The sequence below is a fragment of the Herpailurus yagouaroundi genome, unplaced genomic scaffold, assembly GCF_014898765.1.
Source record: "Herpailurus yagouaroundi ecotype Mexico unplaced genomic scaffold, PumYag 166, whole genome shotgun sequence".
NCBI classification, from domain to species: domain Eukaryota; kingdom Metazoa; phylum Chordata; class Mammalia; order Carnivora; family Felidae; genus Herpailurus; species Herpailurus yagouaroundi.
Window position 1 is genome coordinate 1,532,728 of NW_024412407.1, and position 71,861 is coordinate 1,604,588.

General features: G+C 44.3%; 1 protein-coding gene, 1 long non-coding RNA gene and 1 other non-coding gene across 3 annotated transcripts; 2 read left to right on the plus strand and 1 right to left on the minus strand.

The window, feature by feature from the left end:
• Positions 1-3,664: 3,664 nt before the first annotated feature.
• On the minus strand, positions 3,665-11,688 carry HOXC13 (homeobox C13). Its single transcript, XM_040487924.1, has 2 exons — positions 10,841-11,688; positions 3,665-5,271 (listed from the first exon to the last, which is right to left on the minus strand). Exons 1-2 carry the CDS (start codon positions 11,571-11,573, stop codon positions 5,015-5,017), a joined length of 990 nt encoding a protein of 329 aa, XP_040343858.1. The 5' UTR covers positions 11,574-11,688; the 3' UTR covers positions 3,665-5,014.
• LOC121038476 (uncharacterized) lies at positions 10,901-14,656 on the plus strand. The gene is made up of 3 exons (XR_005794374.1): positions 10,901-11,012; positions 13,481-13,557; positions 14,219-14,656. It is a non-coding gene; the product is annotated as an uncharacterized LOC121038476 (long non-coding RNA).
• An 18,581-nt stretch (positions 14,657-33,237) lies between these two features.
• LOC121039109 (U6 spliceosomal RNA) lies at positions 33,238-33,344 on the plus strand. Its single transcript, XR_005794627.1, has one exon. It is a non-coding gene; the product is annotated as a U6 spliceosomal RNA (small nuclear RNA).
• The last annotated feature ends 38,517 nt before the right edge of the window (positions 33,345-71,861 follow it).

The window sequence follows — 71,861 nt, forward strand, 5'->3', positions numbered from 1 at the left end:
ACAGCCGCCTGCACCGTATCCGGGAGCCCAGGGCCTGGTCTCCGCGACCTCGAAGCTCCGTAAGGGGTGAGGACTACCCGAGTGCCCTCTGCCCCACAGCCAGCGGCTCGCAGTGACCATGGCTTCTCGCCAGGCCTAGCCCTGGGGAGAGGCCAAGACATGCATGGGGTCTACTCTGCCCAGCCATCCCAAATCCAAGCCCCAAGTCCAGGGCTGGGAGGGGGTAAAGGAGGGGTGCGCGGGCGGACTGGGGTGGGGGCAACCGGCCCAGGGGACGGGTGGAGGTTGGAGACTGTGCTGCGAATCTCGAGGCTGGGCTGGAAGAGCGGGAGTCTACTTACCTTTGGAGACAGAAGAGGTTCAGAAGGGTGCGGGGCGGGGATTCTCAGCCTCTAGAAACCTTCTGGATGCCCCCTCCCCAAGGCCGCCGCCGGCCCAGCCCGGTATCTGAGAAGGGCGGGGCGGAGGAGGCGGAGGGAGCGGCCAGCGGTAGGCGCGCGGGAGCTGAGTTGCAGAACATCTCTGGAGAGGCCGCCTTTTATGGGCGTTATTAGCGCCCCTGTCTAGACTGGAGACGACACCTCCTCTGTGTGTAAACAGAGGCGGCGGGCCCTGGCGGGAAGGGGGATGGCGCGTCAAGGGGGCGAGCGGCCCTCCCCTTCTCTGGCCACCGGAAGATCAAGGCCTTTTCCACCCTGCCCCCCTTCCCTGTGTTCCCTGTGATGTCAAGGTCAGAAAGACCTAGTCACGGTCAAGGCTAAAAGAGGAAGAGCCTGGTTGGTTGTGAAAAAGCTCTGGCCCCCTCCTCCTCCCAGAAGCCCCTCACTCCCCAGGGCCCCTCAATCCTCCACCAGCACAGGTCTGGATACACATCTGCCCGAACCAGCACTTGGAGTTTTTTGAGGGGTGGGCTCCCGACACCATTCAAGTCGGACACAGGTGGATCCTAGGGTGGGGAGCTCATTTTTGAACAGGGGGACCTGCCTCAGGGTTCCCAGCTCCAATCCCTGAGAGATGGAGACTGGCCCAGGGACCGCCCCTGCCTCACACCCACACTGGCCTGCTGACCCAGCCGCCTGTGGATCAGCCTCAGGAGCAGATGGTCTGGAGACAGTCCTGGAGGGATCTCCCTGAGAACTACTGGCCTTGCTCTCTCAGGTGGGTTCTTGGCTGTGGGACTACCGGCTGAAAGGCCTATTCTGCTGGCCCTGGGTCTGGGGACTAAGATGTGGGTGGGGAAGGGTTTTTCCCCCAAGCCCAGGAAAGGATCTAACTGAGACTTCCCTGGCAGCCTGGTAAAGTGACCTCCAGATGGAGAGTCCTGTGGGGTTCCCACCCAGCCAGGTTCCTTAGTCCTGTCCTGGGGGACAGGGGGAGGCATGGGGAGTGGGGAGTGAGACTGGATCATGAGAAAGATCGCAGGATCCTCAGTCCCAGAGGAGAAAGGCTGTTGTCTGTTTCCAGGGGAAACAGCCCTTCACACCTCCTGTATCCATCCCCTTGCAACCTAATGTGTATCGCAGCCTCTCACACCAACACTAGGAGACTGGCCTTGGGAAGAAAGGCTACTTATAGATTTGAATAAAGAAAAGAAAACACACCCTACACTCTGAGATAACAACATTCCTACTTACATGCTTGCACACACACAAGAGGCAGTGAAGGCTGAGGAAATTCTCCACTCGTCAAAAGCTCTACACACACACACACACACACACACACGCGCGCGCGGCTGCACACGAGTGTGCACATGCACACATACACCTTCACAGGAATGTCTCACTGAGTCCCCAAAGACAATGCCAATTCTTGGAGGAAGAGAAGTTAAGGGACCCACACAATCGGGAAAAGAATAATACATCTTCCCAACTTGGCCTCCCCAGAACACACACTCACAGGATACCTGTCTCGCACAGGAATGGCCATTCTCATGCTTGCTTACTCTTATGGGAGAGGCATCTCCAAAACAGATCCAGGCACGATAATCCTCCAAAACCCATCCAGACACATCTAATCCAGGGCGGGAGAGGGTCCTAAACACCCTGGCACACTGGGGCTCCCAGAGTCTCAAGGAACTGCAGTCTTTGCCTGGGTTTCCAGTGGCCCCAGGAGTCTGCATGAGCTTCCTCCTTTTTTCCATCGCCCCCTTCTGGGGCCTTACGGAGGGTCCCTCTGCGTGGGAAGACTCGCTCATAGGTGTGGGTTTGCATGCAGGAGTGGAGAGATCTCTTGGAGAACTCCAGACTTCTCTTTTCCCCCAGTCTCCAACTTCCATTTCTCTGGCTGTCATGGGACTAGCCAATGTACCCTTAACTCAAGAGGGATGGGGGGGCCCATATCAAGAGAGGCCCAGGCTTCTTGTCTACTCAATCCCTTTTTCTGACACACATTTAGTCTTCGCTTCTTTCCACCTCAGGAGACACTTGGGGTTCTGGGAAGAGGTTAAGGTGGTGGGTGGGGAGATGGAATTCAGAACCAGCCTTATTCCTGGGAGGTTCACCTATTCCCCCCTAAACCCCCCACTTCCCAGCATGTGATTCTTTGATGGCTAACCCGGAGTTGAAATGGAGTAGAACAGGACCAGGACCGGCCGCCGTGTCAGTAGCAGAGGCTCTACCAAGAGTGAATTCTTGAGGCTCTTTGTCTGTGAGACTCCATGGCGTGTGTGTGTGTGTGTGTGTGTGTGCGTGCATGCATGTGTCTCACCGCCAGAAACGTTTATTTAAATAAAATTGTAAGAATTTCAGCCATTGGGCAAAGGGAGATCGGAGAACTCTGATTTCCAACCCAATGCCTCCGGTCTTTCTGTGTCTCAGGAGAGGAAAAAAATATTATATATAAATAAAAATTGCTGCAGTAAAGATTTAATCTGAGATAACATTGTTTTAGGCTATACTGCTTTTTAAAAGTCTCTTAACCTGACAACTTAACGATCTCATTAACTCCGCCAGATAGGGAGATAGGCACGGACGGACACGACGGGGGGAAACAAATTAGTGGCAGAGTCCACGCGGCTCCTGACTGCCTGGAAGACTGTGGTTCCCAGCAAGGCTGGAGAGGGAAGGTGGGGTTGGCTTAGTGAACTGCAGGACCAAAGGGTCCTATCGGCCTGATGTCTCGGCATAGATTGATGGAAGACAAAAGAGAGCAGCCCAAGAATGCTGAGCTTGTGGGCTACACGCCATCAGGACAGGCTGTGCAGGCCCTTCCTAGACCCAGCCCTGAACCGGCTACCCTTCTGGGGCAGGAGGGCCCCTACCACCGTCCGCTACCGCCACAGCATCCAGCTCCAACTGGGTGCTCGCTGCCTTCTCACCTCCTAAATCCAGGCCTGACCCCCAACTATTAACCGGAGGTCAATGGCAACGTACTTTTCTCACTCACCTGCTTCCGGGCCTTCCCAGTTGCTAATCACACCCGTTTCTTCCCAACATACACTCATCTATTCTGAGGATGGCGTTTTTCTCCTGTCTAGATCACGTCAACAACCCAAGTAACTCACTTTAGAAATGTAAGCGGAACAAAATAGGAGTTTGGAATTTACCCGGCTGGGGGTGATGTCTACACTCCTCCCCTTGCTCGCCCGGGCTGAGTCAGGGTATCAGGGATGGCCCTGACGAGCAAGCGGACAGAAGCCTCTTCAGAAGGAATCTGAGCGATAAAATCAAGGCGAAAAAAAAAAAAAGATTTTATTTTAAAAACAGGTTTGTGGGGTTCTTTTTCTTTTTGCATTCAGTACGTTGTCATTCAGACATCACAATATTATATACAGATACACACATTTTAAAAAAGCCTATTTCTGATGAACATTTCAAAAGAACACTGTTTTGTAATGCACCAGTGGGAAGGGAGAAGGTGAGGGGCCTCCCCCCCCCCTCAGCAGTGAGTTGGCCTTTGAGGAGGGAAATGTTAGGCGGTGTCTATATTAGCTGGTTAATTGGGGGCTGGTTATTTTGGCCTTCTGGAAGAAAACTGCTTTCCTCTGGACAACCAGTAAAAGTGAAAGTGTGAGGCTGTCTCCTCAGCTATTGCCTCCATGGAAGGGCAGCTGGAGAGGGGCTGTGCTGGGGGACCCACTCTCCATCCCATTGGAAGAGAAGTTTGTCCTTTCCTTAGAAAAACGTTCTGCTTCTGTGCCTGGCCTGATCCCCAGTAAAGAGAGGGAGAGGGAGAGAGGAAGGGGAGAGAAAGTGAGAGAGAGAGAGAGAGAGAGAGAGAGAGAGAGATTTAGCAGCGTGGTTGGAGTTTCCATCTCCTTGGATCTCTGCACGTTGATGGAGAGCAGAACACAGGAGGCAGTGGGGACTCCGGAGAAATTCAGCTTCCTGGTTGAAGTGGGGGCGAGCAGTTCCCCCACCGATTCCAGCTTTTGTTGAAACAGGGAAGAAAGAAAACCTACACGCTGTCTGTACTCCAATCACGATGCCAGATCCCTAACAAGTATCATTAATATTAACGCGACTTTTAAAATATGCACAGAAAATCTTAACTGGGAAATCTTGCCTAACTAAGGAGCGCGGGAGGGACTGGGAATAGGAGGAGGAACTGGGGGGGATGGTATGAGCTCACCAGGTCCTGCACCGAGGCCCCACCCTCAGGAGGGTCATCAACTTGCCTGGGCAAAGGATGAGGCAAGAATGGGGTCATTCGGGGTCCCCCAACCGTGCTTTGGTTGGAATGATCGGGCTCTGCTGCCATTAGGTTTTCTGGCAAGCCAAGGTCGAGGGCAAAGGGATGTGGAGGCAGTTAGCCTTCCTCCCACAGCCCACCCACACCCACCTCCAAAGCTGTAGAGGCTAGTAGGTCCCATCTGCATGGGGGTGGGGGTTGAGGATGGGGTGGGGAGCAGGGGGCTGCGGAGCTCGCCCTCGGATCCTCTCTGCCTCCCGCGACGCGGTTACTCTTTCTCGTTAACATTAAATATTCGTCCGCACCGGCGAAGCGTCCATCGGTGGGTTCGGTTATGGTACAAAGCGGCGACATAAATAGATGGGGCGGGTGGCCAGATGGGCGGTCAGGTGGAGTGGAGATGAGGCGCTTTCGATTTGCTGACCACCTTCTTCTCTTTGACCCGCCGGTTCTGAAACCAGATGGTGACCTGGCGCTCCGAGAGGTTCGTGGTGGCAGAGATGCGCCGGCGCTTCTCTTTGGTGATGAACTTGCTGGCCGCGTACTCCTTCTCTAGCTCCTTCAGCTGCACCTTGGTGTAGGGCACGCGTTTCTTGCGCCCTCGCCGATAGCTGCTCACCTCGGGCTGTAGGGGAACCACGTCTGGGGGGAGAGAAAGAAGGCGGGCGGCGGGAAGTGAGTCGTGTGTCTGGACCCTGGACCGACCAGGCTGTGCGCCCCAGGTTGCACCACCGTGTAGGCGCAAGGTCGCGGCAGGGATTCCAAGGGGACGGAGGGATTGCCCCCCAGTCCTTTGTGCCTCTGTTATGAGCAAGGCCACCGCTAAGGCGAGGTCACGGGTGCGTTGCCCCTAATGCCAACTTGAAAAGAGGGGAGGGGGCGCCAAAAACTTGGGAATCGAAATAAATAACATTTTCAGGCAATGTTTAAAAAATAAGTGCAAAAAAATCCATGACAAACAAAATCACAAATTTTAAAATAAACGTGGGACCAGTAGTACTGATTTTTTTCTTTTGCCTCAGGCTCCGATATGGCTCTGCACAGCACTCATTATTAGACTCCTGTACCTGTAAAAGGGTCCCTACAGATTCCACCCTGGTCTGAGGGTCTAGAGGATTGCAGGTATTCAGGAAAATTCCTCCTTCCTGCAGTTAGATTATTTGGGCAACCATTAGTATAGACTGTGTGCATTACCAGGGGGAAAATGTTCTGTTGTGTGTTTGAGGGAGAGCATGGCTGAGAGACAGCTTCGGTGGGCACAGGCCACCAAGTGGGCCTCATGCCTTTGGTCACTGCCTCTACCCTAGGAATCGGAGACCTGTACGAACAGGTAGAGAAGAAAAGTATCCAGGTGAAGCCAGCCTGCCTGGGAGCCCATCACTCTAGAAGTCCAATGTTGTGAGCCATTTAACGACATCCAAGGTAGGAGGTCCTGGACCTGAGTTGTAGGGCATCAGGCCCCTGGAGCTAAGGGGTCCACACCCCAGGGTCTGCCCACCAAAGGAAGTACCAGGAGAGACCTCTGGGCTAAAACCCACTGTTCACATAAGTCTTCTACAAAAAGAACTCAGTGCCCCTCCTCTTGCCCCTACAAGCGTCCACTCACCAAGACAGCAAATTCTGCTCCAAAGACCTCTCCTCTCCATTCCTCCAAAGTTGAGGGAAACTGTGGCCATCGCATGCAGGAACACTAACCTTAAACCCTAAGTACCTTGTTATCCCAACCACTGCTAGTTCAATTTCTTTATGCTCTGTGAATTTCCCAGGAACTAAGAACAATATATTTCACTTATATCCCCCTTCCACTCCACTGTCATCCCTGTTAATAAAAAGGTCATGGCAACACCTTCAAGGGGAAGTGGGGAGTGTGTGTGGGGGGGTACTATCTGAATAATTCACCCCTCAATTTAAGAAAAATGTCATTGTTAGACTTCTTCAGGTAAAAGCCAATGACGAGGACTGAATATTTGAGGACCGCCCCCCTTCATTCTTAGTGCCCTTTGGAAGTAGAGAGGCAGTCCAGAACATAGACACAAAGCTCTTCCTGAAATGCTTGTTCTCACCCCACCCTCATAAAACACCTTCTCTACACCATTGCCATTGGGTCTGCTCTCATCCAGGAATACTTGTCTACACAGGCTGGAAAGAGAAGAGGGTCGCAATCAAATGCAGCGGGAAATAAAGCACTCAGGAAGAATATGTGAAAAGGGGGGTTCCAATGGCCTGGTTTAGCTGTCGTCATGATGCCAATTTCTCAGGAAAATTGTTGGACTTGTCACCTGTGTCTGCCTATGTAGGAACGGGCCAAGGCTTTTTTAAAAAATCTGAAACACAAAACAACTTCACTTTCACAGAGCTCCTTTGGGTTAAAAAGGATTTTTTTTTTTGTACAAGATAATTTTTAACCATCTCTCAGCGCTCAAATCTGTTTTACTCTTACAGATGTAGCCACGATTCAGAAGATGGGTGATTCTGGGACAAGAGTAACACGAAGACAGTAAGTAGTGATACCATGAGGTATCTGTCTTAAAAAAAAAAAAATCCTTAGAACATTTTTTTCAGGTTTATTTTATTAAGCCCAACTTACAAGAGGAGGAATGTGACCCTTAGAGTGGGTAAAATGACTTAAGAAGCAGAGCCAGATTTTAAGCCGAGATTTTCTGACTCGACATCATGACGTAGTAAGTTCTGAAATGGAAATAGCCTATCTTGTACAATCCAGCTCCAAAATACCTCCTTTTCACTGGAGAGCAAAATGAGATAAAGTGGGTTTGGGTTCCTGAATTAACCAGCTAATTGTCCTTGATTTTTTATCTCATTTTCTCAAAATGCTCATAGTTACCTTCCCAATTTTGGATCCCCTAAACCCAACTCTAAATTTCTGATGAGGGTCAATCAACACGATCCTTAAAAATCCGTTTTGAAACACAGATAACTGGTCTAAATTGGTTATTTTTCTCTATAGGATGCCGAGGCTTGATTTGCCCAAGTTTTTAATGGATCTGACCAAAATGTTGGTTGTTTTGGCCTCCTGGAAAAATACGTTCAGTCTTGCCTTCTCAAAGAAGCCTCCTTTAATTGTCCGCTGTCTTGTCTGGAAAGGAATTGGGATCCACAGATGTAGAAACATCTGGAAGTTTAGACCTCGAGTTGTGTCTATGCTGCCTAAAGTAAGTAGGGGACTTGGTTATTAATTTTACGATCAGGCCTTCCCTAACCTCCCTCCAGAGCATCTACACACACACACACACACACACACACACACACACACACACCACTTCATACCTGAGGATCTAACAGACACCTTTGAAAAGCGAATAAAAATCAGATCAATGCTCAGCTCTAGCTTACTCTAGAGGTGGGTGAGATGGAGGAGCCTGTGTATGGTTCCTACTGCCCACTGGCTCTTGACCACCCACTCTTATGACAGAGGTTTGCGCCCTGTAGAGGACTTTGTCCAGCTAGGAATCCTAGCTCCTCTTCTCAACCATAATCCAAAGCTTATCAGTAGGGACTTCCAATATGACCCAAAGAACCCACTATTTCATTTTATTGGTCTCCCCTAATCCTATCTGACTCTGTCTCTCCCTGTCCTCTCTGCCCCCCACCCCCCATTCTGATTCTATCTTGGAATTTTTGCCTCTCTCTGTTTAAAAAAAAAAAAAAGTGTCTATCTCACCATAGGAAGGGGAAAAAAAAAAAGAGCAATGAAACAAGGGTCTCTATAATTGGGGGAAGGAAGAAGCCACAACACATCTTGGCCCTAATTATCTGGATCTTTCTGAACAATTGCCTCCATATCCCACACCAGCCCAGACTGCCATAGATGAGGTTTCTCAGAGCCAGAGGCGCTAAAGAGAGACAGTAGTGTTTATGCCTAGATGCTGCCGGAAAAAACCACAATTGCATAGACAGAGTTATCTGGAAATCTCACTACTTCTAAAAGATCTCTGTGTGGGTAGAAAGGTGGAGGGTGTCTGAAGATAATTTCTTTTTCATCTGCTTTTTTGCCTGGACGTCTGCACTCACTGAGATACACCAGCCTGGTTCTATTTCTCCACAGGGAGTGTGTGAGCCCATAGCTCCTGAGAAACAGTGGGTTTTATATCCATTTCCATGCCGTAATTTGCAAGTGTATTAAATCTCAATTGGGCTGTGTTTTTTTTATTTCAAAGATATTTTTCTCTAGGAGGCTATGATCAAAAAGTGTTTATTCTGAGCGGTTCCCCCCCCCCCCCGCCCCGGGAATCTTTAAGATGTATATTTTGCTCAAAGATATTTCTGAGCTTCTCTCCAATCCTTCACCCCCACCTCCCTCCACATACACAAGGATGCCAGAGTATCCTTCTCTTCACCTCTCTAAGCTAAACCCATTGCCCATTGCTCTACACCTGTGCCTCTGCCCACAGTGGGCCAGGTGGCCATCTGCTCCCCTGCCCCTTGGCCCCTTAGCATGGCCTCCCAGCTCCCCCTGCTCCAGGAATTCCTGCTGGACCCCTGTCTCCAAAGGAGTTTTCCATTTGGGTGAGATGGAGAATTAAAGGGCCGTCTCTCTGTAATACATGATTGTATACTTACATGTGAATTGCCTGTCGTCTAGAAATGTGTCATCATGTGTTTCATATTAGGTAGTTAATAACAGAAATTATTCTATAAAAATATTATGGCCAATACAGAGTCAGTAACACATGATACCAACGTACTAAAATTCTATCATCCTGCAATCTTCTGACAGCCAGAAATGGGGTGTCTAGTGTGGGTCCCACCCTGATATTCAGTTGTGTTATACTAAGTAATCTCATAATATTTGCAAGAATGTTAGTTTCTACAGTTTTTAACACCATTCAGTGATTTTTTTTTTTTTCACCATCTGCCCTTTCCCCAATCCCGGATGCAGAGGAATTTCAGGCCACCCTTAGGAGGTCTTCAGATCTATAATTCCCGGTGAAAATGTCCCTGGGCTCACATGTAGAGCTCGGGGCCCCCTTTACATAGTATGGGGAGACATTTGTGGCTTCTCTGGGCCCCCCAGGACTCCTGTAGGCAATAGAATGGAGCCAGTCAACCCTCTCCCACCAGGCTCTGCATACAACTAGAGCAGACTTAGGCTCTGGATATGTAATTTGTCAGCGCAGTGCTGAATCCTAAGCTCCTGATGTGAATTTGACAAACCTGGAACTGACATTTCTCATCTGGGGAGTGGTGAGGATTGCAGGATCCCCTCTGGTTCAGTAATAGCCTCAGTTGAAAAAAACAAAAACAAAAACAAAAACAAAACAAAACAAAACAAAACAAACAAACAAACAAACAAAAAAACCCAGGACACTGGTAAATCCCCAGCACACACAGGCAAAGACTTAGGGGTCCCTAACCCGGGCCTGGATCCCAGCTCTATCCAGCACAGGTCTTCCGTCCCCTACTTCTCATCCTCATTCACCTTTTTCTGTGTTTGAAACATAGAAAACTCTCTTTCTCCCCGACATTTGGGGGAGTCGGTGGGGGAACACCCACAGGATTTGAGCTCAGTATGCCAGAGAGGCAAAGAAAATTTTCTATCCCTGGAGAGAGATGCAAACTCCCTTTGCTCTACACCCTCTCTAGAGATTTTAGTTGGGATCCCTTCATGATCGGGACGTTCGTGGCCGAATTCTTAAATCAATGAAAGAAAATATTCTGCATTTCTTTAGAACCGGCAAATTAGACCCCTATCCAAAAAAACAAAAACAAAAAAAACCTGTCTAGTGCCTGAACGATCTTGAAAATTCAGGCGAGGTAGTTCTTATCCCCCCTCCCCCAATTTTTCGGTGAGTTGAGGGTTTTGTCCTGGTGGTTTCAGATTCCAAAGCACCCAAGGCCCACCCCACCCCCATTCCTGGCTGGAAGCGGGCTACGGGGGGCCAAGAGCCGCGCGTGAGACTGGAGCAGGCTGGGGGAGGAGGAGGCGAGCTCCCTACCAGAGCGGAGCCGGCGGCCCGGCGATCGGGCGCCTCTGATTGCTTCACTCTCGGCCGGGCAGCTCCGGGGAACGTGTCGGAGCAGATTTCTTCCCCGGCGCATTCCTCAGCGCAGCTCGCCGGGCCGGCTCCATCGGCAGCCCAGCAGAGCCGGCGCGCCGGAGCCAGACGGCGGGGGTGGCTGAGGCGCGGAGCCCCGGGGCAGGCGGGGCGGGGAGGGGTCCCTGGCGACGGCGGCGCTCGGGCCCCTTCCTTACCTGGAAAGGGAGACTTCCAGAGGTGGGCGGACTGCGACTGCTCCTTGGAGCAATACACCTGACTGTCCCAGCCGTTGGAGAGAGCCCAATGCTGGTAGCCTTCGACGGGGATGAGCGCGTCGTGACGCGGCTCTGGGTGCCCGCTGATCCCAGGCACCACCGACACGTCCAGGTAGCCGGGCATCGCCTGGTAGGAGCTGGCGAAGCTGGGGTAGAAGGCGAACTCCTTGGCCCTGGAGGACAGGTCGTCACCCGGCAGGGCGCCCGATGGCTCCGGGTATTTATCACCCGGGTGGTAGGCGCAAGGCTTTTGCTGCAGGTTCACGTTGTGCGACAGGCGGCAGCCGTAGTAGCTGCCACCGAACGGGTAGCCGTAGCCCAGGGTGGCGCTGGACGAGGTGGGGGGCGCCGGCGGCGGGGCGCACTGGCGCGCAGCCTCTGGGGCCGGGATGTCCGTGTAGACGGCGCCCTGTGGGGCGCCCAGGGGAGCCGGCGGGCGGCCCAGCACGGGGTGCGGAAGCAGGTCGCGGCAGTGGCTGGCCGGGCAGCTGCTGCCCAGCCCGTCCATGCTGGGGGCTTTGCCGGGGCTCGCTCCGCTGCAGCCGCCCCCCGCGCCGCCCGCGCCGCCGCCTCCCCCGCCGCCTCCTCCGCTGCCGCTCTCCGCCGCGCTGTCCTCATAGACGTACATAAGGCTCTCCGGCCAGCGCGGATGCAGGAGCAGCGAAGTCGTCATGACATGATCTGCTCGAGCTTTTTAAAAACTCCACTTGCCAGAGGCTGCGAGCTAGGGAGACACCTCGCTCTCTTTTCCCCTCCCCCATCCCTCCTCCCTTCCCTCCCTTCCCCTCCCCTCCTCCTCCGGGTGCTTCCACCTCCCTCCCCACAGTCCCTCTACGCATGCGGGGACACTTCATTAAGAAATCCGCCGTCTCCCGCCCGACTCCCCTCTGCACCCCTCCCGCGCCCGTGTGACGCGACCGGTGCACGTGACGCCGGAGCCAGGTCTCCTGGGGTTCCCACCCCTGGCGGTGGGGCGGGGCAAAGGGAAACTGGTCTCTGCTGATTGGCTCTCAGGAGGGGCAAAGAGGAGGGAGCTGGGAGATTTAAAGGGACAGGGCAACGCCCCCCTGGCAGGCCCGAGGGAGGGAGAGGGAGGAGGGGGAGGCTGAATTTGGCCGACGCAAAGGGGTCTGGAGACGCTAGGACTGTTCCTGGGCGCCTCCCTCTAGGTTTAGGTTTAGATCGTCTGTGGGGAAGACCGACCCCCACCCCCCCAAAAAAAAACGATCCCTGGGACTGGATTGGGGTTGGGGCTAAGGATAGGGGAGAAACTGATTTTTTTCCTCTCTCAATAAATACACTAGACAGGCGGAAGCGCGCGGGCAAGGCGTGGGGAGCCCTGGTTCTGGTCCTGGCATAATCCCCTGGAGCTCAGGGACGGAAAGAACCTGACACCGCGCACCGAGACTTTGGTGTCGGGATTGTATTTCCACTTCCGACTTTCAGCCACTTTCCCCAAAGCCCGGGTTGTCCGAGAGGGACCCTTTCGGCGCCTTGACCGCAGGGCAGAGAGGGCTGGGAGGATGTGATAGCCCCAACCCACGACACAGACACACACACACACACCACTACATGGAGGGGGTGGAGGGATGCTCTCAGGGAAAATGGAGAAAGAATGAAGGGAGGAAACTGAGGGCAATAGAATAGACTGATATTTCAATGTACAATAGAAATAAACAGCCTCAGAGAGATTTTCAAAGAAAAGGGCAGGGGCGTGGGGGGTAGGGAGTGGGGGAAAGATACGGTCGAGAAAAGCTAAAAAGCCCGTGATGAGAAGAGCAAGCACTCTCAGATCGGTGTACAAAAGGAAACGTGGAAAGCGAGACAGGCGGCGGAGCTGCCCCTTTAGAGGCACAACTCAGTAAGACCCCAGAAGGACCGACCTAAGCCCCGGGGCCCCGTCTCCGCCCTCCGTGGCCTGGGCTGATCGGCCTAAGAAGGCCGAGGGGCAGAGCCAGGATCAACACAGTTCTCAGCTGGACAACGCCAAGTTTAGCTCCCACCGCTTTCTTGGGGTCGCTCCTTTTTAGTGTGGAGTGTCTTCATGTTTAAAAATTGCCCCCTATTTCAAAGAAAAAATTAGTACCAACTTCCTGGGTCCCCCCCCCCGCAAAAGCTCCCCTCCTCCTTCCCAGTCTCCAGACTTGGGTTTCCTATGCCTAATTTAGCTCATCAGTAGAGTCACCCCTTTCCAGAGCGCATCTCCGTGGAATTGAGCCAAGTTTCCTTTCAGCACAGGGCCTCCCTGAGGAGAAGAGGTAATAAAGAGAGAGAGGAAAAGAGGGGAGAGGGGCTGCAGCATCTCCCTCTTCCCTGCCACTGCCACAGATTTTAAATGCTGGGTGCTCCTGTCCAGACAGCACACAAGCGGGGGCCGCGCGGTAGCCCCAGGCTAGTCCGGACCCACTGGATCCCTCAAACCTGAGAGCAGATGCCAGGTTTGTACTGAGATCTGGCCCACTGGCCGCCTCCTTTCTCCCTGTAAGGGGAAGGTGGTATTTGACGATGGAGAGCGCCCTGGGGTCGGTGAGTTAGGATGAGAACCGACTAATCTTCATCAGTGTGATCTTCCTCCGGCAGGGTCACGTCAGGGACTGAAAAACAGGCTTTGGGCCGGGCTGGCAGGAGGAGGAAAAGACAGGAGGGAGGCTTGAAACGTAAGCTGCCTTCGCTTGAAAGTGTGTTGAGGGCAAGGATGGTGGAGGGAGAGGAGGGGAGCCAGGGGAAGGTGGGGTCTCGCTGAGAGCCGGCTTTAGGCTAGGAATCTGGCTCCCCTGCCTCAGGGTCCAAGGTCAAGGTAAAAGTAGGAGAGCAAACAGGGTCTGGCCAGTCTAGACTGGGTCGTGTGACCTTGGCCCCCCGTCGGCCTGCTGCCTTGCTGCTGTAGGTGGGTGGTGAGGAGGCCTGCCGGCTGGCAGCCGCAGGTGTGGAGGTAGCGCGGAGACCCAGGCTTCTCCTCCTGTGAAGTGCTGGGTCCCGTGGAGAACCCGGAGCTACGTGGACCGGGCTCTGCGGGGCCGCCAGGAGAAACAAAGCGCCTGAACCGCCCACCCCATTCCTGGGGCTCCCTCCCCAGTCCAGGAATGCTCTAGCTCAACGCCAGCCGCTCTTCCGCGGACCCGGACCCAAAGACACGCTTCCCCCAGCCTTTGGGAGTAGGGGGCAGAAGGGTGGGAAGGATGTGGGTGCAGGGCGGCCCAGCAATAAATAAAATTAATAGTATGTTCTTTTCCAGGTTTATGTAAGGACATTAACTGTTCCTATTGCAGTGAGATATAGATTTAATTAACCCGGCAATTTTACAATTCCATTTATTAGGGGCACGATGCGGCCAAATTTTGGCGACGAGAGGAGAGGCAACCAAAGTCTCCTTCATCAAGAAGACCAGCCAAAGAAGATGTAGCCCCCCCCCCAAGAGATCTGGGGGTGTGGGAAGGCTGGAGGAAGAGAAAGTCTAGGGCTACGGGGGTTCAAAGCGTCCGGAGAAGTGTCCGCATACTCTGAACCATTCCCGGCTCTTTCGCTGGGTTCCCGAAGACATTTCGCGCCTGAAACTGGTTCCACGACAGGGGCGCGTCGGGAGCGGGGAGGGAGGCGGCTGTGCAGGCGCCTTCGGGCGGGCGGTGAAAAGTAAAGCCTGGTTGGTTAATTAACTTTAAGCCTGGGGTCGCTTCTCCCTCCTCCCCCGAAAAAAAAAAATGTGGATCTCGCTGAGACACAAATAAAACCAAATTAAACACTCCAGGAGAATGTGCACCACTGGAAACGTAGTAATTACATCTCCGAGGCGATCCCGCCCTAGAAAGCCGGGCGCTGAAACCCTCGGCCCGGCGCTCGCCAACCCGCGCCCCCCCCCCCCCCAGTCGCACCGCCACACCTCGCCCGCCGGGCCGCGTGGATGGGGCGATGGAGCTGGACTGTGGAGGAAGTTTAGAGGAAATCAAGAGAAAGGAAAAGAAATGTGACTCCTCCGTCTCTCGCCGAGCTGCCGGTGTGGGAGTAAAGATGGAGCGTTTCATTAAATCAAAGGCAAATGGAAAATAGCCCCTCGGCCCCCGTCGGGAAGACCGGGTTCCGCTCTGGGGCTCCGCTCTGGGGCCCCTTTCTCAAAGGGACTTTTTTTTTTTTTTTTTTTTTTTTTTTTTTTGTCAGGGCTGGGCGGCGGAGCCACTCTGTCCTCTGCTTCCTCTGGAGACTGAGTTCCAGGCTCAGCTCAACTCTGAAATTCTTCTTTTCTAAGTCTCTAACATACGAAAGAGATATTCAGTGTGCCTTCTCAGTCAAAGTGCGTGCGTGTGTGTGTGCGCGCGTGCGTGTGTGTGTGTGCGTGTGTGCGTGTGTGTGTGTGTGTGTGTGTTTGCTCCAGGCCCGTGGATTTGGGTCCGTGTGCAGGCTGTATGCACTGTTCCAGCTCATGCCCTTGTGGACACAACCCAATGTGTTCGTGAAGACACCTAGCTCTGGCCAAAATTCTCTGTATGCAAATAATGCTCTCTACTGGTCTGTTTCTCTCTCCCTATACATATTTCATTTGCATGCCCATCCTAGCTACCTACGCCTCCCCCAGGAAAACACTAGGAAAATGAAGAGGCAGATGTTTGTGCCTTTCTGAAGTTGAGGCTGGAATTCCTGGCCCACTGTATTAAAGACAAAGTCCGAGGTGTAAGCTGGCAGTGCCTGCGGCAGGAGGATGCAAGCTTCAAGGGCACATTTGAGCGCTGGGTGTAGCTTAAATGCCAGGCTGGGGAGCAGGGGGAAAGGAATGAAGTTGACGTGTCCCCTGTTCCCAGATTCTTCTTTCTGGAAAGTACACCTCAGTTGATTCCCCTTTCTTTTCCCCTTAATTTCCTCTGTTTCTTTCATATATTCCCCAGGATTAAAAAAAAAAACAAAAAACTTGAAGCTCTTAAGCTCCTGCCCCCCCCCCCGTTTTTTTTTTTTTTTATGGGAGAAATTCCAGTTTAAAAAAAGGAGGGGGTGGGTTGAGGCTGCTGGAGAACAAAGAGCCTCACCACCATGGGGTCTGGATTCTGGCCCAGACTTGGGGCCTTGGTGGGCGGGCATAGTTTGGGGGGCCGTTTCCTGTCCAGAACACGGGCTGGGCTGCAGAATGGAAAAGGAGATTTGTGGATGACAGAGGACATAGGGCTTGAACTATCCAGGAAAGAAAGGGATGTTCTGGATGGAGAGGCCACATACAGGAAGGGTTTGGGGAGTCAGAGAAGGCCTATGGGAAGGCACCCCTAAGTGTGTGTCTGAGTGAGACACATGCAGAGAAAATTCCTGGTGGGTTGCAAAGGTGAAGCAGGTGAAGAAGGAAAGAAAAGTGACTGACCCTGAAGCTCCCTGGCCCAGCCCAGTCTTCTCCTCTCCTTTTTCCCTCCACCTCTCTGGGCTCTGGAAGGTTTGGGATGACCCAAGGAGTATGGAGACACAGATGCCACCTCCCGGGCACCTGGATCCTTCTGGAACCTCCTCTACTTTATTTTTTCCACCCCCACTGCCTGGCCTCAGAAAAGGGCCACCCAGACCTCTCCTCCCAGTATGGGAACTCACCTCCTGGACAGTGGCTTCCATCCTGGTATCTTCCATTTCTATTCTCCCTCCCTGGGCCCCCAGCTTGAGGGAAGATGAGACCAAGATGGCCGAGCATCACTTTGCTCCTAGTTTCTGGGTTTTCCATTCTCAGACCCAACCTTGCCTTGCTCAAGACCCCATTCACTTCCCTCTTTTAGACATGAGGGAAATCCACTCCCTTCTGCTGCCAACTTAAGACCTGTGGTGATGGCCCCGAGTTTGGGGAGCCGTATCAAACATTCCTGTCTGGTCCTGCAAGGATCCACACAGGAGTTCGGGTTCAAGCTGTTATCACCGATCTTTTCCTGGATTCTCCTCCAGCCTGCCCACAATTGTAGACCCTTCCTGGTGGTGCACTGGAGTGGGTAGGGAGATCAGCCCTGTCCGTGGAGAACTGGCAGGAAACCTCCTCCAATGGCCTCCGGGGTCCCTACCCCAGCCCTCTTTCTTCCACTGCTTCCCAGGCCCTGCCCTCCCAGCCTGGGCAAGCTCATCTCAGAACCCCTTCCCAGCCCTCCTCATCTTCTCCTTCCCTAGCGTCATCTCCTTTCTAATCTTCATCCCTCCTACTCCCTTTTCTCTTTCAGCAACATCTCAGCCTGTCACTTGCCCTCTCCTCACCTTCCGCCAACAAAAGACATTCAGAGAATTAACATGGAGTTAAGAAATTCACAAAGTATCTCCTTCCCCTTCTTGCCTCCCCAGAGCCTCTACCCCTACCCCATCCTCTGTTGTGGGAGAGAGCCCTCTGTGCCCATCCCCTCCCCCCCAAACACTTCCCCCTTTTAGGAAGCCCTTCAGAAACAGACAAATAAAATCTCTCCTGGTTTTAGGGCCTGTCTGCGAGGGAAGTCCAAGTTCATTTTCAAGTTAGACAAGGGAGTGAGGGGGGTGGGGAAGAGGTGGAGGAGTGTTTGCTGGGAGCTGGGTTTGGCTTTCTTGCCGAGATCTAACAAAGGCCCCTTTTGGTCAGAAAGCCAACACACCGAATGCTTGGAAAAGGCATTTATCACTTTCAATAATTTCCGCCATCTTTTAGGGTTTAGATTTGGGGCTTCTAGAAAGGAGGTTGACCAGTCTCTCTCCCTCTCTCTCTTTCTGTCTGTCTGTCTAATTTCCAGTTACTTTAAAAGAAGCTATGCAGAAGCTATAATTTTTTTCCCCTCAGGACAAGGAGGGGTTGTGGACCCCAACACATCATTCTTCTGTGTCAAAGTGGACTGTTAAACCTGTCCCAAAGAATGACAAAATATAAAAGAGCTGAAAGGTTAGACATTTAACCTCTAACTAGGTGACAGACCCCCTTAATGCCACCGCTGGGAAGCGGAATATGGTGGAACCCTAAGAGGCAGATGGCAGAGGGTACATGTACATTTTATCAGGAGGAAGGGGGGAAATTCCACCCTAAATGGATTACAGCCTCATTCTCCACATGACCAGACACTTTCAGAAGCCACAGAAGAACATAGAGTCTCATCATTCTAATTTGAAAAGAATCAAGCAGGAGACAAGTAACTAAAGGACCTTCAGAAGATGCTTTATCAAAAGAAAGAAAATGTAATTTCGCCCATCTCCAACAAAGATGGAAGTGAAGACCCAAGGACTCAACAAAAGGGGCAGGGTGGGGGGAATAAACCACTCTTGGACAAAATAGCCAACCTTGCCTGAGATCTGTGGCGCAGAAAGGCAGGAGGGAGTTTGAGTGTCTGGGTCCTTGGAGCAAGATTCCAACTGGTGGTAATTAATTCAATCTTCCTGAAAAGATGTAATGTGGTGCAGTTTTAGTGACTGGTGGGCAACTATCGCTAGGATGATATCCTTGGGGAGAGTCTGCTAGACTTCCCTTCCCTCACTGCCTCCTCCCTCTCACCCAAATTTCCCTTCCCTCGGGAAGTATTTTAGGATCACTTTTTTTTTCTCTCTCTTAGTTGTGGTGTTGCCTTGTACATTCAGCAAAGTTGATGAAATCTAAAGAACCAGAAAGAACAGGAACATCCATTTTCTCTCTTCCCCAAAATTACCACACTTACTTGCATAGTCAGGGAAAAGTTAACTCCAATAAGAAGAAATAGCTTTCAAGGCAAAGAGACCACCCCATGCTCCTCATACTTGGTGAACTTCAGTATTTCCAGGGAGTCTGATTGTTGAGTCCTGGCTTTTGGACACTACTGGACAGTTAGTGCCCGTGCTGGGGAACATGTGTTGTGATGGGTGTGTATAGTGCTTGTATAGCATGGAGACATTTACGGGTTAGTCATGACAGGGGTGCCAGTTGGGGCGGACTGATGGAGTGGGTAGGGGTTAAAGGAAAGGACATGAGCTTGGGGAGACTCTGTGGACCCACCAACTCCAACTGTCCCCAGAGGTGGCCTTCCCTCCTTCCCCTAAGCCACCATAAACAAATGGATGTGACAAAAGACCATCCTCAAGGTTTGCAGAGATGCTTTCTTAAGGCATGGGGAGGGAAGGACTTGTGCAATTCCTTGCCTACTCTGAAGCCTTAGGAAGATCCTTTTCTGCCAGCATCTGTGTTGTGACTTAAAATACTTGCAACTCTCTTTTCAATGCTTGGCTTATTAATGAATTTCCCTCCAAAGAAGTAATACAGATTTATTTATCTCTCCTCTATTATGGACCTATCATCTTCAGACAAGTAAGCACATAATAGATGCTTTGTTAGGTGTCGAGGGAACTTTAGATAAATATTAACACAAGATATGTGCCCTCAGATACCCCTATCCAGATAATTAAGTAATCTTTGTAAAAACTTTGAAAATATTTCCCTCGATTATGAAACATAGTCACGTTTAATTTTTAAAATATGAAGCCTTTAATTGTCTTTATACCCATGCTGATATGTGTGTCTGGGAATGACCTACGGTTTTGTGGATAAAGATATACGTGGGCACAGACCTGTTTATTAATTCACGTCCACCGGTGTTTTCTCTGATGCAGCTAGCTATTAAGGGGAAATGGTATTCAAGCACATGTAAGGCATAAACGCTTTTTTGCAATTTTATTTTTAAGAGGGAATAAAGACACCAGGTGTGAGGCTATCCAGGAGCAACTTCGCAGTGTGTGATTCTCAGATCCGTCCCCCACCCCTCCCCAGCTATCGCTTAGCGGAATTCCACGCCTGCGGGAAACCAAGTTGCCCTCTCGCCAAACTTGGCAGAATCCTGGCGTTGACAGGGTTCCTTCAGCGCATTTTTTTTTCCCCCTCTGCACAGATTTTAGGAGATTCGGGTCACTTCCGGAGCCTGGATGGTGAGTCCCCTCGGCCGGCCGGAGCAGTCACGGCCGCCTGCCTCCGCCAGGAGCCCGGCGCCAAGCCTCTGACTCCTTTCCCTTTTCTCTCTGGATTGCTCCCAAGACCTGGAGAGTTCCTTGGTTTCTTTTAACAGGCTGGTTTGGGGGGGGGGGGTGTTGTTGTTTTGCATGTAGTAATTATTGAGTATTTGATTTCACTAACTCTGGCCAAGCTGAAGCTTGGCGAACGCCGCTTGCACACAGGACAATAAATGGCCGACATGGGAGGACCGCGGGATGAGCGCCCGCATCGGGAAGCGCCCCCTCCACTCGCCGCCGCCGGTCGGCCCCGCAATCCCGAGGGATGCACTTGCGTGCACTCGGTGGGCACCGATGGCTGAGCGCACAGGTGGGTACGTTCATTCGTGGCTACGGCAGACTAACCAGGTTGCTGAGAGCTCTGGGCGTGGGGGGAGGCGTGGGCTTACCCAGTGCCTGGCCGTTCCCGGGAGTGCTTGAGTGAGCCTTGTGTTGGGGAGGAGGGGTCGTTGGGAGTCAGGTCCCTGTACTTCCAGGGGCTCCCGTGCCCATTTACAGGGTCACATCCTAATTGCAGATTTCTGTTGACAACCGCCACGCCGCGGGACCAGGAATCGGCCAGCCTTCCCTTCCTTCTCAGCCTCCGTCTGCTTGTTCCTGTAAAAAGGGCATCTCCCAAATGGGAAAGAAAGGGGGGGAAACCCTCTTTTCTGTTTCTTATGCCCAGTCTTAGGATAAGGAAGCGGTTTAAAAAAAAAATCATGCACCTACTAAGATTTTTCAAAAAATTTAGAGAGAATTCTTGGCTCAAAAAGAAAAATGGGGAGCAGTGGGGGGAAAGGGCTAGAAGACAGAGGCAGGGAAGCCACGAGAAAAGATTTCTTCAAAGCTGTGTAAGTTTTAGCTGGCACAAGGGTAAAGGAGAAAAGCAAATTATTCACATGATGGAAATCTCAGTATGAATTCGGTATGGCTATGTATTTGTGGCATTTGCTGCAACGTATTACATACATGCATATGAGGCGGCATGGTCACGTTTTGTGTAGAAACCCAGGATGACAAATCCCCATCCAGTAGGACATAATTGCAAATGTACTTCTACACTTGTACTCAGAGTCTACAAATTTCCTATATTAAATCTTTTCTTTGGGATGCTCTTCCAAAGAGCATTGAGTGAGAGGTGAGTTTCTCTCTTCGAATATTGCCAGTAAGAAAAGTGGGCTCACTACCATCAAAGCTTAGTCCCTTCCTTGAAAAAAGTTTCCCCAAAGTGATTTATCCTGGGAAGAAGAAAACCCAATCCTAAGCACCCACCCCCACCCCCAAGGTAACTGCTCCCTTGGTCTCAGGCCCTCTGGGTGCAGCCTAGCTCCTGGCTGGGTCCGGAGACACCCCCTTGGTCTCCACGCTGGCCTGTGAGGGCTCACTCCCCAGACTCTGAACTCAGTAGGGATTTCTCAGATGTCTGCCCATCTTGGAATAAGGATCTGAATCTACAGTTTCAAGTCAGGGGGAGTAATGCTCCAGATTCACCTGCAAGTGCATATTCAGAATAAGGATTATGTGGAGGGGGCTGGTCCTACCCACCTTTGATCACCCTGGAAAAAAACTAGAGCCCCAGAATGATTTCCACCAAGAAATATGTTTTCCATCAATATAAGTAGAAAACCTTTGTTCTCCCCCTGACACACACACACACACACACACACACACACACACACAAGCACACATTTTGGTAACTTTATCTAGCCCTATGTCTTTTACCACAGTGGGAGCAGTCTCGTTCGAAAAATGGATGCCCCAGAAAGGTGGACTCGGTCCTTTTACACCAGAAAAAAAAAATGCACAGAGGGACCCATTGCACACACAATGGGTCAGAACACAATCCACCATTCTCTATTAGATTTTCCTTTTTTTCTCTTCTCCAGCGATGAGGACCCTCCCCAAGCAACCAAAATTCTCCTTTTCCCGAATTACTCAAATAACCAAAAGACAAGTGACAGGAAAGGTTGCCAGAACTTTTCCACGATGTCGCTCTGATGATGTTTTTTAGGATGCTGGAATATTGTCTGCCCGTGTCCATGGAGAATCTTGCCGCTGTGACCCGCCCCCCCGCCCCCCACAGTGGACCTGAAGAGTGAGGTCCACGCTCCGTGAACAGGGAAAGTATTTGTAGTCGCTTCAAAATCCGCTTTGTTACACACCCCTAGGACAATGAAAAAAACCCCTTAACACCTCCCTCTCCACCATTTCTCCAGCTGTCATTTCGCACTTGAATTTTAAGTATCCAAAGCTGGGGGGGGGGGGTCCTCCTGCTCAATGCCAAAAAAGCATCTTTTCGTGCCCTCCCGGACAGAGCCAGCTCGGACATGCGTGGGGAGCGTCAGCAGAAAAGCCAGTGCGATCATAATCTCGCTCCAGATCTTTATTTTTGATATCAGTCGGTAATTTCCTTTTCTTCTCTCCCAGGGCCGGTCAAGGAACTCAGGAGTATTGCCTTCCTATCTAATTCCCCAGCAGCTTCGTCTTCTGCCCTCCAACACCCACGACCTCCTCCAGCCGAAATCAGGCGGAGGGAATAGCAGAAGCTGAGGGAGGAGAACAGGCTGACGACTCGGCTTCTCCTCGCCCCGCAGCGGCGCGCGTTCCACCGGGCTTTCCCGCGGGCGACTGTGAGGGGTGCGGGCCCCGGCTCTCAGTGCTTTCTCTTTGTCCCCCACAGTGGTCCGGGGTCCAGTGGTGCCCATGGTCTCCACGGAACCTAACGAGGCTTGGGGCGGTTGGGAAAGCGCACTCCTCTTCGAGGGAGCCCCAGAGGTTTGCACAGTTCAGAGGCAGAGGTCCCCACGTTCCCACCCTAGGACAGGTCGACCCTTATTTCCTCAACCTGAACCAAACGAAATCTGTCCCAATCAGAACCTCAGTTCCCAGACCGGGTGGCGACCGCCCGTCAAAGTGTTTGGTTTTTGGAAGGGAATAGACTTAAAGGAGGGTGGGGAACCGAATGGGGAGAAACTTGATTTTCAGACATTCCTAGCGGAACTTGGACGTGTTGGCGCCGCACTGGGGCCGGGCGTGAGCCCAGCGCCTCCTCGCCCTTTCCTGGAGCGGGGTCCCGCTGCAACGTCTCCACGGTGGGGGACCCAGTCACTTTCCCGCATTGGCCCTCCCGGGACAGATAGCTCCCCAAAGCCGCTTTTGGAGAGGGGCGGCCCCCTCTGCAGGCAGAGTCCGAGCTGCGGCCGCTGCGGGCGGCGGGCGGCGGGCGGCTGGCCGGCGGTGGCGCGGGGACGCAGCCCCGCAGCCGAGCCCGGGGAGCAGGTCTCCGGACCTTGCAAGCCTTCGGACCCGGCTTTCGCGTGGACGGCTGGGAGGAGGGGGGGGGCGTGGTAAACTGAGGGATTGCTGACACCCCAAGCCTCTAAAGACCGCTCTTTGCTGCTTTGCAACCCCCAGAGCCGCTCAGATCGGGTCCTTCTTAATTATGTATGGCATTGCAGGGATGGGGAGTCATTTCAACCCCGCGGTATCTACACTAACGGATTATTTCTTTCCCCCAAGTCCTTTTCATTTACTTAGGAAGCCTTGGTTGCTCTTTGCTTTAGGATATGACAGACCGTCTCCCCTTTCCCCTTTTGTTTTACCAGAGTATGTTCCAGCTCTTCTCGAGAAACAGGGCAGGGGAGGGCGCTTAATGTAAAAGTCCACTGAAACTTCACACAGACACGAATAAGGTCGTGAGTGTCGCTCAGAATGGTGGGTCCGCGCCCTTTGATTTTTGATAGCGAGCTGGAGGCCCAGGATATAGTTAACAGAGGAGATTGACTTGCAGGAAACTTTGCCCTCCGTGATGGTTCCTGCCAAGCTGTTTGCTCTACCTCAAGCGAGACTCAAGAAGAGGCGGTGCTTTGTTTTGTTTTATTATTTTTTTTTATTGCACATATTCAAACTCTTCTTGTGATGACCTCATCCCTGCCAGATGTGTCTTCTTATCCTACCAAAACGAGGCACTTAAAAAAAAATTAAATTCAGTTTGGGAATTAATCTAACGTGATACATGAGTTTGCTTAGGGTCAAAGAGCCAGGCAATTCTTCTGACTTCACTGGTTTTTACTGGCTTCTGGGTCCACTGGCAAGTTTCACTGGCAATTCTTTTTGGTAGCAAAAAGGCATATTTTTTTTGTTTGTTTTTTGTTTTAAGAGTACTGTCCACTTCCAGGCTCCTGAAGACCTGGGGGCTACAGGCACATTTCACTATACAAGAAGTCAGAGGTTCCATGGGGGGAAGGAACCAGTCTCTTGCAAGTGGAAGGTCTCAGTAGTCAAGCTACACCAGCCTTGCCCATCTTCATGGTACCTGATTGTGGTTACTGCTGATCTTCCCCTGGTGTTTGCTCTGTTTCTACCCCATTCCACCTTTATTCTCCCCCATTCGTCGACACACACGACCTGGCGAAAAGTCTCTTTGGGGAGTGATGATCTTCCTTTTGAAGAAAAGAGCACTCTCACAGTTATGCTCTCTGTTGTGCCTGAACCACTGGTTCTCCATGAGGATCTTCCAGGATGGTCTCTATAGCAACTGCTCCAAATCTGGGAGCTCTTCTCCTGGGCTCATAGCTGGACTACATTCCCCAGCTTCCTTTGTAGTATGATGTGGCCATGTGACTGAATTCTAGTCAATGGAATGTATATGCCACTTCCTGGCCAAACCTTTTAACAAGTGGATGTGTCCCCATCCACCTCTCCCATGCTTTCTGTCTCCTTCTTCAGTATGGATGCTGGGCTCGAGGCCCTAGGGAATAGTGGACATTCATACTGGAAGAGCCCGGACCCCTGAATCACATGTAGAGGAGAGCTTTCCACTGGCAAGAAGCATTTGCCTAGGACTTTACCTAAGGGATAAGTAATTTTCTATTATGTTTGAGCCACTGTACGTTTTGGAGTGTATTATGGCCACCCATAGTCCATCTTAACTAACACACCCTTTAACAGACAAAATGCAACTTGATTTTTATCTTCCATCACCCCTTGTAAATGTCAATGGATGCTAGGCAATCCTTTTTGACCCTTGGATTAAAACCCTAGGAAGCCCCAAGACTCTTCTGTTCATTCTTAGGTTAACAGATAGTCCTATAACAACTTCAAGTTATATACACAATTTCAAATCTATAGTTAGAATGTCCAGTCCGATGTATCTTCAAGACTCTGAGTTTGATTTAATGTGAAATCTTCTCCCTTCCCTAACTTGGGTTGCTGTAGCCCAGATGCTTGTGGAGGGAGAAAGGGGATGATTTTGGCTTCTCTATTGATTTATTTTTTCAAAGATTTTTATTTTTAAGTAATCTGTATACCCCAACATGGGGTTCAAACTCACAACCCTGAGGCCAAGAGTCACAGGCTCCGCTGACTGAGCCAGCCAGGTGCCCTTTGCTTTCTTTATTTCTTAACCTTATGTTTCTCTTCCTCTATCCTCAGCTGCCGTTTCAGACTCACTAGCAGTTTGAGAGGTGGAGAGAGTGGGGGATGGGCTCAAGCAATGTTTTGTGACTTGGAGTTGGAGAGATAAACCAATTATATCAGGGCTACTGTAGTGGAAACTACATATCACCAAATGAAGCAGAACCTTAGCAATTAGTTAATTTGGTACATAGACAAGGGAGTGTAGATCTAGATGGTTTAGAATTTTAAGTAGATTTTATGAATTATTTGGTTTGGTATATTTCCATATCTAAATACAGAACCACTGCTTGCTTCGCTAGACTGTGTAGAAACGGCCCCAATTGGTCCCTTGCAAAGATGGCTGGTATGAAAGCATTTTCTCCAAAGGTGATGAAGATATATTACTTTGAATTGGTTCACCCATAACCCCACCCCAACCCCCATTGTCTTCCTAAGATATATAGACTAGACTCACTCTCAGGAAATAAATTCCCATTTTTTGGCTCCTTCCAACACTAGCAACTGGGCAGTCTCCTTCTTGCAGTTCTGTTTTGCATTCTGCTTCTTCTTTTATGGGAATCACAGCAGCTGTCTGATAGTCAGGATGCCTGCCAGACTCCCTGGCACTTTGGAGATATTGGCATCTCTCTTTATGACCAGTGCCAAGCCACTCAGGCCAGCCTTGGGGTCACCAGGTGAAGAGTAACCCCGTCCAGTCACAGCATGCCAAGTGGAGAAAAGAAGTATTAATGATGCAGCTATCCATTGCCCATGGATACTGCTTGGCTACAACACTTTAGGGCTATCTACGTGCTGACAAAGAAGAACTTCAGTGGATTATTTCTTTGGTCATTTGGTCAGTTCCAAATATCTAGATATATGGAGGCGAATAGATGGATTAACCAGATGACATTTTCCTCTGCTTCCAACCAGTTGCCTGGCATTACATAGGCCATTGGTAAGTGTGTGTACTTTTGACTGGCACCAGCATTCTCTGAGCCTGAGCTGGGGAAAGAGCTGTAGACTGGAATGTGCATAGACAAAAAGCATTGAAATCTGGGGGTGAGACTCATCTGAACTTGGAAATCTGCTTACCATTGTGATCCAAGAAGAATTTTGAATGTCTACATTTCGTTAACAGGTAAGTCCATCTGGAAATTACTCTCGTCTCTGCAAAGAATGTAGATTGTGTTAAAGATTGAGTTACTCATCATGGTTGACCACTTGGCCCACTTTCTCTGGATTATATCCAGTCTTCTTAGTTTTTCAAGTGTACAGCAGGTTATGCTCTCACCATCATCTTCTTTCTGGGAACCGTCATGGAAAAGGCCTGACATTAGAAAGGAAAGGTTGTGGGTCCATATAACGAAATATTATTCTGACAGTGAGGGCTGTTAGATAATGGAATGAGAATTGAAGAGTATGACATATATTACCTTTGTGTAGCACTTTGAAAACCAGATCTTTCTAATTTACCTGAGCAGAAATCTATGGGTACCAGGCCAGAGACAGGGGCATGTCCAAGATGACCTCTCAAGGCTTTTTTTTTTTTTTTTTTTTTTTTGCCTTTGGCTTCTATAATTTTCTGACAACAGCTGTACCTGTAAAATGTGTCAGATTCAGTAGCAGGGTCAGGGGCTGCTGTCATTTGGCAGACTTCAACAACATGACCCTGGCAAAGACTTTGGAATAAAAACATCAGGAAAATAAACACTCAATGCTCCATAGCCAGAGGACCGGCTGGGAGCTGTCAGGTTGAAATACTAGTCTATTTGGGAAGGGAAAGAACAGGAGCAAGGCCTCCGACACTCCTCTGCCTCCTAGCAAATACCCCTCTAGCAGCAGAGCTGATGCCAAACACATCAAATTAATTAAGAAAAGAGATAGGAGCGGTATCAAGGCCGAGCTTCTACCCCAGCCAGTCTGTCAATAAATGCCCTATCAGGAAGGAGGCACTGCCTGCAGGGGGGAGGGAACCACTACAGAACAAGAGATCAGGCCAATCCCTCCCCTGGGGAGCCTACCCCCATCTGTGTGTGGAGATGGGACAGAGACTCGGGACACAGAAAGAAAGGTGAGAAGACTGAGAGACAAGAGGGCAGAGGGACATCCCTGCAGGAGGAGGAAGTGGGGGAGGAGTGGGAGCTGCAGAAAAGTGGGAGGAATCAAATAAGGGAGTGATCCCCAAGGAGGGGAGATGGTTCAGAGCTGGGGAGGAACTTGTAATGGAGTTGAGGGCAGAAGTGGGAGGAGACTTGCGTCCCACAGTTGGGCAATGGCTTATGCAGTTTAGAGCCTGGAGAAGACAAGGGGTGTGTTGGTGGAGAGAGTACAGGAGTCTGGTTGAACGGAAATTGTGCATCAGGGAATCATGGGTGAAAAGGCTGGGAAGCAGATAAATTGAAAAGCTGGCAGGAGAAGATGAAGCAAACATGAATTTCTGGGTAAAGGTATTTATAACAAACATGCTGACAGGGGAAGAGGACTTTGCTCTACCTATCTTTCAGAAAAGAGGTAAAATCTAAGCAAATGAGAGTGGTGCAGTCACTTCTGGTCAGCTTTATGGGACAAACACAGAAAAAACAGACTGCCTCATTGGTATCAGTCTGAAGTGGCAATGGTATCTGCCAGTTATAACACGAGGATCCAGGGAAGAGCCAGGGATTGGGTTGTGGCATGTGCCTACCCATATGTCTCTGTGGTCTATGCATATATGTGTGTGTTTAAGGCTTTTATGTTCTGGATGTGTTTCTTCTTGAAACTTTAGAAGACATGCAAAATAGCCACCAACAATACACATTAGACATCAAGTTAGTAGGTAGACTGATGGGTAGGCTCTGAGTAACATACATCCATGGAGGAAAGCATAATGCTAACCCCTCTGCCCCATACCCACATACATATTCACACACAGAGATGCTGAATAACATTCATGTACCTATTAGAAATGCACATATATAAAAAGATACACCATTTCAGATATGGATAAAGACACAAGATATGGAGTTACTGGTATTCATTTCATAAGTATACTACAAAAAAGACTAAGAGAATAGTAGACTTAAAATAGCATTAAAATCGTCTTATTTTTGTCTATAAGAAGCAAGAGCAGGGGTGCCTGGGTGGCTTAGTCGGTTAAGCATCCAACTTTGGCTCAGGTCATGATCCCTCATGGTTTGTGGGCTCAAGCTCACATCAGGCTTTATGCTGTCAGTGCAAGAGCCTGCTTTGGATTCTCTGTCCCCCTCTCTCTCTGCCCCACCCCTGCTTGTGCTATCTCTCTCTCTCAAATAAAATAAAATAAAATAAAATAAATAAACTTAAAAAAAGAAACAAGAACAGCTAACCAATTACTCCAAACAATATAATGCCCTTTTTCTGAAATAACTGTAGGAAATTAGTCCAATCTCTAACCGTCACCAGCACAGTACTGTAGAGGAAAGTGCACTGAATCTTGCAGGAGTCAAAAATACGATTACTAGTTCACATCTGTCCCTTACTAGCAGAATATCCTTTGGTAAGTCATTTTCTCTCTGACTCTGTTTCTTTATCTATTAAATGTGAAAATTGTTTATAAAATCTAAGATTCCCTCTACCTGTAATCCTAAAATATTTTATATTATCACACACACACACACACACACACACACACACACAATGTTATCCAAGTGCCTGGAAGTTTTGGGTGGGGAATAAAATTAGAAGATAACCATAGTTGACTACAAAATGCCCAAATAGCTTTTCAGTTCTCTTCTCTAATGACAAAATTCCAAGTATGTTTTCTGATATTGGGAAGTCCAAGGGATTAATGACTTAAATTTTCACGTTTCCAGAACTGGTTGGTGTCATACAGACAATGCACCTGAGCACGAACAGGCCTATAGTCACTTGTTCTACACAAATGTTGGAAATGGGTTCTTTGGTTTGATTACAAAGTTATACAATGTCAAAACAATGGGATGACTTAGTCAAATCAATGAAAAAAATCAGCCACATTGAATGGGGCCCCAGGGTGAGCAACGGACTCTTGATTTGGGCTCAGGTCATGGCTCCAGTATTGTGGGATCAAGCCCCACGTTGGGCTTGGCACTGAGCGTGGAGCCTGCTTAGGATTAGGATTCTCTCTCTCTCCTCTCTCTCTCTCTCTCTCTCTCTTCCCCCCTGTGCCCTCTCCCTCACTCACATGCTTTCTGTTTAAAATCATAATCATAATCATAATTCTTTTTAACATTTGAAGCAGATCCAGTCTTTGTGTTATGACTACATACCCATCTCCACCATAATCCCTCTTCTTTCTGGATTTCTCCCCACTTTCATCCCCAACACCCAGCAGAGGATCTGCTCCCATCTTCCAAAGCAGCCACGTTCTGAAATTCTATTAGTATGCTGCTATACCTTAATGCTCCATATATGTGTGCATGTGGAAGCACACACAGACTGGCAAATAATAGCATGCTCTCTTTTTTTTCTTTTTTCTTTTTAATTTTTTTTTAACGTTTATTTATTTTTTGGGGACAGAGAGAGACAGAGCATGAACGGGGGAGGGGCAGAGAGAGAGGGAGACACAGAATCAGAAACAGGGTCCAGGCTCTGAGCCATCAGCCCAGAGCCCCACGCGGGGCTCGAACTCACGGAGCGCGAGATCGTGACCTGGCTGAAGTCGGACGCTTAACCGACTAGCATGCTCTCTTTTGACGGCTCTAGTAGAGCTCCAGTACTTATAAAACTGTTCCGTTGCACAAAAAAAGAAAAAGAAAGAAAGAAAGAAAGAAAGAAAGAAAGAAAGAAAGAAGAGAAAGAAAGAAAGAAAGGAAGGAAGGAAGGAAGGAAGGAAGGAAGAAAAAAAAATGGTCTACAGCTGGTAAACTTCATCCTGAATGTCAACAGGGAGCTGATCCCATAATACAACAGCCTGAGATAACCTGTATCACAAAGCCAAGCCTGGCTGTGATTACTTAGCATTTATATAGCACTTTATCTGGGTCCTGTATGTCAGCATCATTAAGGGGAGATAACTCACCAGGAGTTACAGCTGAGAAAAAAATTCATGACCAAAAAGGAAGAAAGAAGGGAAAGCTTAAAGTATCAGTGATTCCGTAGGGGCTTGTGGTTGCTCAGGAATGGGGAGGGACAAAGATGCTATTTATAGAGGACCGGGAAAGCTCTTTTGTCTCTCCCCTGTGAACAGGATGACTGAGGTGCAGAAGGAGAGAATGAATTCAGACTTAAGGAAGAAAAACCCTTCCAGGGGACTTGCTAAGCCTAGGAGTTTGACTTAAAGACTTTGTAGTTTGTCTTCTATAGCATCTTAAATCCCAGGGAAATTATCATCTAGCAAAGATTGTGAGTAATTGTTGGAGGGTGGTTCTGTCTGGAGGCAAAGGGAGGGACAAGATTGCCCTTTTAAAGTGGATTCCAAGCCCAGAAGTCTATTTTTTAAAAAATAGAATATTCAAAAATTCATTCAAAAGTTTCATTGTGGCATTTTTATGAAGTGCAAATAACTAAAACCTTCTGCTGTAATAGACAAGAATGTAATCATTCAATTAACTGTAAATATGGGAATGTCACTGTAGTATTAGGAGACTGAAAACAGTAGGGCTGACTAACTGGTTCAATGAGAACAGCATCAGTTTGGAAACAAAAAACAAAAAAACAAACAAAAAAAACCCACCCTCAGTTTGAAATTTGGTTCCACCACTTGTTATCTGTGTGAACTCAGGGAAATGATTAACCTCTCTGAACCTTAATTTTCTCATTTGTTAAATGGAAATTTTGCAGTACATATTAACGAGGTGGACTTTTGAATGGCTCACTCAGTTGAGTGTCGGACTCTCAGTTTCAGCTCAGGTCATGATTCCAGGGTCGAGAGATCAAGCTCCACATCGGGCCCCACACTGAGTGTGGAGCCTGTTTAAGATTATCTGTCATGCTCTGCCCCTCTCCCCACTGTGCAGGCACAAGTTCTCTCTCTCTCTCTCTCTCTCTCTCTCTCTCTCAAAAGAATGATTTACTATAAAGCACCTGGAAATACTAGATAAAATATAAAATATTTATTTATTTTAAACATTTTGTTTTTAAGTAGTCTCCACACCCAATGTGGGACTCAAACTTACAACCCCAAGATTGAGAGTCGCATGCTCTACTGACTGAGCCAGCCAGGTGCCCCTAAAATATTCTGTTAAATGTATAACTGAGGGGTGCCTGAATGGCTCAGTTGGTTAAGCACCCAACTTTGGCTCAGGCCATGATCTCACGGTTTGTGGGTTCTAGCCCCACGTTGGGCTCTGTGCTGACAGCTCAGAGCCTGGATCCTACTTCTGATTCTGTGTCTCCCTCTCTCTCTGCCCCTCCCCTGTTCATGCTCTTCCTCTCTCTCAAAAATAAAAAATAAACATAAAAAATATATAAATGTATAACTGAGCTTGATAGAAACAGAAAAATCTCCTAAGGGATCAAAAATAAGAGAGCCAAAACACCTGAATGGTAAATGGGAAAGCTGATCCTGAATATTCCTTACAGTGTGTTTGGGAGTAGCTGTTGATCTCATTAATCAAAGGGATTGAGGTTTTTTTTTATTTTGTTTTATGGTTAAACACTAATCAGAATCTTTGTCTTTATATAATTACATGAATACAAACTTTATTTTATTTATTTTTCCCAAGATTTTATTTTTAAATAATCACTACACCCAATGTGGGGCTGTAATCCACAACCCCAGAATTAAGAGTCACATGCTCCACCAAGTGAGCCGGCCAGATGCCCCATGAATACAAACTTTAGATTGGTTTATTAATTCTTTCCAATTTGATATATTTAACTGGAGTATCATTTATATTACATTCCATTTCTCCAGTCAATACATCTCCTTACTTTTTTTTAGGGATTAGGTGGTTTTGTTTGTTTGTTTGTTTTCAAGTTTATTTTTGAGAACGACAGAGAGGGGGGAGAGAGAGAGAGAGAGAGAGTACCTGTGAACTGGGGGGAGGGACAGAGAGAAACAGAGACAGAGAGATACAGAGAGAAAGAGAGCGCCTGTGAGCTGGGGGGAGGGACAGAGAGAGAGAGAGAGAGAGAGAGAGAGAGAGAATCCCAAGCAGGGCTTGAAGCCACAGACTTTGAGATCATAACCCGAGCAGAGACCAAGAGTCTAATGCTCAACCTACTGAGCCACCCAGGCACCCCTAGGGATTAGGCTTTAATGGTCATACAGAAATAAGAAATCAAAATTTGGCCCAAATAAAAAGAAAGAGTAGGAAAAATATCTGCCCATTGGTAAAGGGGAGAAGACAAAGAAGTTTGTCTTGGTCAGGATTCAGGCAAAGAATTCCAACATATGAAAACACATTATCTAATAAGATGTTTTTGCCTCCCTTTATGCCATCTTGGGGTTCAAAATTATATCATATGTATAGTGTAGGGATTCTTTAGCTGAGAAATTAATATTAAAAGTGATCTCAGGTGGGCGTCTAAGTGGCTCAGTTGGTTAAGCATCTGACTCTTGATTTTGGCTCATGTCATGATTCTCATGTTTGTGAGATCAAGCCTCAAGTTGGGCTCTGTGCTGACAGCACAGATCCTGCTTGGGATTCTCTCTCTCTACCTCTCTCTCTGCCCCTCCTCAGATTGCTCTCACATACACATGTTCTCCTGTCTCTCAAAATAAATAAACTTTAAAAAAAAAAGTGATCCCAGGTTTGGGGTGCCTGGGTGGCTCAGTCAGTCAAGCGATGGACTCTTGATTTCAGCTCAGGTCATGATTTCATCATTTGTGAGATCGAGCCCAAGTTGGGCTCTGTGCTGATGGCATGGACCCTGCTTGGGATTCTCTCTCTCCCTCTCTCTGCTCTTCCCCCTCTGTGCTCTCTGTCTCTGTCTCTCTCCCTCTCAAAATATATAAACATTAAAAAAAGTGATCCCAGGCTTTATTGTGTGACAGAAGCAAACATATAAAACATCTCTGAAAGGAGACAAACTCAACTAGGCCACACAGAATTCCCACAGATAAAATCTTGCTTAAGATAAGCTCATAAGTGCTCACTTCGGCAGCACATATACTAAAATTGGAACGATACAGAGAAGATTAGCATGGCCCCTGCGCAAGGATGACACGCAAATTCGTGAAGCGTTCCATATTTTTACAGTAATAAAAAATATTGTGAACATAAAAAAAAAAAAGATAAGCTCATAAATCAAAATTACAGAGGTGCAAAGAAACTATCCAAAAGAATAAATGTTAGCACACACATCAAATAGCAGATTTGGACTCCCCAGAACTTGAGATAATACATTATCAGATCCAGATAATAAAGTACACTTATGTGACTAAGGCTACAAAAAAAGAATTTTAAAATAAGAAAAAACAAAATACTGTTTAAAAAAAAAGAACAATTTTGAAAAAGAAGCTAGGAGAATTTTTAAATATGAAAAATATACCACGATGCCTGGGTGGCTCAGTCAGTTAAGTCTGACTTCGGCTCAGGTCATGATCTCAGTGGTCATGGGTTCGAGCCCCGCATCAAGCTCTGTGCTGACAGCCCAGAGCCTAGAGCCTGTTTCAGATTCTGTGTGTGTCTCTCTCTCTCTGCCCCTCCCCGACTTGTGCGCTCTCTCTCTCTCTCTCTCTCTCTCAAAAAGAAACATTAAAAAAAAGAGAAAAAGTTACCATATTTCACCAACTCTAAGATGTGCTTTGTTCACATTTTAGCATCTCTGAAATTAGGATATTGCCTATGATAACTGCTGGCTAGGCAGCCTTTTTGATGTAGTTGTCATTGCCTGTTCATATACATCAAAATTTGCAGAATGGATGACAGTGACTTTGAACAAATCCTGGAGACAATATGGAGCACTCTTGTGAAATGCTACATTACTAATGCTCTTGATGTCACAGAAGATGCCATTGTGTGGAAAAGCATGGAATTTAAAAGACATTAAGAAGAGATGGATTCTGAATGTGCAGAAGTGTTAGAAGTGTCTTAACTCATTTATTTCCTTTATATTTTCTTTTCTTATAAATACACAAGAGTAATAAATTATAAAACCCATGTCTAAAGTCTAAAATGGCTCTTTAAATAGGTCGGGAAAATTGCTAAGTGTCAGGAAAACATTTATCTTAGTTTAATTGCGGCAGTGGCTTTCTTAGTGTCAATAAAATAATGGTGTTTCTTACCTTTGATATCATCTTAGATTACATGAAGTGCAATGGTCATTGTATCAGACAGGGTTAAGGATTAAAAAGAAATCTCTCTAGGTTTTTTAAACAAGAGGGAATCAGGGAAGCAGGCGTTTACAAATCACTGAATGGGCTCGAGGAGTGGAAGTCAGAGTCACCTCACTATCTTTATCATACCTGCCTTTCACACTGACAAAGATAAATGCAGCACTGAAAGTATCAGAAAGGTGGCTCCTACCTTGTTTCTGCCTTCTAAAATTTTCATGAGTATATCTTTTTGGTAGAACCTAATTTGTATCCAGAACCTGGGAAATGTAGGTAGGTGTTTATTTGTTTTGCTTTCTAGAGTCTCTTGTATGAAAAGGTAAGTAGAAGGGAATGGGAATGGATGTTCAGTGCCAATAGGTCATATCTAGGAGGATCACTAAATATAAAAAACAAACAGATAGAAGTGTATACAAATTAAAGCCATAATGAAACACTATTATATATGCATTGTATTGGCTCAAATAAAAAATGCTCTTATAGTACCAAGTATTGGCAAGGTTAAGCAATGAGGATACCGATCCACTACTGATACTAAGTATAACAGTACATTTTGAAGAATAGTTTGGCATTATCTGATAAGATTGAAGGTATGCATACCTTTGGACTTGCCAATTCTTTTTCATACTATATAACCTACAAAAATGCACTTCTGTATTAACCACTATAAACGTACCATAATGTTCATAGCAGCAGTGTTCATAATAGCACCAAATTGGAAATTACAAAATGTACATAGCAGTAGAATGGCTAAATATTTGGTATGTGAAACAGTGGAATATTATACAAACACAGACAAAAAATAAATGAGCTATAGGTAAACACATTAAAAGGTAATATTAAATATATAATATTGGTCCAAAGATCAAGACATGAACATTTATATACAGTATTTATTTTATAAAGTTCCCAAACAGATGCAACTAACCTATTAGGAATGCATACTTAAGGGGTGCCTGGGTGGTTCAGTTGGCTGAGCATCTGACTCTTAATTTTGGCGCAGGTCATGATTCCCAAGGTTGTGGGATCTAGCCCCACATGGGGCTCCCCACTGAGTGTGGAGCCTGCTTAAGATTCTCTTTCTCTTCCTGTCTGCCCCTGTTCCCTGCTTGCAATTTCTCTCTCTCTCTCTCTCTCTCTCTCTCAAATTAAAAAGAAAAAGGAATGCATACTTAAGTGGTAAAACTATTTTTTTAAAAAAGCAAGGAAGTGATTACCATAATGGTCAGGAATGTGGTTACCTCTAGTGGAGAAGAAGACAGCTGTGATCAGGAAGGGGCATATGGAGGGCATCTGGGGTCTGGCAACATTCTATTTCTGTAACTACAGTAATGAATACAAAATACATTAAAAGTATATGCATTTTTATGTATGTTGTGTGTGTTATACTTCAATTTTTAAAATTTATTTTATTTATTTATAATTTATTTATTTATATATTTTTATTTGAAAGAGAGAGAGAGAGTGAGTGGGGGAGAAGAGCAGAGGGAGAGAAAAAGTCTTAAGCAGGTTCCACACTCAGTGCAGAGCCTGACACGGGGCTTGATCCCCCGGCCCTGGGATCAAGACCCCAGCCAAAATCAAGAGTTGGCCACTCAACCAACTGAGCCACCCAAGCACTCCATATACTTCAATTAAAAAAAAAAAAAAAGTTTAAAAAGAAACTAAATGAGGGTGCCTGGGTGGCTTAGTCAGTTGAGATTCTGACCTTGGCTCAAGTCATGATCTCACAGTTCATGGGTTCAAGCCCTGCAGTGGGCTCTGCACTGATAGCCTGGAGCCTGTTTGGGGTTCTCTGTCTCCCTCTCTCTGCCCCTTCCCTGCTCTCTCTCTCTCTCTCTCTCAAAAAAAATAAGCATTAAAAAAAGAAACTAAATGGGGGCACCTGGGTGGCTCAGTTGGTTGAATGTCCGACTTTGGCTCAGGTCAAGATCTCACCATTCGTGGGTTTGAGCCTCGCATCGGGCTCTGTGCTGACAGCTCAGAGCCTGGAGCCTGCTTTGGATTCTGGGTCTCCCTCTCTCTCAGCCCCTCCCCCACTCTGGCTGTTTCTCTCAAAAATAAATAACCGGGGCGCCTGGGTGGCTCAGTCGTTAAGCGTCCAACTTCAACTCAGGTCACGATCTCGCGGTCCGTGAGTTCTAGCCCCGCGTCGGGGTCTGGGCTGATTGTTCAGAGCCTGGAGCCTGCTTCGGATTCTGTGTCTCCCTCTCTCTCTGCCCCTCCCCCATTCGTGCACGCGCGCTCTCCCTCTCTCTCTCTCTCTCTCTGTCTCAAAAATAAATAAACGTTAAAAAAATAAAAATAAATAACCATTAAAAAATAAAAATAAAAATAAAAGAATGTACAGAACATTTCAAAAATTGACCATATGCTGGGCCACAAAACAAATCTCAAAACAAATCAGTGTTATACAGACATTTCTCTGAACATAAGCAATTAGTTTAGATAACAAAAACATAAAATCCCATATTTAGCAATTTAAGAACAAATTTCAAAGCGTAACTAATAATGGAAATTAGATAATATTTAGACTGAACAATAGAGAAAATTCACAAGATATGTGAGACAGCTAAAGTAGCATCAGGGAGGGGTTTATAGCCCCTCTATAATACATTAGAAAAGAAGAAAGAAAAACAAGGAGCTAAGTTCCCAACTGAAGAAGTTACAAAAAGAATGTCACAGCAAACTCTCCCCACCAAAGCATATGGAAAGAAATAAAAGTAAAAATTAGAGGAGCAACTGGGTGGCTCAGTTGGTTAAGCATCCAACTTTGGCTCAGGTCATGATCTCACGGTTCATGAGTTCAAGCCCCACATCAACTTCACACTGAGTGTGGAGCCTGCTTGGGATTCTCTCTCTCTCTCCCTCTCTCTCTGCCCCTCACCTGCTTGTGCTCTTTCTCTCTAAATAGATAAATAAATAAACTTTAAAAAAGTAAAAATTAGATAACAAAGATACAATAGGAATAATCAACAAAGCAACAAACTAGTAAATGCTCACTCACCAAAGGGCAGGTCTCAATAATCAGGTGGACAAGATGACCTGGATCTGTAAATGTCAGTAAGCCTCTATATCAAGATACCCAGGGCTTGCTAAAAGGGCTCATTAATACTGTAGCTATGAGAGCAAGATTGGAAATTATAGGACAAAACAGATTTTCTCTCACCAAGGCAGATCTGGCTACTATATACCTCCTAAAGCTAATCTGCCAACAACACAAACCAGTAATGAGCCATACAGTACTGTACCTGAGGGAATCAGCTAAGACAAGTTGATAATAGTGGATCTCTTGCATCATGGAAGAGGTGGTGTTTTGTCCTCACTGGGATAGATACTTTTCTGGATACAGATTTGCCTTCTCTGCCTACAATGCTTTTGTCAGCATCATTATCCACCAACTTACTAAATGCCTTATTCACCACCATGATATCCCACACTATACTTTTTCCATTCAAAGTTCATGCAAAAGAAGTGAGGCAGTGGGTTCATGCTCACAGGATTCTATAGCCTTATCATACACTCTGTCATCCATAGGTGGCTGATTTTATGGAATGATAAAATGGCCTAATGAAGACTCAATTACGGAGCCAGCTGGGAGACAACACCTTTGGAGGTTAGGGTGCTATCTTTCAAGACTGATTGGGTGAGCCATATTTGGATATATTTTCCCCCTGGATGAAATATATGGACCTAAACACTAAGGAGTGTATATAAGGCTGACTTCTCTCACTGTTAAGACACAATGACCTCCTTGAACATTTTTCTTACCTCCAATTTCTTTAACTTTGGATTCTGCTGGTTTAGAGGTATAAATTTCCAGGAGATGTTTGCAGCTTCCTGGTCATTTTGTTTTTGTTTTAATTTTTTTTTAACATTTATTTATTTTTGAGACAGAGAGAGACAGAGCATGAACGGGGGAGGGTCAGAGAGAGGGAGACACAGAATCCGAAACAGGCTCCAGGCTCTGAGCTGTCAGCACAGAGCCTGACGCGGGGCTCGAACTCACGGACTGCGAGATCATGACCTGAGCCGAAGTCAGCCGCTTAACCGACTGAGCCACCCAGGTGCCCCAGTCATTTTGTATTCTTCATGCCACTGAACTAACAGGCAAAAGGGTTTCTGGACCAGCTTGGGTGAAAGGGAGTTGTTGCCTCATAATAACAGCAAAGAGGAGTGTGCTTAAAACCCACGGGATCCTCTAAGGTGCCTCACAGTACCTCCATGACTAAGGAAAACTAGAGCACCCCAGTGCAGGCAGGACCCAGTGAAAGCAGCTCCTTCAGGAATAAAGATTTGGGTCTCTCCACAATGAACTAGAATCAGCCAGGAGGTGACTAAGGACAAAAAAAAAAAAAAAAAAAAAAAAAAAGAATGGATAGTTGACTAAGAAAGTTATAAATAGCAACTACAGCCTTTTCTCAAAAGCTTTGGTAGTGTTGGCAGCTATGATGGTGGGAGCAGCCTCTTACTGGCCTGTTGATCAACCACAGAGGTATGTTCTTCAATTAATGAGTTTAGTAGCACCTTCTGACTGTTCTTTCAGCCTTTCCAACAATTTTGTAAGCACTGAATTCTTTTTTTATTTTTTATTAAAAAAATATTTTTTAAACGTTTATTTATTTTTGAGACAGAGACAGAGCATGAACAGGGGAGGAGCAGAGAGAGAGGGAGACACAGAATCCGAAACAGGCCCCAGGCTCTGAGCCACCCAGGTGCCCCAGCACTGAATTCTTTAATTTGATGTAGTAAATTCTTTTCTGCCTGGAATATCTAGAGTTGTTTCTGTTCTTGCACCCTTGACTAAATCACAGAATGATTAAGATGGTGTGGTATTTGTATAAGGAGAGTCAAATTGACCAACTTAAAAGATTTGAGAACCCAGAAACAGACATGTGCTATTTAAATTTGATGTTTGACGGGGCGCCTGGGTGGCGCAGTCGGTTAAGCGTCCGACTTCAGCCAGGTCACGATCTCGCACTCCGTGAGTTCGAGCCCCGCGTCGGGCTCTGGGCTGATGGCTCAGAGCCTGGAGCCTGTTTCGGATTCTGTGTCTCCCTCTCTCTCTGCCCCTCCCCCATTCATGCTCTGTCTCTCTCTGTCCCAAAAATAAATAAACGTTGAAAAAAAAATTTAAAAAAAAAAAAAATAAATAAATAAATTTGATGTTTGATATTTCAGACCAGTGGAGAAAAGGCAGGACTACATATGTATTAAATGCTGCTAGGGAAAATGGGCCTCCCTTAGTGGGGTAATGAAATCCTTTTCTCTCACTATAGAAAAAAAATTAATTCCAATAGGACTAAAAGCCTAAATGTGTGTAAAAAGCAGAAGTTTAACAGCTTTAGACGAAAATACATGAGATTTCAAGGCAAGAAACATTATTATGCTAATGACTTTTAAATTAACATATTTAGTTTATCCCTTTCCCCTAAACACCACACTCATATATTCAACTTCCAATTCAAAGTTTCCACTTGGATGTCTAATAGGCATCTCAAGGGGCACCTGGGCGGCTCAGTCAGCTGGGTGCCCAACTCTCTCTCCCTCTCTCTCTGACCTTCCCCACTCATGCTTGCACTCTCTCTCTTTCAAAAATAAATAAACTAAAAAAAAAAAAATAGGCATCTCAAAATTAACATGTTCAATACAAAGGACAGTTTTTTTTCCCCCCCCCCCCCCCCCCCAAATCTCCTCCTCATGAAAAGTTCTCCATTTAAGAAAATAGCACCATCATTCATCAATTTTCTTAGGCAAACAACTTGAGTTATCTTTGACTTCTCTTTGACATAATATTTATCAAATCCATTGGATAATCTTATTAGGTCTAACTTCTAAATATGCTGAATCTGTCCATTTCCGTGATTTTCTCTGCTACTACCCTGATCTAAGTCACCATTACCTCTCATTTAAAATGTAGCAATAAACTCCTAGCCAGTCTTTCTGTCTCCATTTTTACCTGTTGGGTTTTATGAGAGTAGCCATAATAATCTTTAAAAAAATAAATCACTCCCCTAACTCAATATTCTCCTGAAGAAAATCCTTGGCTACTTACCTGAAGAAACTGCTTATCACTCTTCCCCTTGATCATGCTGCTTAGCCACACTTGCCATTTTCTCAATATAAATTGGCTGATGAAATTAAACAAGGAGTTTATAATAGCAAAGATTTGGAAGCAACTTCAATGTTACCCCAAAGGAAAATGGCTAAATAAACTGTGGCACATTCTTTGTAGTGGAATACTACACAGTAGTTAAAATGAATAAATTAGAGCTTCATGAATCCACATAAATATCAAAATCATAATACTGACCAACAAAAGCAAGTTGAAGGATAAGTATGGTATGACACCACTTACAAAAATTAAGAAGCATATTAAACAATACTGCATATAGCTTATGTTACATGAATATGTAGTAAAAGTATAAAAACGTTGATAATAATGATAAGCATCAAATTCAGGACAGAGTTACTTCTGAGAACAGAGAGACAGTACTGTGATAGGGGCAAGGTTTCTATGGGGTTTCCATTATATCTGCGATGTTTTATTTCTAAGCAGGAAAGTGAGCACAGAAGTGTTAATTTTCTTATTATCTACACTTTTTGTGTGCCTGAAATATTTAATAATAAAATTAAATGAGGTAGCAGTGACTAGCATGTAATAATAGTCAATATTTATACTGAGCTTGCGTTGTGTTAGGCACTATTTTAAGAGCTTTATATATGACAGCTAATTTAAATTCTCACAATGAACTTGGGAGGTGAGTAGTATTTTTATCTCCATCCTAAGGATGAGGAGAGGGAGACACAGAAAAGTTATGTAAGACTAGTGGTGAAGCTGATCTAAAAAAAAAAAAAAAAAAAAAAGGCAGTTTGGCTCTGGTTTTTACCTATTCTACCACATTGTCCTATATTCTTATTAACCACACAGTAGGTTCATTTAAAAATTTTTTTATTTTAGGGGCACCTGGGTGGCTCAGTCAGTTGAGTGTCTGGCTTCGGCTCAGGTCATGATCTCACGGTTTGTAAGTTTGAGCCCCGCGTTGGGCTGTGTGCTGACAGCTCAGAGCCTGGAGCCTGTTTCGGATTCTGTGTCTCCCTCTCTCTCTGCTCCTCCCCTGCTCATGCTCTGTCTCTGTCTCTGTCTCTCAAAAATAAATAAATAAACATTAAAAAATTAAAAAAAAATTTTTTTTATTTTAGAGAGAGAGGGGCAAAGGGAGAGAGAGACAATACCAAGCAGGCTTTATACTCAGCATAGAGCCCAATGAGGGGCTCGCTCCCATGACCCTGAGATCATGACCTGAACTGAAATCAAGAATCGAATGCTCACCCGACTGAGCTACCCAGGCGCCCCACACACAGTAGGTTCTTAATAGTCAGGTGAAATTTACAAGGTTACTATTTTGTAGATCAAAATTTTCAAACATGTCAGCAATCACATATGGTCCAACCTAATAAATTGCAAATAAAAACAAATACAACTGAAATTATTACATCACAAGGCTCTATGATGATTCTGCAATTGCTCTTAAACATATTAAAGTCTTATGCATGCATGTCCTATATGTTGTTAACCTTAAAGCATGAGAGAATTAAGTTAAATGCCCAAAGTTAATTCTCAATCATTAATATTTGAATCAAGGGAAGAAAGGAAGAGTGGTCACAATCAGTACAGAGTGTGTGAAAACCAACCATAGCAGGAGCATAGCTGAGCTGCCCTCTCAACAGCCCAAGCCTCCCTTCCCTTTGCCTCTCTGTTTGTTTAAGAGGTTGCTTCACACCAGCCAGGACTTAGCCGTGGGTTTAGCTCAGAAGTCGTTGTCTGCAAGCCTCTGAGTGAACTCCTGAGAAACCCAGACAGGGAAGTAGGCTTCCTTATTACAGCACCCAAGGGCATGAGAGCAAAGATCCCTTTCCCCCAGCTCCTGGCTGTACCCCAACTCCCAGGAAATTGAAAATAGAAAAAGGCAGGAGACAGATACACATTACCCTAGAATCAATCTGTCTCATCTTGGCAGTTAGTCCTTTTTTTTTTTTTTTAAGTTTTATTTATTTATTTATTTATTTATTTTGAGAGAGAGAGAAAACAAGAAAGCATGCATGCAGGGGAGGAGTAGAGAGAGAGAGGAAGAGAGAGAATCCCAAGTAGGCTTTACGCTAGTAGAGCCCGATGCCGACTCAAACTCATGAACTGTGAGGTCATAACCTAAGTTGAAATCAAGAGTTGGACACTTAACCGACTGAGCCACCCAAGTACCCCAGTCCTTATTTTTATCTAAAGTTTCCAGGAGCCACTATTTGTATCTGTTCAATGGCAGAGTCTCCTTCTCAGTCTTCCTGTCTCTAGTGATGAAACTTAACTCCCTTTTACATACAGTTAAAGGAGTAACCTGCATGAAACACTGTTTTCTTCATGTCCTTCCTCAAGAAAAATAATTCCCCATATTCAATTTAAAATCCTTAGTGCAACTTCTGCAACTCCTCATCTCTTTTATAGGTGCCCCTCTCATCCCATGTCAACCTGAACAAAACTCACATCAGTGGTTGGATCTACCCTGGAACCTGGTGGAAACAAGAATGGTCAGGGTTATTTCTGCAGTGTAGTGAAATCATGTTGCACACTATTACATACACACTGTTTCTATGGGGGGTGAATGTATGTGTATGCATGTGGGGAGGGGCGCATGCATGAGTGCATGAGATGTAGTTGGTAAGTGTGCCTGAAGGTGGTGTGAGCATTTTCTAGCACCCTATGCTTGGAGTTTTCACTCCATAAATCTCTTTTACTGGCGGTACTCTGAAAGCCAAGGGCTGTGTAATAATTTACACTGCATTGTCCTTCCTCTCTTGCTCCCCTTCACTAGCTTAGGATGAAAAACTAAAGATTGATGGTGATGTCCCTTTGGAGGAGCCAGGAGTGTCATTCATCCCCACTCTGTCAGTCTATTCCTCTAGAGCTTCTCTTCTCACTCCACTCCTGCTTTCTGTCTCCTTGTCTTTCCCAAACATTCTCTATTGGCTCCTTCTGAAATGTCCTCCTTGTCGGGGCGGCCACCCTGGGTTAAGTAGAACAAGAAGGATTTTTCAGATGACCCAATCATGAGACTGAGAAAAAAACCCTCTGCCAAGATCCAAATAGCTCCAAAGGTCTCCTTCATCTACTCAAAGCCATTTTAGTTGGACTTTCAAAGGCTCCAGAGAAGATGAGTTCATACTTCTGTTGGTCCTCAAGTAGAGTATTTCTAACTCTCAGTGCTGTGCTTTTTATCCTTTCCACTGTGGTTTTCACCATATTCTCTTGAGATTGTTTTATTTTTGCTATATAGGAAGTTCTAAGTGAAAGATAAGGGGTAAGTATGAAAACAGAGACAGAGCTGTAACACTTATTTTTACTTTGTGCCTTGCAGCCTGTTAGCGATATATATGGGTTCACAGAGAACTAGTAATCATTTTGTCTGTTCCTTGCCTCTTCGTCTCTTCCTTTCCAAGTGAATTATAATCTCTCTAGTGTTCAACAACCCCCAAGCAACCGCCCCCTGCTACCAAACAAAATGAAATAGACTCCATTGCTTCAATAAGCCAATGAAACTTTGCAAACCCTCATCCACAGGAAACCCTTCCTGAGGTTAGACCAATTCTCTCTTACACCAGCTTTGGCTCTAACTCCATGTAAGACAGATCACTTTGGACATCTGCCTCCCATGAAAGAAAGAAAGCCTCCTTGATTTACCATTCCAGGTTCCCACACCTCTTCAAAATTCAATTCCACCACAACTTTAATTTTTTAGGAGAGAACATAGAATGTCTCTGTGATCTCAGGGTAAAAAAAAAAAATCTTAAGTCAAGATATAAATAGAGTAACTCATAATGGAAGAGATGGAGAAATTTGACTACATAAAAAAGATTATTTTCTTCAACTGTCTCCATTTTAAAAGTGACAAGACAAGCCACAAACTGGGGGATATTTGCTACTCGGTTCACTTATAAAGGAGTTACACACAGAATATACAAAGAACTGATAAAAATCAATTGAAAAGACAAACAGAACAATAGAAAAATAGGCAAAAGACATGAATACGTCATTCACTTAAGTGGAAATCCAAATAGCCAATAGACAACTGAAAAGATGCTCAAACCTTCTAGTAATCAATAAAATGTGAATTAAAACTGTCAGAGGTGAAATTTTGTTTATTTTTTATTTTTTTAAGTTTATTTATTTATTTTGAGAGAGAGAGAGCATGTGTGCAAGAGGGGGAGGAGCAGAGAGAGAATGAAAGAGGAGAAAGAGGGGGAGGGGCAGAGACAGAGAGAGAGAGAAGGGGGAAGAGAAGGGGAGAGAACCTGATGTGGGTTTGATCTCACGAACCCAAGAGATTGTGACCTGAGCCGAAGAGTCAGATGCTTAACTGACGGAGCCACCCAGGTGCCCCAGAGGCCAAATTTTAAAAGAATGACAATACCGAGGCACCTGGGTGGCTCAGTCCGTTAAGCATCCAACTTCGGCTCAGGTCATGATCTCGCGGTTCATGAGGTTGAACCTCACATCAGGCTCTGTGCTGACAACTCGGAGTCTGGAGCTGCTTCGAATTCTGTGTCTCCTTCTCATTCTGCCTCTCCCCTGCTCACGCTGTGTCTCTCTCTCTCCTTCAAAAATAAATAAAAACTTTAAAAACTTTTTTTAATTAAAAAAAAAAAAAAAAAAAAGGATGACAACACCAAATGCCGGTGAGGGTGCGGAGCAAAATTCTTATACACTGCTAGCGAGAGTGCCAATGGCACAACCAATTTGGAAACAATTTAGTTTTATATTCTAAAGTTGAAGCTACCCATACCCTATTATCCAGCAATTCTGTTGATCCTTTGTGTGGGGAGGAGGGTTTAAAATATAACAGAAAATTTATCATCTTAACCTTAGGTACATAGTACAGCAGTATTAACTATAGGCACCCTTTGTGCAGTAGATCTCTAGAACTTTTTCATCTTGCAAAATTGAAATTCTGCAGCTATTGAATAACTCCTCTTCTCCCCCTTCTCCCAGCCCCGCCCTGGCAACCATCCTTCTACTTTCTGTTTGTAAGACTTTGACTATTTTAGTTATCTCCTAAAAGTGAAATCATGTAGTATTCGTTTTTTTGTGACTAACTTGCTTCACTTAACATAGTGTCTTCAAGATTTATCCATGCTATAGCATATGATAAGATTACAACATTATTCCTTTGTATGTATATTGTATGTACACTTTCTTTATCCGTTTATCTGTTGATAGATAGTTTCCAATTCTAGGTAGTTATGAATAATGCCGCAATGAACAAGGGTGTACAAAATATCTTTCTGAGATCTTGTTTTCAACTCTTTGCGATAAATACTTAGAAATGGGACTGCTTGGTCATATGGTAGTTTTACTTTTAATTTTTTTGAGGAAACTTCATACTGTTTTCCGTCATGGCTGTACCATTTTGCATTCCCACAAGAAACAGCACAAAGCTCCCAATTTATTTATATCTTCACCAACATTTGTTATTTTCTGTTTGTTTGTTTGTTTGTTTTTTATATTGGCCATCCTAACAGGTGTGAGGTGATAGCTCATTGTGGTTTTGATTTGCATATCCCTAATGATTATAATGTTTAGCATCTTTCAATATGCTTGCTGGCCATATGTATATATATATATATATCTTCTTTGAATAAATGTCTTTTAAGGTTCTTTGCCCAATTTCTAATTGGATCTATTATTGAGTTGCAGTTTCTTTGTATGTTCTAGATATTAACCTCTTATCAGATATATAGTTTGCAAATATTTTCTCCCATTCTGTAGGTTTTTTTCAACTGTTTATTGTTTCTTTTGCTGTGCAGAAATTTTTAAGTTTGGTGTGATCACATTTGTCTATTTTTGTTTCTGTTGCCTGTGCTCTTGGTGTCATATCCAAGAAATCATTGCCAAAACTTTTCCTATATGTTTTCTTTTAAGAGTTTTATAGTTTGAGGTCTTACATTTAGGTCTTTAATTCATTTTGACTTAATTTTTTTATATAGTATAAAGTAAGGGTCCAACTTTATTCTTTTGCATGTGAATAGTTAATCTACCCAACATCATTTGTTGAACAGACTACCCTTTCCCCATTGTGTAGCCTTAGCACCTTTGTTGAAGATCATTAGACCATATTTGTGAGAACTTATTACTGAGTTCTCTATTCTGTTCCATTGGTTTATGGAACCAACTGGTTTGTGTCTGGCTTTATGCTAGTACCACACTGTTGTAATTACTACAACTTTATAATATGTTTTGAAATCAGGAATTGTGAGGCTTCCAGTTTTGCTTTTCTTTGTGAAGCTTGTTTTGGCTTTGGGGGGATCTTTTGAGGTTGCATATGTATTTTAGAATGTTTTTTTTTCTATTTCTGCAAAAAATGCTATTGGAATTTTGATGAGGAATATATTGAATCTATAGATCATTTGCAGTAGCATGGACATTTGAACAATATTAATGCTTCAAATCCATGAACATGGGATGTCTTCCCATTTATTTGTGTCTTTTTAAATTTCTTTCAGCACAGTTTTGTAGTTTTCAGTGTATAAGTCTTTTGCCTCCTTGGTTAGGTTTATTGTTTTGTATTTTGCCTATGAGATTGTCAGTCAGGTGTGGCCACTGAAGGAGACAGAGGAGAGGCTCAGGAAAACAAAGTTTCTCGTGCCCACAAGTCATAGAAACAGGATGCGTGACAAGACCTGCAAAGCCACATGGAAAAACATCAAGGTGGTCAGAATACAGAAGATAAGAGTAAGGGTAAGGTTTAAGTCATAGCCTTTATTGAGGTTTCCATGCAAAAGGCAAGGCAAGGCATGGTGGACAATTTAGGATTGGCTAATTTGAATAATTTGGTGGTTTTGAGCTGTATGTCTCTAGTTTCCTGGTAGCTGGCCTTGGGATGATTAAGGCAGGGGAATATTGCTTCCTGTGTGCATTGGCTAGATAGAGGAGGTATGACTCTGAATTGGTTAATTTGCATATCAAAGTCATGGTCCCAGCTGAGCTCTTTACTGTTTCTAAGAATTGGCTAACTACAGGAAGGGTGGTCCCTCCCCAGCCAAAAAAAAAAAAAAAAAAAAAAAAAAATTTAAGATATCAAGACATCATAATATAAAGAAGAAAATGTAAATACAGGTGTTTTATTCTTTTTGATGTTATTGTTTTTTTAATGTTTTATATTTGAGAGAAAGAGAGGGAAAGAGAGAGAGTGTGTGTGAGCAGGGGAAGGGCAGAAAGAGAGGGGGACAGAGGATTCAAAGTGGGCTCTGCACTGAGAGCAGACAGCCTGATGTGGGGCTCAAACTCAAGCCGTGAGATCATGACCTGAGCCTAAGTTGGACGTTTAACCAACTGAGCCACCCAGATGCCCCTGTTTTTGTTTTTGTTTTTTTTTTGTTTTTTGTTTTTGATTAAGCTCTGTGCAGAACATGTGGCTTGAACTCATGACCCTGAGCTCAAGAGTTGCATACTCTACTAACTGAACCAGGAAAGCACCCCTGTCTTTTGGTGCTATTGTAAATGGGATTGTTTTCTTTTTTTTTTTAATTTTTTAAATGTTTTTATTTGTTTTTGATACAGAGAGACAGAGCATGAGCAGGGGAGGGTCAGAGAGAGAGGGAGACACAGAATCCGAAGCAGGCTCCAGGCTCTGGGCTGTCAGCACAGAGCCTGACTCGGGGCTCAAACCCATGGACTGTGAGATCATGACCTGAGCTGGTTGGACGCTCCACCGACTGAGCCACCCAGGTGCCCTGAGATTATTTTCTTAATTTCCCTTTTAATTGTTGATTGGTTTTTTTTAATGTTTATTTCTTTTTGAGAGACAGAGGCTGGAGGAGGAGTAGAGTGAGAGATACAGAGGATCTGAAACAGGCTCTGCATTGACAGCACAAACTGCGAGATCATGACCTGAGCCAAAGTCGAGCGCTTAACCAACTGAACCATCTATGTGCCCCTGTTGATTGTTAATGTATAGAAACACAACTGATCTTTGTGTGTTGACTTTGTATCCTGCCACTTAGCTGAATTTGATTATTAGTTCTAACAGTTTTTTGGTGGAATCTTCAGGTTTTTTACATACAAGATCATATAATCTATGAACAGAGATAATTTTACTTCTTTCTTTCCTATTCAGATGCCTTTTATTTCTTTTTCTTGTCTAATTGCTCTGGTTAGAACTCCAAGCACTTTTGTGAACAGAAGTGGTGAAGGTGAGCATCCTTGTCTTCTTCCCGATCTTACAGAGAAATTTTTCAGTTTTTCACCATGGAGTATATTATCTGTGACCAGCAGTTCTATTTGTAAATATATATCCTAGAGAAAATTCTGCATGTGCATTCCTGAAGACTTATATAGCAATGTTTATAACAGTATTGTTTGTAAAAACAAAGATCTGAAAACAACTTGATTATTGACAGGAGAATGGCTAAATAAGTTGAGGCATATTCACTTATTTAACTATTTAATACAGCAGTTAAGATGAACTAAAGTTATATGTTGCAATGGGGATGAATCTCACAAACATGATGATGAGAGAAAAAAGGAAATCACCAAAGAATTTATACATCATGACAGAGTATTTAGAAAAGTTCAAACACATTAAAATTTAAGTAATTTATTGTCAAAAGATCTGTATGTAAAACATAATGAAATGCAAGGAATGGTAAGCACAAAATTTGGAATAGAGGTTTTCTCCAGGAGAAAAGGGATATAATCAGACAGATACACAAAAGAGGCTTCACTAATATTAATAACAGTCTATTTCTTAGCTGGGTGGGAGGCACATAGTTATCTGTTTTACTTATTTAATATTTATATTTATATGTATTCTTTTATATATGGAATATATGTTCATGTATTCAAATATATTAAATATCTGAGAATAATAAAAATATATTCACTTATTCAAAAAATAATTATAAAATACCTATTATGTCCCAGTCACTGTTCCAAGTGCTTGAGATATAGGAGTAAATAAAACAGAAAGAAAGAAAAAAAGATTTTGGAGTTAGAAGGTGAAAACAACACACATTTAAAATAAGTCAACAAATCAATACCACAATGAGATACCACCTCATGCCTGTCAGAATGGCTAAAATTAACAACACAAGAAACAAAAGGTGTTGGTGAGGATTTGGAGAAAGCGGTATCTTCTAGCACTGTTGGTGGGAATGCAAACTGGTGCAACCACTCTGAAGAACAGTATGAGGTTTCCTCAAAAAACTAAAAATAGAACTACCCTAGGATCCAGCAATTGCATTATTAGGTGTTACCCAAAGGATACAAAAATACAGTTTCAAAGGGGTACATACACCCCAGTGTTTATAGCAGCACTATCAACAATAGCCAAACTATGGAGAGAACCCAAATGTCCATTGACTCATGAATGGATAAAGAAGATGTGGTATATACATAATGGAATATTAGTTATCAAAAAGAATGAAATCTTGCCATTTGCAACAACATGGACAGAGCTCAAATGTATTATGCTAAGTGAAATAAGTCAATCAGAGAAAGACAAATACCATATGATTTCACTTATATGTGGAATTTAAGAAACAAAACAGATGAACATATGGGAAGGGGGGGAGAAAGAAGAGAGAGAGAAACAATCCACAAAAGATTCTTTATGATTGAGAACAAACTGAGGGTTGATGGAGGGAGGCAGGTGGGTGATGGACTAGATGGGTGATGGATGTTAAAGAGGGCACTTGTTATGATGAGCACTGGGTGTTGTATGTAAGTGATGAATCACTGAAGTCTGCTCCTGAAACCAATGTTGCACTGTATGTTAACTAAAATTTGAATTAAAAAAATTAAAATAGGGGCCCCTGGTTGGCTTAGGTGGTTAAGCATTCAACTTCAGCTCAGGTCATGATCTCACAGCTTGTGAGTTCAAGCCCCCATGAGGCTATCTGCTGTCAGCACAGAGCCCAATTCAGATCCTCTATCCCCCTCTCTCTCTGCCCCTCCCTCATTTGCTCTCTCTCTCTCTCTCCCTCTTTTAAAAATAAACATTTAAAAAAATGTTAAAATAAATAAATAAATAAATAAATAAAGGCACCTGGGTGGCTCAGTCAGTTAAGAAAGAATCTGACTTCTGCTCAGGTCATGATCTCACGGTCTTTGGTTTCAGCCCCGCGTTGGGCTCTGTGCTGAGAGCTCAGAGCCAGGAGGCTGTTTCGGATTCTGGGTCTCCCTCTCTCTCTACCCCTCGCCTGCTCACACTCTGTCTCTCTCTTCCTCTCTCAAAAATAAACATACATACATACATACACAAAAAATAAATCTTCCAGCCAGGAAAAGCTTTAGTATATCCATACCAAAATTTGTTAAGTATGACTGACAATAGGCCAGGAGAGAGCACCCAAATCTGCTATTTCAGAATGAGGCAGTATTTATAACTAACTTCCAATTTATTATCCTGGGCAAGAAGTACAATTGTGTGGATAAGCTCAGAGAAGGATTTATATACTCAACTAGATCAATATTACAGGAGGGAGGTGGAAGCGGAATTCACACAAAATAGTAGTTAATCGAAAACATCAGTTAATACAGGGGCACCTGGGTGGTTCAGTCGGTTGAGTGTCTGACTTCAGCTCAGGTCATGATCTCATGGTTTGTGGGTTTGAGCTCCACATTGGGCTCTGTGCTGACAGCTCAGAGCCTCAAACCTGCTTCAGATTCTGTGTCTCCCTCTGTCTTTCTTCCCTTCCCCCACTTGTGCTCACTCTCTCAAAAGTAAATAAATAAACTTAAGGAAAAAAAAAAAAAAGAAAACATCAGTTAATCCAAATAATAGAAAAAGAGCAAATAGCTTTTTGCATTTGTCTTTGGTGTATATTGCCCTGCAACTGTAGCATAGTATCTTTTTTTTTTTTTAATTTTTTTTTTCCAACGTTTATTTATTTTTGGGACAGAGAGAGACAGAGCATGAATGGGGGAGGGGCAGAGAGAGAGGGAGACACAGAATCGGAAACAGGCTCCAGGCTCTGAGCCATCAGCCCAGAGCCTGACGCGGGGCTCGAACTCCCGGACCGCGAGATCGTGACCTGGCTGAAGTCGGACGCTCAACCGACTGCGCCACCCAGGCGCCCCTAGCATAGTATCTTAATGCACTTTTTTTTTTGCACATTGGAAAAGGTGGTGATGTTAATTTCACATCAACTGCCTGGGACTGCCCAGTAGAAAACTGCTGCTGGTTCAGTTACTCAACAAAATGCTTATTGGCCTCTAGTGACATGTCAACTATTGCTCTGGGCAGATACAAAGACAAAGAAAATTTGATTCTTGTCCTGAATGAGATTAGTTTATGGAGGGTAGTAGAGAAAGAGAGATTTTTTTCAAAAACTTGAAAACAACACGATAAATGTTAAAATGAAAATATAAGCAAATTGCTATGGGCACACCGAGGAGAGAGCATCTAACTCCTTGGAAGGGAATGTATCTGTGTTGTGTTGTTGGAAGTGGTGATAGCTGGGCAGTATTGGAAGACAGGTACGAATTTTCCATACGAAATAAGCATGTGGCTTCACAGAGCATGGGACAACGTGGAAGCTCAATGTGGCAGTAGCCTAGAGTGACCCATGGGGAGCTGGACTGGTGGGCAGTTACAGGCACACCAAGGTGCTTGCCTGTATCTCACAGAGAGACAAAGCCAAAGTTTGAGCAGAGGAGTGAACCCATCAGATTCATATTCTAGAAAGATAATTCTGGTGGTAGTCGTGGTGTGGAAGTTGGGCTGGAGATGGAAGACACCTAGTAGAAAGAAGTGAATGGTGGATGTTGCAATAGTTCAGGGTATTGGTGATCAGAGTCTGAACCAAAACAGGGCAGAGAAGAGAAATGTCTTTAAGAAATGATTCTGAAATACAATTCCATTGGTCACAAGCCCGGATGATCAACTTGATATAAGTGAGGATAACCGCAAAGGTTTTAGCTTGAAAGGCTGTGGATGGTGTTTCCATAAACCAAGATCAGGAATGCAGGAGAAGGAGGCTTTAGAAAGATGATGGAGTGAAGGGTGAGAGGGAATTGAAGAAGTTTCAGGGGAAGGAGATTCAAAGAAAGGTTATTTTGGGTGAGAAAAATGAGAACATGGGTCAAGAATGGGTAAAAAGGAAGATGGAGTGGGAACAAAAGTGGAGAGTTTGTTCTGAAGGTAGAGAGGCCATATAATCCTCTAATTAACATGAGACTTGGAGGCAAAGCCACATGATTATAACAGTTTAGATGTCAAGGGGAGGGAAGTTGTAGGAATTAGTATTAGAAGGTTTTAATGGTGGAGGGGGAGTAGGACGGGAGCTCATGTGTTTAGGGTGCATGCATAGGAGGTGTGAGAAAGCACTATTGCATGGACTTCCCCATCTGAATATATTAACAAGATTGAAATTGTAAGCCTGTAGTTACAACCTACAGTTTAAACGCTTACTGTTCTCATAGATGTCTGGCTTATCAGTCTTCATTTCTCTTAGAACTTCTGTCTTCAAAGTAGACACAGACACTCACAAAGTTAGTTGACACCAGAACAAGTTTAGTTAACATGCCAGTGTCATTTCTTCCCAGCTTTATGATTAAGTGTAAAATTGGAACCACTGAGAACTGAGACACTTGCAAAAGCATCTTGATGTGGCTCTTTCAGTTTGGGCAACCCAATGGGTGTTTAGCAAACTGCTTAAACATTTGAATTCTAATGAATCAGTGGGAATTCCTAAGAAACAACGACCTCTGTTCGCCATTTATTGAGAATGTCTGTCCCAGGCACCGCACTAGATGCTAGAGATTAAGGACCAGTAAGAGGTAGCCTTTGTCCTCCCGCAGTTTACAGCCTAATGGAGCAGTTTTGCTGTGGTGTGTAGAAAGCAGTATGTTTTTACATACAATGAGATCTAGTGAAATTGATACTGCTTTTACTTTTAATGTAGCATTACAGGGGCGCCTGGGTGGCGCAGTCGGTTAAGCGTCCGACTTCAGCCAGGTCACGATCTCGTGGTCCGTGAGTTCGAGCCCCTCGTCGGGCTCTGGGCTGATGGCTCAGAGCCTGGAGCCTGTTTCCGATTCTGTGTCTCCCTCTCTCTCTGCCCCTCCCCCGTTCATGCTCTGTCTCTCTCTGTCCCAAAAATAAATAAACGTTGAAAAAAAAATTAAAAAAAAATGTAGCATTACATCTGCGTACAGACTATTAATATATAGCTTTTTAAAAATTTTATAAATTTTAGCATAAGTATACATTTGCAAAACCAGCATCACAGTCAAGGTAATAAAACGTATCCCCCACCACGATAAGTTTCTTCTTCTTGCTCTTTGCCATCTTCCCCTCCAGCCTCAGCCCCTGCCCAAGCAACCACTGATCTGAATTCTGTCACTATGGAATAACTTGCATGTCCTAGAATTTTATATAAATGGAATCACACAGTATGTTCTCTTTATTATTCGGCAACAGTCAGCTTTGACAGACCATATTGATGGAAGGAAATGTGGATACTTTCTTAAAGTAGCTATCTGTTGTTTTAAATCATGAGGAAAATGTTTAAAAAATAAATTAATACTCAAGGTCATGGGAACTGATTAATCAAGTTCTTCTGGAATTTGTGTGGGAAATTTAAATGCATGCAAATGAACCATTGGCAAAAGTGAATTACTTGGAGTGTGAGTATTGTGCAGATTTTGAAGGATTGACTATGAGTAGAAAGTGAACACGTTTGGGAGGCAGAACTACATTCACATTTAGCTTCCCCTAGCTATACAAGAATGACTCTGAATGAATTCCTTAGCCACTCTGAGTTTCAGTTGTTTAATCCATAAAATGGGGAAAATAATGACCTCTTTATTGGGTGACTGGGAGGATTCAATTAGACGTGGATATGGGAAGTGTCTCACATTCAAATATTAGTTCCTCTTCCCTTAACTGTGATTCTTGTTTCTATGAGGATATTACTTCAGAATCGTAAAGAAAGTCATCTAAAAACTACCCAACATAAAAATAGCCACTTACCAAGCTTTATAAGAACATATCTAGGGTGCAGAGCTGTATTAATCTACATAATATTTTTTACAGCGGCAGGTTGACCTTCCTAATTCTGCTCCGTCCTAATGACATGAGAAAGAATTTGGTACTAGTGTTCCCTGACTTCTCCCTGATGAAGGGTGGGAGAAGATAGCCAAGAGGCCAAGGAGAAGATTGGGACTTGACCAAAGAAATGACCATGGATAAACTCCAAAGTGGATAACCCACACAGAAAAGAGAGTGAGGTGATGGTACATTCCAGGCTTTGTGCTGAGGTTGTACCTGAACTGCTGAATTTAACCTTCACAACAAACCTTTGAGTTAATTACCATTACTGGGCCCATTTTATAGATGAGGAAATAAGGCTTAGAGAAGTAACTTACTCAAGTTCAAATAGATAGATGGACGTGGCAAAGAAGGATTCAAACCTAGGTCTCTGATTTCAGAGCTCAAACACTTAATGACTTCTAGAGAGGCACAGAGCAATCCCAGGCTTAAACCTTGTCCATAATTTGCAAAACACTCAATTCTCTTCTGGTAGGCTCCTCCTTTAGAAAGGGAGAAAAAGAAACTACTACCAAAACTGTCCTGAATTTTAGGAAAGCAGCCATCCATAATGACTTTAGTGGAATTCAATCACTTCTTGATGATCTTTTCTGGACTGTCTGACCATGTGTTACCTATTCTAGGCCTTCCCCACCCCTACTCATCACCCTCAACATTGATTTCCCTCATTCTTGGAAAATTCCTCCTGTGGCTGAATCTCAGTCCTTCATTGAAGTGGAGGCCTTCCATTTCTGGCTAACACCCACTTCCCTCCAGGGCTATTTGTCGAGGAGGGGGTGAGTAGGGACTTAATGACATGCTTTCCTTAACAATCTTCCAACCTATCATCTAGGATAGATTCATCAACAACACCCTAACAAAGTAGGTTAGTAGGATGAACCCACTACCTGTTTAGGAATCTGGAAGGCTGAAAAATATTTTTCGGGACTCAGGACTCGGGTTTTAGCCCCAGCCCCTCCTGTACCACGTGGGCTTCAGTAATTGCTCAGCTGCTCTGCTTGTCCATCTTCTACTTACCTTCCCTCCACCCCCACTGCCATCATCTCTGTGGCAGAATGAAGGCTAAGTTTTGCCTTACTTCCCACAGAACTAATTAAAGTCTACAAAGTACTTTGAGAACATTCAGTGTGGGGTTCTTGCCAAGACAGAATTACAGGTGGGAATGGCAAGGAATGTGAACAAACTAAAACTAGGGTAGTTGACTTGCACTACAGAAGGCTCCAATAAGCCTCTCTCCACTGAATCTTAAGGCTCTTTCTTTCCTGTTTGTTCAGCCGTCTCAAAGAAGAGTTCACTTCTTTTCCCTTTTCACAGCCTCAGACACAAGGCAAAGTGGTACCTGAGTTCTGCAGCTCTGTTTGCCCTGTCCCCTTAAAATCACACACAGACCCTTTAAGTCAACACTTATCTTAGGAGAAGGAAATGGTTGGATTATGTCTTAGACTGGAGCAAAGTCCTCAGATGCAGGATGTTGATTGTTTTATTTTCTGGGCTTTCAGCTGTGGTTGGTTAATCACTGCTCTTGAGCTTCTGCTCTAGCATCTCCTTGACATGGGCACCTCTGGGGGGAGATTAAAAAATTCCTCTGAAGAGTCAGGCCCTACCCAGGAGTTTACCTGTGAAGGCAAAACACACACAATAAAAGCAACCCAAGAACAATTACAAAGCAACACATTACTATAGGCAAATGAAAAAGCACTGGAAGGATTAAGGTTAGACTCCAGAAGAACTTCCTACCCGTAACAGATGTTATGGATTCTTTGTTTGGTAGGTTTAGGAATATCCCTACTTGAAAGCAGGAGCCTTTTGGCTTTTTTGAAATTAAAATTAAAATTTTATTTTAATTCCAGTGTAGTTAATATACATTGTGTATTTGTTTCAGGTGTATAATAGAGTGATTCAACAATTCTATATATTATTCAGTGCTCATCAAGGTAAGTGTTTTCTAAATCCCCATCACATATATCACCCATCCCCCCACCCATTTCCCCTCTGGTAACCATCAGTTTGTTCTCTATATAGTTAAGAGTCTGTTTCTTGGTTTGTCTCTTCCCCCCTACCCCCATGTTCATTTGTTTTGTTTCTTAAATTCCACATATAAGTGAAATCATATGGTATTTGCCTTTCTTTGACTGACTTATTTCACTTAGCATAATACTCTCTGGCTCCATCCACGTCATTGCAAATGGCAAGATTTCATTATGTTTAATGGCTGAATAATATTCCACTGTATATATATATCACATACTTTTTTTTTTTTTTAATCCATTCATCTATCAGTACACTTGGGCTTCTTCCAAAACTTGGTTATTGTAAATAATGCTACAATAAACACAGGGGGTGTATACATCTTATTGAATTAGTGTTTTCATATTCTTTGAGTAAATACCCAGTAGTGTGATTGTTGGAATGTAGAGTAGTTCTGTTTTTAACTTTTTGAGGAAACTCCATACTGTTTTCCAGATGGCTGCCCCAGTTTGCATTTTGCCACCAACAGTGAATAAGGATTCTTTTTTTCTCCACATTCTCACCAACACTTGTTTCTTGAGTTTTTTATTTTAGCCTTTCTGACAAGTGTGAAGTGGTATATTGTGGTTTTAATTTGTATTTCCCTGATGATTGGTGATGTTGAGCATCTTTTCATATATTTGTTGGCCATCTGGATGTCTTCTTTGGAGAAATGTCTTTTCATATCTGCAGTCCATTTTGAATTGGATTATTTGTTTTTTAGTGTTGAGTTGTATGTAGGAGTTCTTTATATTTTTTTGGATACTCACCCTTTATCAGATATGTCATTTGCAAATATCTTCTTCCATTCAGTAAGTTGTTTTTTAGTTTTGTTGATTGTTTCCTTTGTTGTGCAGAAGCTTTTTATTTTGATGTAATCCCAATGGTTTATTTTTAAGGATTTTTTTTTTAATTTTAAGTAATCTCTATGTCCAACATGGGGCTTGGACTCACAATCCTGAGATCAAGAGATGCATACTCTACCAACTGAGCCAGCCAGATGCCCCCCAATAGTTTATTTTTATTTTTGTTTCCCTTGTTTCAGGAGACATATCTAGAAAAATGTTATGGGCAGGAGAATTTTGGCTTTAACATATTTTATGTTACAAGAGCCTCAGTTTGGAGGGCCTTATGTCCAGTTTTTAAGTAGGTCAACTGTACTTTGGGTGTTTCTGCCATTTCTTCTCTCACTGTCCTATAAAACATTTTCTGGCTTCATTTACCCCTTTCCCATATCCCAAATAGCAAAAGCCTTCTACTGTCCAAATCAACATACCCTTTTGTGGGACATGTCATGGAACTTGTCAGTATACTACCAGGTGAGCAATATCATTTAATATTCTTTATTACATGTCTCAAATGTACAAATGCTGACATCATGGGGCAGGGAGGATTAAGGCTGGCAGGGATGTCTACATCTCCTAAATTCTCAGGGATTAAGTTCCACATTCTTTAAGCCAAAGGCCTCCAAGGCCTTTCACTATTTTAAGAAGGGTTCTCTGTTGTCGCAATTGTCCACACTTCTGGTGGCAAACTACGACACTGATAGCCAAGATAGGAGATCTCTGATGCAGTGTGGAAAGGGTCTGATCTAGCAAGAAGTGTTTCTCTACTAGTAATGGATATCAGGAGAGATTTCTTTCATTGTGGGCTCACAACATGATAGAGTAAGCAGACGGCCAAGCTCAAAGATGCAAAGTAATAAGGACAAGCTGGACCAAGACAAGACATTTGCTGTCAATGATTCCAAAAATGGAGAACACACACAGATTCCAAAAATGGAGAACACCCACGGATATGGGAAAAAAGGAACAGACAAGGAGAAAAGGAAACTCATCAGAAGAAGAAACAAGGGAAAATAGAAGTCTAGTTTGGGGAAGGGAAAGGGATTAAGAAGATGACCCCCAGCACCAGGATTACCCTGAAGCTGTGTTTTCAGGCCAGAGTTCATGTTTTCAGACTGGCAAAGCTCATGCCTGTAGCCCTGGAGGAGAAGATTCCATTCTGTGTGTGGGCTCAGCCAAGTCTAATGGGCCAGATTTTCTCATCCACCCCTATTTACTGCACAAGTTTTCTATTCTTCCCTACCACCTTCAGTGTACATGTATGTTCCTACCTTCTGTTTTCTTCAAACCACATATAAGATTTTTGGACTCCCCTAGATGCATTTAGGAAAGTAGATCAACTGTATCTTAATACAGAGCAAGATCCTCTGATATAGATCAAAATAACACATTTCATGGATTTAAACTGGCAGGTGGGCCAATAATAATTATTTGGTACCTGGGCAGGAACCCTGCCCTAAAACCTTTTGTGTAATTCAAATATATCAGAGAATAATATCAAAGCATAACAGCTCCTAGAGGAGCTTATAGTCTAAGTGGGAAAACAAAACACAAAGGTACATGAGAACAATCACAAAACTCATACAAATCTAGGCAAAATTACATAATGCACACTAGAAAAGGAGGGACTGAGGCTAGTTTGGTTTTTTCCTTTTAACTATCATTTTTGAGCATTCACCATCAGCCAGGCACTGTGCTAGGAGGTACCTTATGTCCTTCTTTTCTATTAATCCTCACAAACCTTTGTGGTAGGTATTGTTACCACCATTTCAGAGATAAGATTAAGTGACTTGCCCAGGAATGTGAGTTGGAGCTCTCCTGGATTGAAATCCAGATGCATGTGACTTGAAATTTATGCCTTTAATCACCATGCCGCATTGCCTCCTTCTTCAGAGGAGCTTCCTACCTTAAAAGAAGTTATAAACTCTTTCCTTGAGAAGAGGCTGTACAACTCTGAGGCAATAGTGTAAAAGTAGAGAAATATTTTGTATGAACTTCTATCTTCTAGTTGCCTGATGGGCCCACCCAGCACTAACCCCTGAGCTGAGGGAAGAACAAAAACAGAAACAAAAAACTATAAGCTCAAGAGTTATTAAGGTTGCATGAGCTTCCAGAAGCTTTGGGCTAAAAGGCACTTTGAGAAATCATTCTCCTGCTTTCACATAAAAACCTCTTTAGACTCCATGGTATTCACTTTAGGAAAGTGGATGAACTACATCCTAATACAGAGCAACTTCCTTTGACAGAGAAGATCACATAGGACATTTCACGAACCACTAGATTGATTAGTCCTCAGTGTAGCTTTCATTGTTCCGCTGGACTCAGGAAAATTAACAGAAAGGGATATTCTAGGAATCTGTCCATTGACTTTCTAGCAGGCAGTTTTTCTTTATGTCTAGTCCCAATCCTTGCTGCTGCAAAACAAGCACAAGAGTTTTACTCAATATACACTCCATGTGGGGCGCCTGGGTGGCGCAGTCGGTTAAGCGTCCGACTTCAGCCAGGTCACGATCTCGCGCTCCGTGAGTTCGAGACCCGCGTCAGGCTCTGGGCTGATGGCTCAGAGCCTGGAGCCTGTTTCCGATTCTGTGTCTCCCTCTCTCTCTGCCCCTCCCCCGTTCATGCTCTGTCTCTCTCTGTCCCAAAAATAATAAACGTTAAAAAAAAAATTAAAAAAATATACACTCCATGAAATATAAAACTATGTAAAATAGTCATTATTGTCCAAGAATGTATGCCCCTATACATGGGTAATTATAATAGAGGCAGGATTCAATATGGGAAGAGTATGAAAACAGCCGTTGGTTCTTAGTACCAACAACCCCTTTAGTCAATGATATTTACCTAGATGCCAGTGGAGCCATAATCTATTTGGGAAAGTTTTGAGTAAGAAAGTAGGACACTTCGGTCTTGTGCTTTAAGCCCACCCTCTCCCAGAATTCATGGAACATTTACTGGGCACTTACGGTGTGCAAGTACAGGGAATACAGATATGACTGTGATGTGACCCTACCAGCAAGGCGCTCCCATTTACAGTGGGGAGCTGTGTCCCATCCAACACATCCACTTTCAGCAAGGAAGTTAATTTGGGAGTGTAAGGGGAACACAGACATTAATGCTAAGAGTGCTGAGTCAACAGTTTCTCCACTCCCACTTCCTTAGTAAGTGGGGGAGTTAGAGGAAACCACATGAGTTTCACTAATCCCCCATCAATAGTACCCACTGCATTACTGGCCTCATTATTTCTTAATGGGACCTTGTTGATTACAGACTGCTTAATTACAGTGACAGCTTCCCTCTTGTTTGGCGGGGCGGTGGGGGGAGCTGGGGCAAGAAAATAAGGGTGAGAAGGTATGGGGGAGGGAACTATGAGTACAGGCAACCCCCCTACTCCTGCTATCCAGGGCAGGAGCTAAGGTGAGGAAGAAGTTTCTGCCCAGCAATATTGGCCCTCTCACCACTGCCTGCCCCCCAAATAGCAAAACCTCCAGGGATAGGGAAAATTAATCAACTTCTTCTTACAGCTGTTTTCCTAATATAGCCTTCTTTATTAAGATTTTTTTTTTAATTTTTAATGTTTATTTTTGAGAGAGAGAGAGACAGAGTGTGAGCAGGGGAGGGGCAGAGAGAGAGAGGGAGACACAGAATTCAAAGCAAGCTCCAGGTTCTGAACTGTTAGCACAGAGCCCGATGTGGGGCTCAGACTCATGAACTGTAAGATCATGACCTGAACTGAAGTTGGATGCTTAACCGACTGAGCCACCGAGACGTCCCTTTATTAGGTTTTTTAAATATCTGCTAATTAGGAGAAACAGCAATATTGTGTCACTATCAAACCACGAGTACAATATAATTCTTGGTCCATAGTAAGCACCTAATAGGTATTTGTTGAATAAATGAAAGATTACAGAGAAACAAAATAAAAGAGGCAAAAGCATACAAAAAGCAAATTGACAGTGGATCTATGTTGGGCTACTTGAATCAAGCTGCCCTTTCAGGAAAGCACTTTTCCCCTACTAAAATTACCAGTTGCATGACAGAGTTGACAACACTAAAAGGCATTTTTACCTCTTTTAAGATAGGATTAAAATTTTTTTCATGTTTATTTATTTTGAGGAAGAGAGATAATGATTGCAAGTGGGGAGGAGCAGAGAGAGGGAGAGAGAGAGAGACAGAGAGAGAGAGAGAGAATCCCAAGCAGGCTCCACACTGTCAGTGCAGAGGGGCTCAATCTCATGAGCCGTGAGATCATGATCTGATCCAAAGCCAGACACCCAGCAGACTGAGCCACCCAGGTGCCCTAATCTCAGGCAACTCTTGATCATTCAAAAAAAATGAAGTGGACAACAAAATATTAGAAATTATCCGACTAATTTTTAAATTTGGCTTTGCCCAAGGAGTTTACCAGAGCAATTATGATTTTTACATAAGCATCATTGCAAAGGGTTTGCAATGCCAATTTGGGAATGACCGGAGTAGGGTAGCCAAGATGCATGCTGACAGGCAAGGAACAGTCAGGTTAGGATTTTAAATTTTCTAAAGATAATTTATATGCCAATATTTATGAGTTGACTATTTGTACCCACATTCTGAACTATATAATTTATAGAAATTTTTCTAATGTCCCCATCTTTCATTTGTCATATCCATCATCAGAGGCAGATATATCCCAGTGTTCTTTCTGTCTTCTTTTATATAAACTGGCTTATTCCTTATGCTGGTAGAGTATTAAACTGTCTATAAAACTCCATAAATTAATCACCCAATAGTTTAAACATAATAAACATGTGAACTGCCTCTGTTAATTGGCCCAAGAAATTGTGTTCAACCCTAGAATCATATTTTTCTCTCTCTCACATTTCCCCTGTCACCCTGAGCTAATGTCATAAGCAAGAAAAATTATTCTTGACAAATGCTAGATTCATATCCAAAATTAGAGCCAGAACTTAAATAAGAATTTCAGCAATAATTCGCTGACTTGGAGAATCATCAGATGATGTGTGGGCCAGTCACTTCTGAGATGACCACCTTGTGTTCAGGGAGTAGAGGGAAATCCAGCGGTAGGCAAGGATATAGTCCCTTCCACCAGAGTTCAGTCCTATGGTGGAGATGGGATGGCACTCATGACATAGGGACCACAATAAAGGGAGACAAGGACAGCCCAGGAGGCACCTTACTGAGCTCCAGAGATAAGTGCTGGAAAGCTGTGGAAAAACTAAATTGAGAGAAGCCAAGTCAGGGAGTAAAGGATTAAAATGGAGGCCTATGCACAAGATTTTATGTGTGTGTCTACATGTGTGTTTTGCAAGGAGTGGCAGGAAAAAGCAGTGAAAAAAGAGTGAACTTAGATCTGTAGAGAGAAGCAAGGAAAGGGTCCTATGTCCAGGGAAGAAAGCTAGGAGATACGAGACAGGAGGGCAAGTTGAAAAGGCTGGGGAAAACCAGGCCACCAACATTCTGTCCTCCCTGACTGTCTATTCAAGTCCACACTCACCGCCAGCGGGCAGGCGTAGCTTTTCGCAAGGCTATTTGACCCATGTGAAGTACGTCTTCTGGGTCCAGAGAATGAAAAAGAGTGGACCCATTTACATTATGCCTCTTAGCCTCCACTGAGAAACACTTGGAGTTAAGTCCACTCTCATGTGAAATCATGGGGACTGGGGGACAACGGTCTTCAACAGCACAATGGGCTTCAGAACTCTGAAGAATTATTACTCACAGGACCACCAGCGGCTATTCTTCATTCTTTCTGGGGAAATAAAAATCATAAGGAAATAGAAAAAAAGCTGCAGAAGCAGGGATTGAGTTAGAGGAAACATTCTCTGAGTGAAACAACCCCCCTCTTTGGTAGCTTATAGGGCAGTCATCACAGCCACCTATCAGGATGACTTAGACACCAACTACCAGAGCTTATTAGAAAATAGTGTTGGGACGCCTGGGTGGCGCAGTCGGTTGAGCGTCCGACTTCAGCCAGGTCACGATCTCGTGGTCCGTGAGTTCGAGCCCTGCGTCAGGCTCTGGGCTGATGGCTCGGAGCCTGGAGCCTGTTTCCAATTCTGTGTTTCCCTCTCTCTCTGCCCCTCCCCCGTTCATGCTCTGTCTCTCTCTGTCCCAAAAATAAATAAACGTTGAAAAAAAAAGAAAAAAAAGAAAAAAAAGAAAAAAAGAAAAAAAGAAAATAGTGTTAAATTCAATGTTTCGTCATATGATCCAAACATATGTAAAATGGGTAAAATCTGTAAAATGGGTAAAATAATAACTTTTCACAGAGATGATGTGTGAGAAAATGCATAACTCTACGAGAGGCCCCAGTAAGGTGTGTGTGTGTGTGTGTGTGTGTGTGTGTGTGCGCGCGCGCGCGTATGTGTGACAGAGGAAAAAATCATTTCCTCAGCAAGTAGTGATCCTTTTTCTTTGTTTCCCCTCAGTTTTCTTAAATAAAATGGGCATGGACTATATCCTTCAGAGGGCTTGGTATGAAGATCAAAGGGGCTCAATGGATGGGAAACATTTAGAAATTGTAAACCACCGCACACAAAGGCATATGTTGTCCTTAGATCTCTGTGACAGTGTTTTACCAGCTGCCACAATACACAGACCCCTTTTGTTACAGGTCAGTGTCTTTGTTTCATGAATGTGGGCTATATCCATAATGCTTTCCACTGGCTCAGAACAACACCCCTGCACTGCTGAAGAAAAACCAGACCAAAAACTCACACATCCCTGCAGGTGGCTCACTCCTAGCATGGGAAAAGAAAGATCATAAGCTAGGAGTCAGTCAGGTCTGAGTTCAAATCCCAATACCACTTTTTTTTTTAAGCTTATTTAGTTATTTTTTGAGAGAAAGAGAGAGAGGATGACAGATGGAGAGAGAGAGAATCCCAAGCAGGCTCCACGCTGCCAGTGCAGAGCCAATGTGGGGCTCAAACTCACAAACTGTGAGATACCTGAGACAAAATCAAGAGTCAGACTCTTAACAGATTGAGCCACCCAAGCAACCCCCGCCACGACCGCTATTACTTAATATTTTTTAATCTTGGTTTCTGCATTTACAAAATGGAGATAAGTAATATCTACCATTTGTATAGTTTTGAAGTTTCAATAAAATAAAATATATAAAGGGCCTGGTCTATTGGGAATGGTCTTTAAGTATTTGTTCCCTTTCTCTTTCTCCTTGACCATCTCATTTTAAAAGTTGCTTCACAGCACTCTCAACAATAGCCAAATTATGGAAAGAGCCTAAATGTCCATCAACTGGTGAATGGATAAAGAAATTGTGGTTTATATACACAATGGAGTACTATGTGGCAATGAGAAAGAATGAAATATGGTCCTTTGTAGCAACGTGGATGGAACTGGAGAGTGTGATGCTAAGTGAAATAAGCCATACAGAGAAAGACAGATACCATATGTTTTCACTCTTATGTGGATCCTGAGAAACTTAACAGAAACCCATGGGGGAGGGGAAGAAGAAAAAAAGGTTAGAGTGGGAGACAGCCAAAGCAGAAGAGACTCTTAAAAACTGAGAATAAACTGAGGGTTGATGGGGGGTGGGAGTGTGGGGAGGGTGGGTGATGGGCATTGAGGAGGGCACCTTTTGGGTTGAGCACTGGGTGTTGTATGGAAACCAGTTTGACAATAAATTTCATATATTGAAATAAATAAATAAATAAATAAATAAATAAATAAATTTTTTAAAAAGTTGCTCCAGTGTGAGTACATGATGCTTTTCTGAGATTCTGCCCCTGAAAAAGTGGACCATGTTTGCATATCCCATTCCATGCTAGAGAAAGGAGGAAGGCGAAGTGGAGGAAAAGCCAAAGTCTGCAGGTGTGTTCCAGGTGCACCCACATGCACACACATTAGAAAATGCATCTGAATGGGGAGAGAAGGTGGCATGATTTGTATCTCATATCTTGTAATTTGTATCTTGGGAGGTTTGATATTTGGGTGAATGGAAGATTAGTGAGTGAAAACATTAGGTAACTATTGAAGTGTAGTGTGTGTATATAGATACCACTGTCTACTTAGCATGGCATGGGCATAGGTGTCAGTGTTCATTACTGGGAAATATGATGACAGAAAGCCACATGGAGATAGAACTCAATTAACAAATCAAAGTGGAAAGACAAAGATATGTAGAGAGAGAGATGAGAGAGAGAGAGAGAGAGAGAGAGAGAGAGAGAGAGAGACCTGGAATTAAATTTATCAGACAAAAGGCAAAAAAACTCACTTTTCCATTCTCAGTCTGTCAACCTAATTTCAGACTAAATCACTAGAATAAAAGCATCATGAAAGCAAGGATTTTGATTATCTCGTTAATTGATGTATCCTCAGCACCTAGAACCAAGAGTACCTGGCACATAGTACATGTGAGATAAATATTGAGATAGATATTAGAATAAATACCTTATAAATGAACACATTATTTACTTAAACCACCCGTGGGCCCATTCCGGCCCTGCCAATTAATGGGGATTTGGGATGATGGCAAGGACAGACTACAATCAGACGAACACTGATCCTTGAGGAAGAGAAGGCATGTGAGGAATGAAGCTGGAAGAATCAATCCAGGCAGGCACCTTGGAGGGATGGAGGGATAGAACAGAGAGTTCTCAACATTCTATGCAACAAGTTATCCACTGAGTGTTTATTCTCTAACATTTATGAGTATCTGCTGTGTGGAGGACTCAGTATTTGGTGGTATGGTTATAAAGATGAAAAGGCTGTGGTCTTTTTAAAATATTTTTTAAATTTTTTATTTAAAAAAAATTTTTAATGTTTATTTATTTTTGAGAGAGACAGAGTGTGAGCAGGGGAGGAGCAGAGAGAGAGGGTGAGACATAGAACTCGAAGTGAGCTCCAGGCTCTGTGCTGTCAACACAGAGCCGGATGTGGGGCTTGAACTCACGAACTGTGAGATCACGACCTGAGCTGAAGTTGGATGCTTAACCGACTGGGCCACCCAGGTGCCCCTAAATTGTTTTTTAATTTATTTTTGAGAGGCAGAGTACAAGTGGAGGAGGGGCAGAGAGAGAGGGAGACACAGAATCCGAAGCAGGTTCCAGGCTCTGAGCTGTCAGCACAGAGCCTGATGCAGGGCTCGAACTCATGAACCATGAGATCATGACCTGAGCCAAAGTTGGACACTTAGCCCACTGAGTCACCCAGGTGCCCTGAAAAAGCTGTGGTCTTGAGGTATGCATTTTGGAAAAGACCAATATGAAAACATACAACCATTTAAAAATGGACATAGACCTTAGCAGAGGTTTGTAAAAAGTGTCATAGGAGCAGATAGGTTGGGAGAGGAGTCAGGCTTTAAACTATTTGAGCTAGGTTTTGAAGCATGAGTTCTCCTTTACTTGGCAAGTATAGAAGGGGAAAGGGTTTTCCAAGCAGAGTAAGGCCAAGTCCAACAGGAAGGGGCTCAGCTTATTGTGCTGGAGGCAATGACACTGAGACTGTACCAGGAACCTAGGTTTTTAGATGCAAAGATTTCCTAGAGATGTTGTCTTGAAGTCAGATTATCTATAAAGCAAAACCTAACAGCACATGTGCTCTATCCTAGCTGCACATGACACTGCTTTCATACTTGGAGCCAACAGCAGAAAGAAGCAATGTGTGGAGAAAGGTTTTAAGAAGTTACATGGTGATTTTTATGAGACAATATCAAATGAACAGAGTTATAAAATGCAAATGAAAGGAACAAGGGAAATGGCCACCATAGAGACCATCTGAAAGAACATAAATCCACTTAAGGGTACATGGGACATGGTAGAAAAATGGCTTGAAAACACTTGCAAAGCAACATATAAGTAAGTGTAAATAAATACAGTACATACTGAGTCCCCTAGTGAACATGGAACACACAAGAAACCAAAATTGGGTGAGGAGGACTAGGGGCTGCTTCCTGGATGATGGAAATTTAATTATTGGAAATGCTGGAGTATGTGTACACCACATAGAGTTACCTGGGAATGAATCAACCCGCGGTCAAATAATAGAGTGAGAAAATTGTCAGAGACCAGCCAGAATTTGTCCCCCTGACTCACTTCCAACCTGGGTTGATTTTTTGCCTACCACAATGAACATGTTACTCATTGGCCACTTTGAACAGTCTGTTTTCATTTCTTACGCTGCAGACACCTCCTCAGATGTCCCATTCAGTTTCTCACAGACAATTATGGCTCTCAGATTTTCTGTGGCTCCAATGGTTCTAGGGCTCAGGTTGCCCTAGACCACAACGAGGCAATTATCCAGGTAATTTAGGTGTCAAACTACTTTATTTGAATAATCAAGCTCCTCCATCCAATTTTCTGTTTCCCAGAACCCTGGCAGCTAACTATCCTGAGACCAGCAACAAAGCACAAACTCTTGGACAACCTAACAACCTGCAATAAAACATGGCTGTGTGGATGTTGTGTGGGGTATTTTGGGTCCCTCAACCCCCTTTTCTCCCTGTCATTTGTTTTGACACGCACAGAAACCTTCAAGAGTCTATGTCAACGTCCCACAGATGGAAGGGTGCAGACAAGCTCCTGGTTTTATCTGCTAGGTTTGAAAATCAATGTATGTTACTCACCTAGATGAGGAACATGAGTCCTCACCATGGGGATCTCTAAGCTGGACGATTTTAGCACAGACTCCCATCAAAACAGCCTTCCTCTCCTAGAAGTAGATTTGAGAAACAATGAAGAGTTAAAACCGAGAGGGTTTCATCATTTAAGTAATGGTGGAAAGAGAGAGAAGGAGTCAAGAATGATGACCAGGTTTCTGGCACAGGCAACTGAATGTACCCTACTGAAGTAGGGACGTCAAAAGGGAGAACAGGTTTAGAGGAAGCAGAGACGTTGTGCTTTTGAGCACCGTCAAATCTGAGCTACTTGAGGGTGGACAGCAGCTGGATACTTCAGTCTGCACGAGACTTGCTTGCTCTGTGTACATATTCGGGTTCCTTTCATTCACATGGTCTGGCCCTCCTACCATACTTCACATCCTCAGAGGATAAGTCAGAGGGCTAATATTTCTTTAGTATTCAGCTTCAGAGCTTGCAGTTGGAGCTAATACTTGTTGTTGATGAATAGGCTGGAAAAAAATATTTGAATGACCTTAAAAAGAAGCCTCCTCCCTCACAGCTCCAATCCTTTGTTTGTCTGTCTGTTTGCTTGTTTGTTTGTCTCAGGGGAGAGTGTTTCTTTGGACCCAGCATAGCCCAGTTTAGATAAAAGGCTTTACTGCTTTGGTCTCCTCATTTTCTTTTTTGAGATGGTACTGGTGTATCTAGTCACTGGGTTTTTTAAGTTGTTAAACTAGATATTAAGCTGAAGATAAGGAAGGTGATTTCATAAGTCTGTCATCCTGACTGCATTTCTTTTTATTCAACTTTATGCCACAAAATGGATCAAGAGCCAAACCCAGCTTGTTCAAACCCCATTGCAAATGTACACATATCAAATAGTAATACAAGGATACAGGGAAGGACTCTGATCCAGGAGACCGGAGACTTTTGAACCACCTTTTTTGTGATACAGACAACTTAAGTCACCACACATTAAGGAGCACTAGGGTTGACGCTTATCTCCTCACTGCTATAAAGAATACCTTTACCCACCTCCGTCCCCAGGCCCCCAGGTCCACAAACTTGGAGCTAATTTTTATTTTATTTATTTATTTTTTTAAAAATTTTTCAACGTTTTTTATTTATTTTTGGGACAGAGAGAGACAGAGCATGAACGGGGGAGGGGCAGAGAGAGAGGGAGACACAGAATCGGAAACAGGCTCCAGGCTCCGAGCCATCAGCCCAGAGCCTGACGCGGGGCTCGAACTCACGGACCACGAGATCGTGACCTGGCTGAAGTCGGACGCTTAACCGACTGCGCCACCCAGGCGCCCCTTGGAGCTAATTTTTAAATTTACCTTAATATTTGCAATATATAGTCAAGTCATTACCAAATCCTTCTCATTCCTCCATCGTATTCTCCATTGGACTTCTACTCTTCTGATTTCTTGGCTCTAGAAATCAGAGCCTGGAGCAGAAGTTTATGGGACAATACCTTATTGAGAAATGCAATCCCAGGGAAGAAAGAGTGTAGGAAAAGGAAAACAATGCAGGAAAAAAGAGCAAATCAAAAGGAATGTGTTACATAGCTGGCCAGAGCTTCTTGAAAAGTGGGTTTCTTCACATGGAAAGGTGTCTTCTTACAGGCCACATGAAGCAATGCATCGCCAAACTGTATTTGAGGGAAGTAGGAGAAAGATTTAACTTCTAGCTATTATTCAATTTGTGTTCCTTGAGGTGTTAACTAACTACCCTACACTTCTGTGTGTTGTACACATATGTACTGTGCACAAGCTTCTTACTCATCAGTGGCAACAGGGAAGACCCAGGGTGGGGGACAAAAGATACACAGCATAGGTGTGAAGTGAGGCCAGTCTGTGCATGCCCACAAATTACCTGAGGGACCTTGTTCAACTGTAATCAAGCTGTCTGACCCTCCAGTAACAGCAGACACCCCAGCCAGAAGGCAGAGCAAGACATAGATCTGGCCTGGCCTGGCCCATCAACTGAATCTGACATTTGCGTTAGTCCTAAACGTGGTCTAGACCAAACTGGTTATGTCTGGATTATCTTGACAGACTCCTAACCACCTTTCACACATCCAGTCTTTCTCTTCTTTAAATTAACCAGTCACTGTTAAAAACTCAACAATCCATAAAAGCTGTTTCATGCCAGTCAGAGTGGCCAAAATGAACAAATCAGGAGACTATAGATGCTGGCGAGGATGTGGAGAAATGGGAACCCTCTTGCACTCTTGGAGGGAATGCAAACTGGTGCAGCCATTCTGGAAAACAGTGTGGAGTTTCCTCAAAAAATTAAAAATAGATCTACCCTATGACCCAGCAATAGCATTGCTAGGAATTTACCCAAGGGATACAAGAGTGCTGATGCATAGGGGCACTTGTACCCTAATGTTTATAGCAGCACTTTCAACAATAGCCAAATTATGGAAAGCCTAATGTCCATCAACTGATGAATGGATAAAGAAATTGTGGTTTATATGCACAATGGAATACTACTTGGCAATGAGAAAGAATGAAATATGGCCTTTTGTAGCAACGTGGATGGAACTGGAGAGTGTTATGCTAAGTGAAATAAGTCATACAGAGAAAGGCAGATACCATATGTTTTCACTCTTAAGTGGATCCTGAGAAACTTAACAGAAGACCATGGGGGAGGGGAAGAAAAAAAAAAGAGAGAGAGAGAGGTTAGAGTGGGGGAGAGCCAAAGCATAAGAGACTCTTAAAAACTGAGAACAAACTGAGAGTTGATGGGGAGTGGGAGGGAGGGGAGGGTGGGTCATGGATATGGAGGAGGGCACCTGTTGGGATGAGCACTGGGTGTTGTATGGAAACCAATTTGACAATAAATTTCATATTTAAAAAAAAAAGCTGTTTTAATGGGGTCCCCTCATTATGCTGTAGAGTAATGTTCATCATATCACATCAGAGCTCCTCGGTTTGGCTTTAACTCACCTCTTGTACTGCTTCCCCCTTCCCCCCAACTCTAATCCCTCCCTCTAATGGATTTCTTTTTTTTCTTAAGTTTATTTATTTTAAGAAAGACAGAGATAGCACGAGTAGGGGAGGGGCAGAGAGAGAAGGCGAGTGAGAATCCCAAGCAGGCTTGGCACTGTCATCATAGACCCCGACACAGGGCTTGATCTCACAACTGTAAGACCATGACCTGGGCCAAAATCAAGAGTCAGATGCTTAACTGACTCAGCCACCCAGGCGCCCTTGTGGGTTTCTTATCTTATGTCTTTGTATGGCTTTGATATCAGGGTAACCCTAGCCCCATAAAATGAGTTAGAAAGTGTTTCCTCCTCCTCTATTTTCTGAAATTTTTAGCATTGATATAACTTCTTCATTCAGTGTTTGATAGAATTCACCAATGAAACTATCCAGGCTTGGTATTTTCTTCAGAGGAAAGTTTTAATTATAAATTGTTTCTTTTTTCTTTTTTTTTTTTTTTTGTTTAATTTAAATTCAAGTTAGTTAACATACAGTGCAGTCTTGGCTTCAGGAGTAGAACCCAGTGATTCATCTCTTACATATGACATCCAATGCTCATCCCAAAAAGTGCCCTCCTTAATGCCCATTACCCATTTACCCCATCCTCCCCCACCTTCCCTCCAGCAACACTCAGTTTCTTTAATAGAACTAGAGTTATTCACATTTTGTGTTCATTGGTCAGTTTTGGTAACTTGTGTCTTTCAGGAATTTGTCCATTTTATCTAAGTTATCAAATTTATTGATATAAAAGTTATTTGTAATGTTCCTTATTAGCCTTCTAAATTTTCTTGACTCTATAATTATATCTCCTGTTTTATTCCTGATATTTATAATCTGTATCTTCCTTCTGTTTCTCTTTCTTTCTTTTTTTTTTTTTTTAAGTAATCTCTACAAACAATGTGGGACTCAAA

What these genes read in the sequence shown, in the direction of transcription:
- HOXC13 (XM_040487924.1), bottom strand. Translation starts at nt 11,573, where the DNA reads ATGACGACTTCGCTGCTCCTGCATCCGCGCTGGCCGGAGAGCCTTATG. An exon ending in CTGGAAGTCTCCCTTTCCAG is followed by an intron (nt 5,272 to 10,840) that starts GTAAGGAAGGGG and finishes CTCTCCCCCCAG; the next exon opens with ACGTGGTTCCCCTACAGCCC.